General features: G+C 37.0%; 1 pseudogene; it reads right to left on the reverse strand.

The window, feature by feature from the left end:
- Positions 1-238: 238 nt before the first annotated feature.
- On the reverse strand, positions 239-52,705 carry LOC101707630 (T-complex protein 1 subunit eta pseudogene; annotated as a pseudogene).
- Positions 52,706-72,089: the final 19,384 nt, after the last annotated feature.

Here is a 72,089-nt window from a genome sequence, read left to right on the forward strand (position 1 = left end):
AGTGAGGCTGAATCAGGGAGAAGGATGAGATGGTGTAGGATAGGGTTTGGGAGGCAAATATACATGTATTGCTTTTTTGTTTGGAATAAGGAGGTTTTACTTCCACTTAAATGCTATGAAATTTTGAGGGTCATGAGAGCAATTTGGAGGAAAGTTGCAAGATCAGATATTTGTATTTTTTCCAAATTAGTAGTATTCCTTAAATAATGTCCAGTGCGAATGAATGGGGGCTTTGTGCTCAGCCCCAGGCAGCTGTTGGGGGAGCATCTATGGTGGAACAGGGTTTCTTGATTGTTCATCTACATACATAATAAGACTCAGAGACTGCTGTCAGGGCATTGGTCTGACCCCAGCCATCTCCCACACAAAAGCCTCAAAGTTGTCAGTAGTGTCTTCATGGTTGATGTTCACTCTATATTACAGGTCTCCCTGGATATGCCAAGCTCACATCTTGGTGAGGTTGTTCATCACACAGCTGGTATGGGATAATCTCCCAGGCTTTGACATATGTCCCAATCAATAGCTGTCATTTTCCTAGAATAGTCATTAAGTAATCCAGCAGATACTTGGAAATCTCTGTCTCAGTAGCACCATCACCAACCGTCACTGTATCATTTCTGATGGCTCTCCTGATGGTCATGATGGCATCGTGTAGTGACCCTTCTGTCTCCTCCCTAAGCTGGAGAATGAAGATGCAAGTCTTGGCATTGGGGAAGCCAGTAAAAAATTACACCATTTGCCTCTAATCTGGGTCTCTTCAAACATCTGGCAGAAGCCCAGCACATCTGGTGACAAAGCATTCACGGGGTTCTGGATCAAACCTCAATATGCCATGATTGTTCTCTTCAGATCCTTCTCAGGCATCTGACTGGCACAGAACATGCCTATGTTGAAAAAGTACTGGGTGACCACATCTACAATAGAGAGTTCGGTTAAGATGACTTTGACTATAGAATGATGGATGCTCCCTATCTTGTCATAGAGGATGTTGGCATTGACAATTGCCTGATAATCCTCAACTGTGTGGGCTCTGATTTCAGTATTATCCTTCTCAGCTTTTGCTCAAGCTCAGTATTTGAAAAGGCAATCATGGGATTATTGTACTCTTGAAGTTGCATTTCAAATCCAGCTTAAGAAAAAGTCTTCAAGAATGCAACACCAGCCACCAGCTGAGACTTTTGCTTTCTTGATTTCAATCACTTTAAACTGCAGCAAGTCATTGAGCATCATGTTTGTATCAGCCACTATCCTGGTGGGGTGTTTTCTGCTGGGAGATCAGCCTAGAGCTCATGCTACTCTGGAACTTCTCTAGCAGCTTCCTCTGCTCAAATCTATCTTGCTTCTTCACTGTTACAATGATTTCTTTGATCTTCTTAATTGCGAACAGAGTGGCTGTGTCAAAAGCTGGTATGATGATCTGGGAGTGCAAACTTTCCTCCAGGTATAGTTTCACCTGTTGCAGAAACTCTGATGCTCCCATGGTCACTGAGATGTTACCATCACTGACTTTTGTGTTGTGGAATTTGGTAAAGTCCACTAACATTGTTGCTGCAAGATAGATGACAATAAGTAGTTTCAGAATTATGGCTTCATAATTGCTTCTTTACCTTGAGCATCTGCTGCAAGCTCGTCATGCCACAGTGACTGAGGGTGGTTTTTATAGCCTCCACAATCACTTGGAACATACTCCTGTTACTCATGAAGTGAGGAAAGTCTTGGGAGTTACTAGGCCCCTCCTTCTACGGGGTAACTGGGGTGAAACCTTATTCAGGGGCCTGCTGCTTTCCTTACTTCTCCTTGTGAAGACTTTCCAGTATCCCACAGTGCCCTATGTCAGAGCAGTCTCCAGAAGATTTCCAAGCTCACATTTGCATGTTGAAACTCTCCCTTTGAGACATATTTGGCCTCATACCTTTTTTAATTCCTTGACTTCATCTTACACGAACCTCACCTCAGATTCTTCTTACTCTGGAAGGATGGTTAATCTCCTTGGAATCATTTATATGTGGGCTTAATTTCTAATCCTACCATTCACCAATTATATAACCTTCCAGAAGTATTTAATCTTCAAGTCTCCATTTTCTAATCTTTAGAAAAGAATAAATTAATAATGTGAATAAATGAATCCTATCAGTTAATGATATTACAATTTTATATAATTGTAGACACAAATCAATAAATATATGTTTTGATTATTACTCCTACCAATAAATTACTCTTCTTGCAACCATAGTTTAGGATAATGTAAATTTTAGCTTTATTTTTTTAATAATTAAAATATATTTTTTATTTATTACCAATAGAAGACACTATTTTATTTTACTATAGGTGGAGTGGGTTTGCCTTAAGCCACTTATGTTTGCTTCTTCAGACCTCTGAAAACAATGCTCAGTATATTACTGTATTCAGTCCTCTTTTATCTGATATAAGGAATTAATATCATTACCCTTTTAGAATTTTCCCAAATTAAATAGTATAAAATGAATCCAGGCTCCAAGAAAAGAGGTACACATGACTTAATTTGGTTGTATTGGCAACACCATCAGTCATGGCCAATCGGTTCAGACAGCCTCTTGCTGGATGGCACTTATCTTTACAACTGGATAGAGTAGCCCAGGATAAAGCAGGCATAGTTGGTTTTACACTTTTGAAAAATTGTTCACTCTACACAATAAGCCATTTAATTCAATAATAATAAGCAGTGATATTCAGTAATCATGCTCCAGAAATTATTTAAATGAAAGTGACCACCTCTGAGTAAGACAGAATAGGACATATAAGGTGGGATTTGACTGACAAATGATGAAATATCAAAATTAATTTTGGGGAGAAATTGAGATTCTCCTCACAGTCTCAAAGCTTTCTTCTCTAATCACAGTGCAGACATTATCAGTAATCAGAGAATCTTTGTATTATTTCCAAGTTTCTCCCATTGTCAGTCACTGTGACAAAGTTCTGGCCAGTCTGACACAATGATAAATCACTGCAGACACTGAGTTTTCACATGGCTGTTGAGGGCTCTCAGTATATTCTATCATCTGGAAATGCCACAGACTGACACTGGGTGCTCAACTCATGAACAAAGATGGGATTTGGCAAAATTAAGCACATGAGTTTTAGAGAAAAGAGATGTATAACTAACATTTATTGTCTTTCTACCATGCCTTCATATTACAATTGATTCACATACCTATTAAGCGAATCTTCATTTTCCAAATCTCTTCTCTATACTTGGCTCAAATGAGTACGACCTGAGAGTTAAGACTGAGAAATTGAAATGTTAAAAAATATTTATTTATTTATTTAATATGAAATAATATGTAGGCTGTCCTTATCCTTTATCCTTGAAATCTTAACATACAACATAATTCTTCACTAATTATTTTTTAAACTGATTAGATCTTACAAACCTAATGCTGGGTGATGGATTGATGCATAGTTCAATGCAAATGTGCTTGTGATGTCTACCTTGGCTTCCTGTTAGAGAGCTTGTCAACACACTAGTGCCTCAAATCCATTTTCTCACTAAAAAATGTTGCAGTTTTCTGCTTATTATTCACAAAGGCTTCCTGAGTTATTTCTGCTCCTGCACAATATTCATGATAGCAATTTGATACCTTAGCAGTTTCAAGGTTATCTAGTGATTGAAAATCCTACTGCTTACTTCAAGGTGTAACATATACAACTGTGCTGTCATCCATTATAGCAGTATAATAGTTTTTTGTAATACCTTTCATGAACTGCTGATTTAGAAGTGCAAACCTAACTTCTGAAGGCGCTTATCAGTCTCAGTCTGGGAAGTATTGCTTCACTGGAAAACATCAGCACAGGACTGTGCTACTTAGAAAAAAACTAAACTAACTTTCATTACGCTCTTAGTGCTAACCTTATGAAGTTATTATGGTACATTTGCAAGAAATAACAAACAAGAGCCATGATATCTTTCTTTGAAAGATGTTAATGAGAAATGAATCTTGGAAGTATTGGATTTTGCAAATTTTGAAAATTAATTTAGAAGAAAGGAATTATTCAGAGATGAGAGAGGAGATTTTGCTAAAGTAAAAATACACAAAAAGTCAAGTGCATTCAGAATGATGCTGGGAGATAAAACCCCTCTCCCCTTTCTACACACTGGTCTATCTACACATTGCATTTTGGTTTAGAGGTCTCTGGTTGGAGCAGAGGGCTGCTTGAGTGAGTTTAGAAGGTGGCATCTGTTTAAGTAACAGATGTCTGTGTCACCAAGGTGCTATGTTCTCACTTTTTATATATGGGCAATTGCTACTGAAAGAGTTTTATTGTCTTTATGCAAATGAAAATATCATATTCTCCTTCTTAAAGGGTTCTTTAACCTGATGTGGATCCGCAATAACCATAAAGGACTTCAACTTCATCATTTAAAACAAATTTGGATTCAGATAAAGTTTCTTATGCACTGCCAATCGCGCATGAAATGAGGTTAGGAATTGTGGACATACTTCCTCTTATTTAACAAGGCCCCACTGAGTTGAAGCAAATTGAGCTGGGTAAGAGCCAGTTCTAAGCCTTCACCCAGATAAATCATTTACTATAGCACCAAAAGAGAGCAGATCTGGAGAGGTGTTCATACCCCTTAGATTACTCTAAGCCTGGAATGGAAGTTTGCTTTAGCAATTGACTTGAATATCATTCATTCATTTCTAGATTTATAGAAATCACTTGCTCCTTTTATTTTCCAGGATAGATGATGGAGAGTAGAGTAATCCAAAGACATCCTCCAACTTGACACATGTAATTAATCATTACAAATTTTCTAGGTGACAAAATAGAACATATGCATAAAGAACATCTGCATTTCTGCTTCATACAAAAGTATGACAGTTACCTTGAAGAAAAATACGTGTATAATTGCTTGAGTTGCAAGATGAACTACTAATTTCTTTCAGGGAATGGGATTTTTACTTGAAAAGACAAAAACATAGACAAGCTATGAAGACTAAACGAACTATTCAGAGTTAGGTATTTGGGAGATGTCATGAAAATAAACAAAAGTATTTCACTTCTAGGAAAATGACTAGAGAAAATATAAATTTTGGGAACCTTGTATCTATCACCATGAGCTTGGTAGCCTTCCAATATTTAAAGACTTTTCTGATGAAATTGATGTTATTATTAATAAATATGAATTTTGAGATTGAAAGTGAAATGTGGCAACATTTGAAAGATTTGCATAGTTCTGTAAACGAACATTTGCCAAGTCAGCCATGCATGATGTTACAGAACCATTCATGATAACAGGATCTATTAAGTGCAATGGATTGCAATGTGACAGAATAAGAAAAGTTCATTGATAATGTTTCATAATCCACTCATAACTTATCTTTCAGAAACTACTACTTGTTGAGTTTTAGTGTTCTCTGAAAACGTATCTCTACTATTATCTGAAAAGTCTATTAGAATTATCCTTCCTTTTCTAGCTACAATTATCATCAGGTATTTTTCCAAAGCAACATACATTACTGGACTGAATGCCAAAATAGATACGGGAATTCAGCTATGTTTTATTAAGCCAAACAATAATGAGATTTAGACCTGTAGAGGTCCTCGGAAATTTTATTAAATTGATTGACTTATTAAGACAAATCTGGAAGACTTTTCAAAATTACTTTCTTGTGGACAATTATAGAAATTAATTTCATGAGCTCATAAAGAGTATTGTATTTTCCAAGAAGTAAAATTGCGTCTGTACTCAGAGAAGTCATGAACTTGTGATAAACCAAATATTCCTAAACCTTAGCAGCCTAACATCAGTGAAGTCAAATGAACATGAAGGCCTTATCTAGTTCATTAACAACCCCAACCCAATTCCCTATTTCAAAAAAGAGCCTTCATTTCTTCTACCCACAAGTATTTCTTAAACTATCAGAAGTGTTTTTCCTTTATGTTTGTGAATCACTTAGGTCCAATGGGAGTCTCTGTCATGTTCAAGCATAGCTCAAAGAAAAGCTAATGTTGTTAATGCTTTCCTTCAGGCTACTGAAAACCAGATAGTGTTCATGTCATTGTCAACAAGTTGCATCAGTCACCCCTTCTCAGAAAGTCCTTTTTCTAGGAAATGAGAACAAAGTGAGCATCTCCATAGTGATTATAAAATCTGAAATAGTAAGATACCTGCTGCCTAATCAGGGTGATGAGGGAAAGATAGCAAGTTAGCTTCCAAGCAAAGCTGGCCAGTGGTGGAGACCAGGTAGAGAATGGAGCTCAGCACTGTAGGACAGGGTGATGGGCCAAAGGGGCACAGAAATCTGGTTTGTGAAAACATTTTGGAAGCATAAAAACTGTCAAAAAATATGGTTCCCATGATTTTAAAATGTTCCCAAAGTCTTTGTAAAGCCACTCCAATTAGAGCAAAGGTTATAGACCACAAATCTATTAAGCTTCTCTTTTTCAGGACTCACCGAAGAGATGGCTCATTCCTTTCAACCTTGCTTTCATCAAAAGATAATAAACAGTAATTATTTAACAAGTGACTCCTCCAAGAAAAGAGAGTTATCTTAAATCAGTGAGAAATTTAGGAGACAAGTATGATGTAGGGAAAAATTTTCAGAACTCCTAAAAGCTGAAAATAGTTGCCAACTCACTTGTGTTGAGCCTATCCATGATCTAGAGGCTGATCCATTTTCTCTTATTTTTCCACTTTCAATTTTTATTTCTTTCTTTTAAAAAAATAAATTTGATGAAAAGAGGCCTCTGAAAGTGAGAAATCTCAGATAATACCACCTCAAGTTCTTCTGAGCCACAGAGCCCCATTAGCCCTCAAATGCCCGTGTACGTTTTGGATAATGTGCTTATTTTAATAACTTAGTAAATACAACATTCACTATGAAGTATGCTTAAGGAGATTTTTTAAATCATTATTCAAATTTCTTTTTAGTTACCAATGCTGAAATTTATTTCCTTTAGTGTGGATAAGTATGATTTGATAGGATCTAGCCTTCAGAAGTCAGTTTTTCAGAGACCATGATCAAACTTTAGTGAGACTGTTAGAATTGAAGAAAGTAGACTATACCAAAAGGTATATATATAAATGTATGTCTGTATTATGGTTACAGCTGATATCAAGGCAGGTTCCATCTAAAAAGGGTGGAGCTAAATTGTTATTTTTGTAATGTCTTAACAGTATATTATTTGTAGACAAATTACTTGTAAATATCATTAGAATGGTCATCACTAGTTCTGTGATTTCTATAGATAACCTAAAAATGAAAAAATAATCTTATACTAACTGTGTATAATTCCAACTGAATCATCTGGAAACTTTCTTGCATATCTCAAACACCAGAAATGACCATTAAAGACACAATCTATGCCTAGGTATGGATAGGGACAAAGAGAAAACCTGTACAATAGTCCTGATCATTGTCTTCAAATCCACTCCTTCCCTTAACAAAGCAATCCCCCAAGTCTTCCCGGGGTGACATGGAGGCAGAAACTAATAATGCAGAGTTGAAAGTAAAGCTAAGTAGGTTGCTAAGGTGAGAGAAAGGAAAAAACCATGTTGGGGCAATCATCGTAAGGGGTGTAAGTGTACCTACTGCAGTAGGAGCACCAAGCTCATGTTCAGGTTGCAGGTATTGCCGTCCTTACATCAAGCCTGAAGAACATTTCCTCTGACTTCAATTTACAGGCAGGAATTTTAGAAACCTAGGCCATAGAAGAAAATAGATTTCTTCTGGGATGTTTATACCATTTGATAATGCATCTAGAATATTGTATTGAAATAGATTTTGAGAATAAAATTGGAGACAGGGAAGATTGTAATTCATCAACACTATCTGCTACAGGCATGAGAATAAAAGTGCCACATGTTATGATGTAATAATCACCTCTGCTCCACATGCTTCTAGGCAGCCTGCCACATGTATGACTATCCCTCCTTTTGATTTCTCAGGTCACTTTAATTCCTGTGACATTTCATGCTGGAAGAGATCGGCATATCTATGAAAATTCCTGTGCAGGGCCAATTCTATCTTTTCCTGTCCTTCAAGTTTCCCTGTTTATTTTCTCACAACCCTTTTTACTGATCCTATTCGCTGAATAATTTTCCTAAGACTCTGCCAGAGATGCTTTCCTTCAGTCTCTGTGTTCTCCCAAGTGAGTGGCAGAGATGAAAATGAAATGGGTGGGGGCAGAATTTGGTGGGACTTTCTCCCCTAGGCCACTGAGATCCTTATAGTAGTTCAAGTGACATGACAGCCAAATTATTTCCTTATTTGTTTTCTTCCCTTGACCAGATTTTCAAGAAATGCATGCCGAAAATTTCTTGCTCTCTCTATTTATGTTCCATTTTAATGTAATTTTCATTTCCCCCATTTGTTTTAGGGTGGTGACATGGCTCTGGGGGGCTGGGGATGATGAAATGAATGAGGAGGGAGAGAGACAGAGAGCACACATGTGAAAAACACCATCAGCAATACTTTTTCTTATTTATAGTGACAACCCCAACCAAAATATAAAAATATATTTAGGGAGATGACAGCTTTGTTGCTTCTTGATCACAAACCAGCACTTACGAGTTCACATTTGTGAACAGATAAAAAAGCCTGTGCCTTGATGAAGCAGGATAAGGAAAAAGAAAAAAAGAAATTGAGTGAAGGGCAATTTGTCCTAGACAAAACCAGTACAAGAACCAATGCACTTAACAGAAGGGAGTCTCAGATCAGTGTCTGTGGGTGACCAGGATTGTGCCTAGGATAGAAAAAGGAAAACTATTCCTATTAGGAAAATAGAATTCTAGAAAGGAAAGAAGTCTGCATATTTACCGTTTGATACCACAATATGATAAATAAAACAGCCTTTAACTTACTTCACATCAAAATAGGAGGGGAAAATCTACATGAAGATAATATTTAAGGCATAACTTATTCTTGTGTTAAGTAGAGGCATGTACAATTTATAAATGGCTCCATGTTTGAACAATTCAGCTGAAGTATACCCTGTACCAGCCAGATCATGATCAACTGGTACAGCCCTTTCTCTCAAGAAGGTCAATGCAAGGGAACCAAAGTTGATTTGGAAATTGTTTTTAAAATTGTAACATTTTCTCCGTAGAGATAGTTTTAAATATGACAGCTGACTTATGGTTCTTGATTTCTTTGTCCCTGAGCATTATTCTGCTATGTCTTCCCCCATCACATATTGAAATTCTAATTCCCAAGGTGATGGGATTAGGAGATGGGGCCACTGGGGAGGTGATGAGGCCATGACAGCAGAGTCCTCATGAATAGGATTAGAACTCTTATAAAAAGATACCAGGGCTGGGGATTTAGCTTAGTGGTTCTGCCGCTTGCCTCAAAAGTGAAAGGTCCAAGTTCAATCCCTAGTACCAAACAAACAAACAAACAAACAAACAAAAATGATACCATCCAGAGCTGCCTCTCTCTTTCCACCATATTCAGAAGGATATCGTTTGTTGAAAGGTATCATTTCTATGAATTATGAAGAGAATATACACAAAACTCCAAATCCGCTGGTGCCTTGACTGTGGACTTCCCAGCTTTCAGAACTCTGAGAAATAAATTTCTATTTTGTTCTAGGCTATCTAGTTTATGGTATTTTGTTATAGCAGCCCAAAGAGAATAAGGCATATTCCCATCAGCTATTATTTCAATTCTTATTTCACTAGAATTGTGTTTTTATTATTTTTTGAGCTCCAATATAGGCCATGAGATGTAAAATTCTGAAAGAATCTATTCACATATCTGAATTCCCTTTTGCCAAGTTTCTTTAAAATGGAGAAGAGCTAGAGAGGGTTGGAGGTTGGAAACACTGCTGGCAGAGAGAAAAAGTCATTGCTCCACATGCCTGACATCGCAGGTTCTGCCTTTGGTGAAGACATCTCACCATTGCTTTGGATACATTTTTCTGGCTCTGTCTTTTCCATTTGTGCTTAGCTCTCCCATTTAATTGGGCTAGTTTTGAGAGCACACAGAATTTCACACAACTGCCCTTTCCCAGGCCAAACCATGCCCACTCACCATGCACCCACTTGAATAGTTACTATGGTTTGATTTTGACTGGAGCCACTGTTACTGACAACTATTTTGCTTGGCACATTGGTTTAGAACCAACACTACTCTGACTCATGATTATGTGGATGATATTATCAGGACTGCCTTGAGCCCTTTTCTCTGACTCACCTATGTTATTACTGCTCTGCTCTTGCTCTTGCTCACTCGTTATCAACTTTTTGCTCTTTTGCCTCCTAAAATATTTAGTGATCTGATATTAGATAGTAACAGGATGCATTTTTGCAATGGGCTTTTCAATATAGCATATCTTAAGTCAGAGAAATGACTGTGTAAAAGTGAAAAAATTGGGGATAAGAAGAACCTAATTTAGCCACATGAAAGTTTACAGACATTGTCTCAGTATGGAAAGCGTTCTTCATCTAAACCTGTGTCCTCTCCCCTACATATCTTCCCCTATCACTTCCTAGATTTTCCCCTCAGTTCTTCTCTCAAAAATGATATAAATTGAGAACATTGAGTCACTCTTTTAGACATGGTATGATAATATCAAGAATTTTCAAACAAGAACTGAAATCAAATATGCAAATGAAAACTTCTAAAGATATAAAAAGAAAACTAGGAATCTTTACTGCAGATCCTAAAATAAATCTTGAAATAAATAGAGAAACATAGATTCTTAATTCTGTAACATAAAGTGAAATTTTAAGTGAATAAAATACAACCTAGACCAGGTATGTTGACATACGCTTGTAATCCCAGCACTCAGGAAGCTGAGGTATGACTGCCACTAGTTCAAGGCCAGTCTGAGCTACATAGTGAGTTCAGGCCAGATGGAACTACATAGGGAGACCCTGTCACAAAAAACCAAAAAAAGTTACCTAATTTATAGATTTCAAGTAATTTCAAAAAATATAACTTAGTCTAAATTTCTTCTGAATGAGTAAATGTGTAAAGATAGCAATATTGTTTTCACAAAGTGAGAAAATCACTTTAATGATAAACTGTGTAAATAATTTCCTAATATTTTAAATAAGAAGATATTTGCATAAAATTCATCTGATGGATCAGAGTACAGCAAACAACACTACATAGAGACATTTGCCTTTGAAACATTCTGTAAATGTTTCGTGCCAATAGCACAAATGAATCTGTAGTGCTTAGTCAGACATAGGGTGGGAAACAAGCATATTTCCTACTTCATGTACCCATGTATCCTGGTGGATTAGAAGTTAAAGAAACTGATGAAATCCTTTCTGTATCAAGGAAAAGAAGAATTATCTATAATTATTTGCTTGAAAACTAAGGAAGAACTTTCTAATCATAAAATCAATGAAAGGAATAATAGCCAGAAAAGAATCAATAAGTTTGAGTGCATAAAAGAGAAAATTCTGCCATATATAACATTTATAGATAAATGATACATTGGAAAAATATTTGAAATATTCATGAATAATGATAGGAGCTATCAATCTGTAACATGCTCATACTAATGGATTAAATTTTAAAAAAATCTTTAAATCTATTAAAAACTGACCCAACAAGCAATTCTTAGAAAAATAAGAACAATTGTCCAATAAAATATAAAAATGCTAAACTACATTACTGATCCAAAACTGTGCCTTAAATAATAATAGAAAATTATTTTCTATCCTTAAAATGCTAAAGAAAGAAAATAATTATCATTCAATACATGGAAGAATAAAATGTAAAGCCATTAATGGAAAATTGTCTTAGTTTTATATTATAATGAGAATATCATAAAATTCTTACTTTTTCATACATTAAGTGTATGTATGGGGTCTCATCCTGAAACAAAAATCAGATATATGCTCAATTTGTTACAGTACGTCATGGGATGATTTTAATATAAATAAAATGACTAAATGTCTAGCAATAGGGGGAGGATTTAATGTTATACATTCATACAATTGAAGCATTATTTATAGACACTAAAACACACTGCAAAGAATAATAGTATGCAAAAGTGCTTATAAATAATAAAATGAAAATACAGTATGCAACCTGGTGTGGTGGTGTGTATCTGTAATTCAAGCAGTCTGGGAGGTTGAGGTAGAAGAATCATGAATTGGAACCCAGTTTGGGCAACTTAGTAAGACCTTGTCTCAAAATTTTAAAAACATGGGCTGGAATGTAGCTCATTGCAAAGGCTCTGGATTCAATCTCTAGTACTATGAAAAGAAAAATAGAAAAGGAAAGGAAAAAAAAGAAATAAAATTTTATGGCTTGTATCTAGCTATGCCCCAAAGCCTCGTGTGGTCATTGATGGAGCTTTTTGGAGGTGGCTGAATCTAGGGTGTGTGATGCTGGGATTGGGTGTGTGTGCTACCTGTCTTAAGGGCAGGTAGCTTGAATAGAATATAAGGGAAATAAAGAGGACCGCTGTTCTTACTTGCTGCTGTTGCTTCTGCTGCTGGGGCTTGTTGCTTTGCTGTGCACTATTTCTCCTCTACAATGCCCTTTTTCCATGCCACTCTGCTTTGGAGACAGCTGACTATGGACCGAAACATCTACAAACTGTGAGCCAAGTAAACCTTTTCTTCTTTGACTTTGGATATCAGGTATTTTGTCTCAGCAATGAGAAAAGTAAGTAAAACAGAAATTCATCATGCTACAAAGTAGGCTAGGAAGATATAAAAACATTTTCCCCACTACTAACCAATTTGTATATCCAATATCAATTTGATACTTATTTGGTAGGAAGGGGAGCCATTACCTGTCTTTTTGAGTTGATAAAGAAATAGATTTTTATTCAAGTTTTATCCTAGCCTTCATACCTTTTCCCCCTAAAGTTGGTGTTATGAAGAAAGAGCTTCTTAAAGTTTGATTTTGTCAGTTTTCAGGATGTGTTCCTGAGTTCCTTGGAACATTAAATTTAAGGTAGTGTATTTCCTGTGTGTCTAGGATGTGCCGTGCTTTTCTCTGGGCACAAGGCTACCCTGCTGAGCAAGAATGAGATGACTTGCTTCTTTTGGAATGTAACACTAAGGAATGGAAGAGATAGATTTAAAAAAAAAACATGTATTCAGACAACTTAATTTTAGGCCTTGGCAAATGTGAATAAAAATAACTACTGTCATGGCGGAGTATCAGGGGTGTGGAGTAATGGAACAGAGGCTTTATTCCAGTGGTGGAGGGAGATTTCTAGGATGAGGTGACATTTGAGCAGAGACTTGGATGGTGTGAAAAAAGGAAGATCTGGGGAAAGATGGTTTCCCAGCAAAGGAGACAGCATAGAAGAGCTTGAAGCAGGAAAGAATTAATGCAAAACTCAAGAGGCTAGCGCATACTGATTAAAAGGGAGAATGGTGAAAGATGAAGTTGAGAATGCTGGGTGAGATCATTCAGGACTGCACAAGGACAGAATCAATTCTACCACAGGGACAGAGTACCTCCTACTGAAAGGCATTCAGAGGAAATGGAACTTAAACTGATTAGTAGCTCAAATAAGTAGAATTTACATGCACCTAGGGTTAGGAAAGAGTGCAGCATTAATGAAGACAACAAGGTCATGATATAAAGCACAATTACATGACAACTGTATGACATGAAAGATTCTTGTTTCTTCAGTTATTCCATTCATTAACAGGAAGGGCTGAACTACCTTTTGCCAATAGCACTTTTATGTTAAGTAACATTTAAGAGACATTAAATAAGTCAACATGAAGCTCAGGTTTTCCTTTATCACACTTCCTTATATTTAATGGTAGAGGAATCCAGAAGCAGTCTCAGAAAACTGATGCTCCATCTAAAGCAAAAGAAACAAAAATGATTCACATTTTGTACAAGTTATTAAAATTAACAATGGGATATTTAACAATAAAAGTAAAATGGAAAGTGCTGTCCAATCTTTGTCATGTGAGGTTAGTCATGGATGCAAGTGTATTGCTCATAACTTAAGAAAAATAAAATATTTATTGTATAAAAGCAGATACAAGTTTGAATCTTTACCAATGCAGCACAAATAAATAAAAAATCTCTTTAGATTTGAATGTTTGGTTGATTTAATTTTAGTGCAACTAAACTCATCCTTTCCCTGTGATCAGACTGCAACATAAATGATTATGACATTTCATAACTATTCATAGCTCAGTGTGAAGAAAACATCTGAAAATGCTTTTCATTTATTTTGAGTTAGGTAAGGTTGAATACCTAGAGAAACAAGGAGCTGAGCTCTTTGTTGTGCTTTTGGTATGTCTCACTTTCTCTTCACTGCTTACTTACGTACTAAAGTTCGACTATAGAAGAAGGAAAATTGGAAAGTTTAGGATCTGTTCTTTCCTGTGCAACCCCCACATCTTAATCAACTATTCTAGCCTTTCCTTCTGAAATATTTGCCTTGCAGAAATCTAGTGCTCTACCAGTTCATCTGGTTTTTTTTGTTTTTGTTTTTGTTTTTTTGTGCTTCTTTTCCAGCTTGCTATTGGAGGGCATCCCAACAACCACTGTTTATTCAGGACACCTGATGGCTGTAAGTGTGCCTTAACTTTCCCCTTCTTCAGCCTCTCATCTTTCCTAACCCTTCACTGGTTCCTTCAAGGCCCCTGCCCTCACACTCTGTCTCACACTCTGTAAAAGCCCTGCAGTGCATGTCTCCCTTTCTTACAGAAAACAGACACTTTCTTCTTAAATTTCCCCAACCACACCTTGGTTTAAACACTTACTGAACTATTCCCACAGCCTCCCATCCTCGCCACATCCCAAGCCCCATGTGAAAGAGGTTCCTGGTCTCATCTGAGCTGCATCCCCCACCTCATCCCTGTCTCCTGCCTGCCTGGCTAAGCCTAAGGATGCACATTTCCCTAGAATCACCCTTTACTCCTTGATTTTATCCCTGAATCCACTGCAAGGGATCTTTTAATTTTATCTTCTGAACTCTATTATTAGCATGTCCCTTTCCTCCATTGACATTATTGTATTAGGTCAATTCCTTTAGTTCCTTTGTAATACTTACCACCATTAATTTATTCAGCAAATATTCAATACATGTTATATGCAAGACTGTATCCAAAGTAAATGTGAAACGTAGGGAGACCAAGTGTATAGAGATTGCCACTCTATAAAATTCTTCATTCTAGTAGTAGAAAGTGATATCAAACAAAATATAATAAATACAATATTAAATGGTAAAATAACATGTGGTAAGTGAATTAAACAATACGGAGGATCAAGAATGTAGGTGGCAATAAGAGCTTGCCATTTAAAGTATTTTGTTCCAGATAAGCCTTGTACAAAACAAGACATTTGTTTTTTTTGTTTTTTTTTAAAGCAAGGAGTCATACATTTCAAAAGGATTGTTTTAGTGCTGCATATAGATTGTTTAGTGCTGCTTGTGGCAGCTGGGAGGCAAAGGGAAAACAGCCATGGTGGTGCACACCTGTAACCCCAGCACTTTTGAGGTTGAGGCAGGAGGCTCACCATGAGTTCAAGTCCAGCCTGAGCTACACAGTGAGATCAAGGCCAGCCTGAGCTATGTAGTGAGAACCTGTCTCAAAAAAGAAAAAAAAAAGTGAGCACCAAGAACTGTGAGGAGGTGATGACGGCACTGATCAAAGGGTAGCAGCAGGGCTGGGGATTTAGCTCAGTGGCACTGCGTGGGCAGCAGCAGGTTACAGCCGTCTCACAACAGCAGAGTAGGATGTGTGTGAGGGTTGATGTGGGATGTGAAAGACAGAGGGAAACAAGGCTAGATGTGTTAACTTTCCACTCCTGGAACAAATATTTGAGCTAAATCAACTAATAAGAACACAAGTGCTTATTTTGGCAGACAGTTTGGGAGGTGTAGGTCTGGGGTCAGCTAATCTGTTGCTGTGGGGCTGTGGGGAGGCAGAACATCAGCGTGGGCAGCATGAGGCAGAGGAAGCAGCTTACCTCATGGCAGATGGGACGCAGAGGGAAAGGAAGAGGAGGGTTGGGGCCCAATATCCCCTTCCGGGGCAAGATCCCTCGGACTTTCCTTCTAGGGGGCCTCACTTCCTGAAAATTCTGTCATTTCCAAGTAGTGCCACAGGCTGAAGATCAAGACTTTAACACATGGACTTTGGGAAACACAACCTAGACCTGAGCAACTAGAAGAACAGAATTGCTATTCCAGAGATAGAGAAGGCTGCTGATCAAGTAGGTGCTATAGAGTGAGGCCAGGAGTTCAATTTCAGATGTGTGAAGTTTGAACTATCAATGAAATATCTCAGTGGGGACCTCAAGAAAGTAGTTGCTTATGTGAGTCTGGAATTTGGAAGAAGTGCTGCCTTCACTTGATATGACTGCACTGAGAAGAGGGAAGAGTATCAAAATAGTATCCCAGGGCACAAGAACATAAAGAACTGGTAATAAAAAAACAATCACCAAAACAGTAATAGAAAAGAGTGGCCAGTGAGATGGAAAAAACAAGAAAATGTGTGTCTTGGTAGCAAAATTAAGAAAAAAATATCTGAGAAGATTTGTGTAACTGTACCACTGCAGAACTTAGCATTGAATTTAGAAAAAATTAGCAATTTTTGTGTAGTGATAGGGCTTAAAGCTTGATGGAAGTAAGTTTATGAGAAGAAACTAAGTTGAGATAAATTGGGACACTGAGTATAGACAAATCTTCAGACATGTGCTACAAATGAGAGCAGATTTTCTAGCAGGGACAGTAACTGGTGGAGAAAGAGTGTTGAGAAAAATAATTTTAAGATGAAAAGTACAACTGCATGTTGATAGGAATGATCCATAGAATAAGAAAGATGTCTTAGGGACAAGTGTTTTGAGCAGATGAAGAGGAAGGGTATCTAGTGCCCATATAGAAGGTCTGGCTTCTGGCAGGAGCACTATGAATTTATCCATGGTGGTAGATAGAGTTGGTTCTAGACACTGAATATAAGTTGATATGGTGTTGAGAATTTGTGAAGCTTCCCCTCTAATTGCCTGCATTTTCTCTGGGAAATAGAAAGCAAAATCAGCAACTAAGTTTGAGTCTGGGGAGGAAGTGGCAATTTGAGAAACTAGAGAAGGAATGGAATAGTATACAGGGGAATGGAAGAGTGAATGGATTTGTAGTATGATTTCTAGGCAGCTGAAATAGCTCATTACTGATGATGGAGATAAAATGACATCTGTCATAGCAGCACGGTTTGTAATAGCTAAAGCCTGGAAACAGCCCAAGTGCCCATCAACTGGAAACTGGATAAAGAAGTTGTGGTTTTTTATAAAATGGAGTACTACTCAGCCATAAAGAATGAGAAAAAAAAAAAGAATGAGAAACTAGAGACATTTGTAGCTAAATGGATGGATATTGAGGCCATAATCATAAATGAAATAAATAGGACACACATGTGTAAATACTGAATAGTGTCTCTAGTGTGAGAAACTGAAAGTGTAAATAAAAATTAAAATGATTAAAACAAATAATTGATAATTTGAAATAGGAAGAAAAGGTCCAAAGGGGTAAGGGAAGTGGGAGGGGAAGGGGAAAGGAATGATGGGAAAGGAAAAATTATGAGAAAAGGAAAAAATGGAAACAAAGTCTATGTAAATAGGGAAGGGTGGAGGGGGTGAAGGGCTCACAGGTAATGGGGAAAAAATAAGAACCAAGATACATCATGTACAGGTACAAGCACCCAGTGTTACCTAAAATGTACCAATAAAATATTTTAAGGGGAAAAAAATGACATCTTTCAATGAATCTTTGTCTATTCAGAGAGACCTCAGTAAGTATGATATGCAAGTAAGTATGCATACCTATTCATGACCATTTAGATTTATTTTTAATAATAACATATGTATCTTTTGAATTTTTACAAGCACAACATTGTGATTTGTGTGATATTTTACGGACAGTCATGAGTAATGCATACTCTTTATGCATTTTTTTTTAGACTGAGTTAGGTGGCTCTGAGCTAGGCTCTGATGTTTATTTAATGAGGTGGGCACATGCCAGTAGACCCAAGTCAAATCTCCATCTCCTCTCTTTAGCTCTCTGAGTCCCCATTTTCTCATTTGCAAAAGCATACCTAGAATGACAATGTAAAAATGATATTTTGTAGATCAACAATAAATGCTAGTTAGTGATTATAATTATAACCCAGGATGTTCATTGTTTAGACAGCATCCCTGAACAACAAGTGACTATAGACTGAACAAAAAACTGTTTCACTTGATGAACCACCTCTTTCCCTATGCTGCAGTCAGCCTGCTGACTGCTTTAGGTCTTACTTTAGTTTAAATGTTCTTAGTTTCTCTGGTTATTCCATCTAAATTGGTTCTCAACGCATCTTCCTCATACTCCAGGCCATATACCCCCTTGTCATCTCAACCTCCAGTGCCTTCAAGCTGCTGATCACCATTTGAAATTCTAGAGTACAAATACTATACTTATCCAGAGTCCAGAACACAGATAACAGGCAATCAGTAATTAACAATTTTATAAATGGTTAAATTGCACCATTTTTTATTGAAATGATCAACTAATTTGTCTAGGACTTTTCTTAGGAGCTGTTTAACTTCATCATGTTGCCTAAAAACTGTGAAGAGAATGTTTGTCATCAAAAAGGGTCTAAATCCCAGGAGTCATAGTTTTTCAGATTTTTTCTTCTGCCTTCAGCTCCCAAGGTTTTCATCACTGGAGAATATTAAAAATAAATATATATCGAGGACAATTTGTAAATCTGAACCATCTTCAGAACTCTTAGAAATGCACGGAATCAGAAGATTAGGAAATATGGGTAGTTTCTAAAAGGAAGCTTCTGTCAAAGAAAGCATATAAGATTATAGAATCTATTGGGCATGTCTTAAGATGAGAATCCCAACCCAGCCCCCTGCATTTTGCCAGGAGTTAAGGGAGCATGCTAGAAAGTGCTGAAATGCTGATCATGTCCTGCCGTCACTTACAAGCTGGCTGAAGAAGTCAAGATTGACAACCTTGAAATCTATGGAGAATATGAGCCAATATAAATTACAGGATAAACTGTGCTTTACAGAAGAGTGCTAAAGTTACTGGAATTTAACTACAGAAGGCCCAAGGAAGAGGAGGATCAGTGTAGGCTAAAAGCTTCCTAGAGGAGGTGAGTCTTGAGCAAAGAGAAGTTTAGTAGGTAAGAAAAGGCTAAGAGTGTACTGGATCAACTGTGGCACTTCTGCTGGTGATAGGCTTGGCATTAACATAAGGAAGTGAGACAAGGACAAGCAGTTGGCACCAGAGGTGGGCAGTGAGTGAAGCCTGGTGACTGCAAGTGAGGCCTTGTCTAGCAAATTGTACTGCATGTTGAATGGCCCAGCTGCAGAATCTGTGGCTTCCTTGCTGCTTTTCTCCTGCTACCTGACTGCTCCAGAACAAAGTAAAAACAAACACTACCACCATAATAATGATAGCACAAGACAAAACATTCTCTGTCCAGTGGATTGGCAGAGGATAAAGATTCCAGATTCCTGGCAAAGGAACCATAAGGCGAAGCATTTATGAAAATGTCTGGCTGAACATTTCCCATAAAGTACAAAAGAGTAAAAATAAATGACAGCAGGATACAGAACATGCCTCTATATGCAAGTTTGCGTGTCTGTAGGTATGCACGTGTGCACAGTATGTGGTTATTTATGGTGTGTGTGGTCGCACTGTTTGAGTGTGTATGATCCATGACCATGTTGTTTATATGTGTACTGTGCTACAGCATGTGGTTGTGTTTGAATATGCAGTGTATGGTGTGTATGCATGCATTTGTTTGGAATGTGCCTATGCTTATTTGTGTATGTGGAAGGCACCCGTTTTAAAAACCCTTCCCTGGCACCTGCTTTGTCATCCTCAGTTCTTGGCACTCTCAGAGGCAGTAAGAGATTTGGACTGCAGACTCCTGCTTCTTAGTTCAGCTTCCTGGAGCCCCTGGCATCCCTTCTGTGCCTGGCTACCAAGCCTCAGGGACCTTTTTCTCCCAAATACTTTGCTTCTCATTCAGAATTGGGTGGGTGGGGGATTCTTCTCTCAGGGAAGACTAGAAAGCCAGGAAGTGACTTTGATGGATCACTTTGCACAAGAGACCCAGTGCTCCCAGATTAAAGAGGCTGCAGCTCCTGTGTACACCCCTCCATTGAGGGGGTTGCTCTGATGAGATAATTTTTCTCATTAACCTTGATAACTCTTTGCTGATATAGGATCTCTTTGGACTAACTCAGAACCTTTTTTAAAAAAATTTCTTTTCAGTGTGTTCTATGCCTTCCAGAGAGGGCATAGAGCCTGGTGGCAATCTGCAGCTGTGCACCCAAGCAGACAAATGTCAGCTTTTGGGCGCCCCCAGCAGATTCAGAGGGAGGGGCTCAGCTATATTTGTTTAGATCTTTGAGGAGATAAAAGTCTAAGCAAATATAGATCAAGTGTTGGAATGGCTGAGCTGTTTCCAGATTTAAGAACTTGTAGGGTGGGGTTCATTTGCTCCCACTTCCACTTCCTCCCTTGATCCTGCAGCAGATCCCAGCTTCTGGCTACAGCTCCTTACAATCCCTGTGTGTCAACCTCCACCAGAGTTGTTCTCATGCTGCAAAGTAGTTTCCCAAATTCCAAACCATCATTTGGGGATGTCTTCCCCATCATTCTTTGTCTTCCTCCAATTAAAGTTAATTTATCATGTACATATTCCTCTTATAGTACTTCCTACAGTGAAGTAAGTGTACTGTTAAAGTCCTTTCCCCCTGGTACGCTGTGAGCACCTTGTGAATGCAGTCTGTTCTTTTCATCTTTGTTTTCTCAGCATTAATATAATGTCTAGCACATCGTAAGAATTTGATGAATGTTTGTTGACTTTTAATATGAATTAGATAACAGAGATTAGAAAGCACCTTGCATGCTTCCTAGAGTCCAGTTTTAAGAAGGAAGTCACTACTGTCTTCCCAGAGCTAATTTACACTGGAGAGAGGCCAGAGAAAGTCAATAACATTGAGGTTTTTAGTCTATTATCATGAGTAATTGCAAAATATGGCCTAGAATTTAATATATAAACAAGTTAATTAATTTTATGTTATCTCTGAGGTAAACGCAGCATTTATTTGAAATATAATTTACAATATACCATAGGCTTTATGATCCAGTCATGAGACATAAGTAAAATGATGATCATCTTTCAATTTTGTCAGTGTAGCTTTGTGAGTTTACACATAAACTAATTTCGAATTTATATCAAAATTCTCAATTCAGGCTCCTTAATGAATATGAGGCTGCAAAACATTTCTTGACTCTTAGTCTCCAACTTGATCCCCAGCCTCACACATAGCAAACACTTCTCCTCTCTTCCTTCCACCAGACTGAAGCCATTTAATAGCTTTTGCTTATAAATTGAGACTTTTGGAACTAGGGTTATGCATTTCTTAGGAAGCAAAATGAACTTAATAAATCTTTAATAAGGCCTATAGAGATATTGAATTTCATCATAGGGTCAGGAGAAGTAGAATTTAAGGGCCTTTTAGGAACCTTCTCTGCAGAACACAAGAAGGTGCCAGCTGGCATCTACTCTGCAGCTAGAGCCAGTTGATATTAAAAAAAAAAAAAAAAAAAGACTGATGGCAAAGTGATAGTGTCGTCCCTTTCAGTGGGGGTGATTGTTCACATTTAGTGTGCCTTAGAACTAATAAAATTTCAAAAGTGAGCTTTTCTGCAAATTTGCCCCAGACTTTCGCAAATGTAAAAGTCCTTTCAAAGTCAATGAAAATTGTTATACCCTTGGCTCATTCTCTTAGAAAGCTTGATGAACGCTAGTTAGAGCTAGTGCTTCTTTTTTTCTGCCTTCATCAACCTCTCTCAGCCTCAGTTTCTTGTTTAGCAAATGAGGCAAGGATTTAATAGAATAAGATAAGAAGAGATAAGAGGCCATACACAGGGCTTGGCATGTGGAAGGCAAAATTATAGTTTATGCTTCAACTTTAGAATGTTTAGGCTGTTTCCAGATATACTATAATTTCTTTTATAGTTTTATAGGCTATAAGATGAATAATATTATTTTTATCATCTCCACTTAAAAAAAATACCAGTTGGCCAGGGATTTAGCTCAGCAGCACTGCATCTGCCTTATAAGAACAAGGTCCTCAGTTCCATCCCGGCACCAAAACAAACAAACAAATCAAATATTGAAAAAAGTAGAGACATTTAAAGTCATACAGTTAGTAGGTCTAAATCATTAATTCAAACTTAAGGCTGCCCACAATCAAATTAATTTTCTCAGTCTTTTTCTTTTGGAGGGATAATAGGCTCTATTTATTTTACTTTTTCCAATTTTTATTTTTAAAATATTTTCCTGTTTTCAGTTTTTATTAGTACATGTTTGCAGTACATAGTGATTACATTCCTCATGGGGAGTTTGTATGTGAACATAACACTTCCCAATTCCTTTTGCATCCCTTTCTTCTCTCCCCTTTTACCATTTCCTAGTCTCCTCGCCATTTGCAAAAGATCTGTCTCCCTATTTCCTATCATCCTTTATTTTGCTCTTTATTTATATATTGGGTTTGTCTTAATTCTTTCTTCATGATATGTCAGCCTTTGGGGATGGGGATAGGAATTGTGAAAAGGTTCATTTTTTACCTGATCCAAAGACTGAGCTGACAGATAGCACTTTATCTTTTAATGTTTTGGTGCATTATCATTTCAGCTTTTTAAATACTATTTCTATAAGCTATGAGTTAAAAACAAAGTCTTTGTAAATAGGGAGGGATGGAGGGGTTGAAGAGAGGGCAGGGGAAGGGGGAAAAATAAGAATCAAGAGAGATTATGTAAAGGTGCAAATTTCCAATGATGAATGTCATTATATTGTATACCTAAAATGTACCAATAAAATATGAAATGTTTTTTAAAAAAGCTAGATTTGTGGCAAATTGCTATAATTCTTGCCATCACTATCTTACATTTAACTTTTTAACTTCTTTCCTTCATTTATATTTCTGGCCTCTTCTCTTTGGCATTTGAATTTATATTTCATGGGAATTATTTTTACATTTCTTCTTCTAAAAAAATAAATAAAACCTAATAATTCCACAAAGAGATGTGTACACCTAAGTTCATGGCAGCTTCATTCAAAATAGCAAAGCAAAGTAAAAATTTAAAAGTGAAAACAGTTCATGTGTTCATCAATAGGAGAATATATTCAAAAAGGTAGCACATCTGTCAAATGAAATTTAGTACCATAAAAAAAAAAGAACATGGATTAATCTTAAAAGCATGCATACATGAATAATAACTGAAAGGAACCACAAACGAAAGGACACAGTGTGTGATGCAAATTACATGACATTCTACAAATATAGTTTTGTAGCTCAACAAGTATAAAGTGACAAAAAGCAGATCTATGGTTACCTGGGATCACAAGGTGAAGTAGATGGGAGCATAGATATTTAGAAATACAGAGGGCCTTCGGAGAGAGATGACCACATTCCATATCTTGATGGTGGTGATATGTGTATTGACCAGTACACATATATCTAAATTATACATCAATAAAATTATACAGTAATAAAATTGACTTTTTAATTGGGTCAGGAGGTACCAAAGAGCTTTGCAGAAGACACAATGTATACATCTGCAGAGTGTTTTCATCTAGGAGACCTTGGGGCTTATAATGCTATCACAAATTAGAGCTAAAATTCTTTGAGTTTAGGTAGAATGATTTCCTATTGGTTTGAGATGCTCATGAAATGAATTTTGATGGAGACAAAATTTTAGAAGTGGGTTTTCATGTGTTGAATCCCATTCTTGAATTGGGGGATTGAGATAGTGGAATTATCAAGTAGAAGAAACAAAATGACAAATAAAAGATTTCTCATTCAAAGACACTTCCCTTACTTATGAATTGGAGACTACTTTTGAGTTTATTTTACTTGAAGCATACCATGCATGCAGTGTATATATCATTAGTGTAGAGTGAGATAAATTCTCGTAAACATCATACCCCTGTAAACAGCACTTGGACAGAATAATAGAGGAACATTGGCATTCCAGGTATCCTTTCATGTACCTTTTAGCCCTGCAAACCAGTTGGACTAAATGTGGCTCAACCACAACTAAAAAATAAAATCTAAAATTGGCAGTTACTCCACCTGATAGCTTTTATGATATTTAATCAGAAATTTGACCTCTAATGAAGATGTAAACAATGGAAGAAACTTGAAGATTAGCATATGATACCATATACAAGGAATATGTGTTTAATATCTGGAATGACCAAAATTTTTATCTTATGGATAATTCACACAAATCCTTCAGTATAGTAGCTAGAATAGAGTGGGAGTTAAGTAAATCCTTGCTAGAAGAAAGGGAAGGAAGAAGGGACCATATTTAAGCTTTTAGTTGAATTTATGTGCCAAAGATAAAGAAGTGTTTGATTGAAAAGTCCAATAAGTAAAATACATTAACGTAGTTTACTTAGTTTATATTCTCTAACCATCCCCTCAAAATAACCTATTTATTAGTGAGTTAAAACATGTACTTTGTTTAGAATACTTTCAAAATCCCGTAATTATGAAAGGTATAAATTGAGATGGCTAGTTAGAATGGTTTTATAGCTCTCCAATCCTCTGGACAAGAAAACTCTGCACAAGCAAAGAAGTAAATTGGTTGGATGCCATGCCCACGTCTAAGCCCTTGACTAGAAGCAGGCTGCGATTATGGAGTAGACATAACAGCTGAGTTAAGGGACGATCAATGGACTTCAACTGAGAAGCAGAGTTTGACTGACAGAAGATAATTATCATTCAAGCTAATGGAAACTTGAGTTGGATACATAGTATCAAAAAGTGAGAAAAGAGCAAGTCTTCCTAAAGGAGAAAAAACTATTGCTTTGACAAGTACATCCTTTTAAAGTCTTTTTGATAGTGATAATGTAGAAGTTTGCATTTTCAAATGATCTTTTTCAGTTTAGATTCTTATCAGTGTACTTTGTTGGTATTACTTACTATATTTTCTCAGAAAAAAGGCTAGAAATTGGCTTCATTCCTCCAGGATAGAGGAACTGAGCACTATAAAGGGTTCCTGCCAAAAGCATGGAGCCTCAGATAAGTAATCTCATCCTTCATCCATGATAAATAAGCTATTAAAAATCAAGACGAAAGGAACAGTTGGAATGTCTGCCACGTACAAACAATGTTTCGGGAGCCTCATTTGTAAGACGGTGAGTCTTCCCCATTGTTTAGCCACAATACTGAATCTTCTCTATTTATATTTTTGTTTAGGGATTTTTCTCTTCCCCAGGCTGAAGTGCTTTGTGCAGGAGACTGAAAAGCTGCCAGAGCTAGTCCATCTGGCTGGCCAAATGGATTGTGTTCACTGGAACAATGCCAGTTGTATACAAGTAGAAAGTTTAATTTCTGGGCAGTCTAAACCTTGGGCTTCTTTCTCAGTTTAATGGAGACTATTTTCTAAAAATTCATATTTTTCTATTTTCCAAAAGTTCCTCCAATTGACCTGAGCATTGTCACCTTGTCTTACTTCCTATAATCTTCATCTCATTCTCTAGAGATTTATCCAGCCCAAGAGTGAAACCTCTCCTCTCTGTCAAGTTCAAAGCAGTGAAATAAGTTTGATGAAAAGGTTTATGGCAAGTGAAAAATCACTGTGTTTCATTTGATTACATTTGTCTGACCTTGAACAATCTTAGGAGCCAAAGTAGTCATTTCAGTTAACTAATTTAGTTTAAATTGCTTAATTAAGAAATAAAATTTCATGGAATTCCCTAGATTAATTTGCACTTATACTTAAGAGCATCAACATTTATAATCAATTTAAAGAGGAAATAGGCCTGGAGTATTTTATAGTTTGCAGTGAAATCTAATTGGATTCATTTGGGCTGAAATAGGAAATATAGAGAGATCTGATATATTTTTAATTTCCTACATCTTAGGACAATAATGAGCATTTAATCTTCGTGAGCCACTGAGTTTTAGACTTGAAATTATAGAAACTGGGTATTTCTGTAGAAGATGAACTGGCTGATTCCTCCTGTGTTCTTACTTTTCAGGGAAGCCATTCAGCATGACTAGATTGTAGCAGGGAGCACAGGCAGGGATGGCCTCGCAGCATCAGACTGAGTGACAGGTGTCATAGGGGGTTGCCTGGCATCAACAAGGCCACCCTTTTTCAGTCTCTAAATGTGCCATCTATTCAAAGCCTTCCCTTCCTTCTTTTTTCTGAAGATTTTAAATGAGCTTGACAAGATTAGATCTGAGTGTCTGAGAAAACTCTGCTGATGTGTAGGGGAGGAAATTGAGAAGGAACAAACTGGGAGACAACACGAACATTTTAGAGCCTAATTTGTCCATCTCAGTATCTTATTTACTGTTTACTGTTGTTATATTGTGTAGCTTATAAAGAAAACACATTTTTCTGTTTTGTGGTCCTAGAGTTTGGGAAGTCCAGGAGCATGGTGCCGATATCTGGTGAGGGCCTTGGTGCATCACAAAATGGCAGGGGGCACCTAGCAGTGAGGTGGAGAAACCATGCTGGCTCGAGTCTCTCTTCCTCCTCTTACAAACCACTAACACCATCTTGGGGCCCCACCCCTGTCACTTCACCTAGTCCTAATTAATTCCCAAAGGCTGCACCTCCAAACACTATTAACATATGAATTTGGAAATTAAATTACCAACATTAACCATGCATTAGTCAGCTTTCCCCTTGCTGGGACAAAATACCTGATACAAATTAAGGGAGAAGAAGTCTATTTGGCTCGTACTTTCCACTGGGTTTGGCTGGCTCCAAAGCAGAAAGAGCATGGTGGAAAGGCATGGAGAAGGATAGCTGCTAACCCCGTGGTAGCCAGGAAGCCGAGAGAGAGAAAGGAGCTGGGGACAAGAATACACCCTTCTAGGTCATTTCCAGAGAGAATCATGCCCCGACTGACTAGGCCCCATCTCCAAACGTGAGACTTTTGGGGGGAGGGCTTTTTTTAGATCTAAAACATAATAGGCAGATACATTGAAATCATTGCTGTCAGTGATCCAGAAAGTATAAATTAAGAGGGCAACAGTAAAAATAAAAAAGAGATAGCCTAGGGCAATATCCAAAGAACTTGCTGATCTAGTGGGAGGAGATAAAGAGACAAGTGAATGAATAGGAGAAAGCAAGGGTGACTAACAGTTTTGTGCCTTGGATCACAGCTAGTCATCCATACATTCAGACATTCAAGTTTGTGTGGCCCTGGATAGGTTTAAACCTACAGTCCTGCCCATGTCTAGCTTTGAGAGACAAATGTACATGGTCACTAGCAAAAATATGAATGGCAGTCACATCAGGAGTTATATGGAACAAGCTGAACAAGGATTTCGGAGCTATTATGTTTGAGATGACTCTGTTATAATTGTTTATTCATTCACCTTCTTTAAAACTTTGCTTGTGTTTCCTCTTTTTATTGAGGTTCTCCCAGCCATCTAATTTAATCTTTCAAACTGCCTTCTTGATCTATACCTGAAATTCCTTTATTTAATCATAGTACTTAACATCTTCTGTCATATAATAGTACTGTATAATTAATTTATTCTGTATGTTTATTGAAAAATTTTTGTCACCTTCTTCAGGACAACAATCTTGGTCTCTTTTGTTCACTAGTATATTATAAGCACTTATAAGAGTAGTTGCTACTTAATAAATGATCAATGAAAATATTCTCAATGACTAAGTGAATGAATTCAACAAATACATATTGTTCAGTGGACCCTCCAGTTTTGACTAGCCTGACATATGAACAACTTGGGTTATGACTGAAATTTTAGTTTTAACTTAGGACCAAAGTCTTGAATTAAGACCCCAAAATCAGCCACTTATGCTTCCAGATGGTTTCAGATATAGATTTAATCCTCAAAGAGTTCTAGAAGGAACATTTACAATATCCTTTCCTCTGTGGGTTTAATTGAGAACTCCTGGACTGAGAAGAGAGTGTGGCCTAAAAATATGCACGAGCGAGGGAATTTGAAGGCTGTGTAGAGGAGCATGAGCCTTCAACTGACCAACCTGAGTTACAACCAGCCCTCTCAAAAAAATTGAGTTCATAAGTCAAAGGTCCATTGTATATCTACTGTGTCCAGAATGTCCAACAGAAAGAGAGTCATGTGATTCTGAGGCTCCAGAGAGGGTCTTGAATAGTTATAAAACTATTTCAGTACTAAGCAGATCATGTGAGAAGGTATGGCATGATTAATACCCCTTAGCGAAATCAGAATAAGATCAAAACATGGCTCAAGACTGATTCTAGAGATAAACGACAATTAAGGGAAAGTGTGAGAAGAGAAATGTGGATGAAACTGAGTGGGAGTGCCAGTGACATAAGCAGAGCCAGGAAAAGGTAGTGATGTGGAAATTGAGGTAATATTTAAATGAATTTTTCTAAGGAGGACATTGACAAAATATAAAATAAACCACAATATTCAAATAAAGCCTAAATCATTGCTATCAAATTTGTTAGCAAGATGGTTGTATGAACTCAACTACATCCCCTTCTCCCCAATTTATGTGCTAGAACCCTACTCCTCAGTATAACAGTATTTGGAAATGGCACCTTTAAAACTGTGATTAAGGTTAAATGAGGTCATAAGGGTAGGGCCCAACAGGACTGTCCATTTTAACAAGAGAAACATTGGATATGCCCACAAAGAGGAAAGACTGTAGACACAGGTAACATGTGTCTCCCTGTACATGGTCAACTGTACATCAGGGAGAGAGGTCTTAGAAGAAACGAAACCACTTGATCTTGAACTTCTAGCCTCCAGAGCAATGACAAATAAATTTCTTCTGTTTGAAGCACCTAGTCTGTGATATTTTTTTGTGGCAGTCTTAGTAGACTAATACAATCATTATTGGAATGTGGTGCTTGAAATCACATTTCTTAGTAGTGAAATCTGATACCATATAGGGGAAGGGTATGAAGTCAAACAAGGGAGGAGCATATTCATGTCTCTCTAGAATGGTAGCTATGTGGAAGGAAAGAAATGAGCCAGGAACCTGAGGCTGTGTGGAAACCCCAGAAGAGTGCTATTAAAATATGGTAATCATAAATTTCCAAGAGGCAAGCTGATCATCTTCATGCTATAATATGCATAATTATGCATACTAATTAGGCATATTTATTTGTTTTATAACTGAAGGAAATTCTTGGGAGTTTTAAATTTGAAATAGGCAGGATAATCTTAGAAGAATCTTAGCTATGAATCTGGTACGCTTTTGACTACAGGGTCACTAAAGCAGACTGGACCACTCATTCTAAGTTAGAGTATATGATGCCAGACCCAAGCATTAGAAAATTCAGGGTTTGATTCCATTTACCTACACTTTTGTCTTTTTCTTAGAATTTATCAGTTTAAAGTCCAAACTGAGTGTTTTTCCTACTGACAGAATTAGCAAGTTATCTTTTCAAAGTGGGTCTGTATCCATTGTGTCCTAGACCTTTCACTCTCAAAGGATAGTCTCCTGCCATTGCTCCACATCTTCCCTGTATCACCAGTGTCCTGTCATTATACAAATGAATTGTTAATCTTCAATAGTAACAAATTATGAGAAACTTATCTTTCCCCCCATTACCTTGCCTATACTTCATTTATCTGTTTCATTTATAGATAAATTCTTCAAAGCTCTTACCTCTTATCGCTATCACCATACCTGTACCATGTATTCCCTGAACTATCTCCAAACAAGGAGGAGTAAGTTGCTGTTGACTTCCATCTTGCCAAACCCAGTGGATTCATTTTTTATCTTCATCTCTTGGCAGAATTTTGTACTTGACCATTATTCTTTTCTTATAAAACACTTTTGAACCTATCTTTGGAAACCAGCATGTTCTCTTGGTTTTCCTTTCACATCAGTGTTTCCTGTCAGCCACATTTTTGTTTCTCGAAATCCTGAGCTCTAAAGGATAGAGGAGTCTTCAGCTCCATCCATTACCCTCTTACCTTCTCTATGTATCTCACTTCTTAGATGGTTGTATGACAATTTCATGGATTTATATATCACCTCTAAGGTGATGGCTCTTCAACTTTTCCTCTGAGCTTCAAGTGTTGGTAAACCTAGACATTGGAAATTAACATGTCAGAAAAAGAACAAGCCTCTCTTTCTAACACAGCTCTTACCATTAATATTCTGTCAAAACATAGAAGTTTCTCTTTTTCAACCCATCACCAAATTGTTTTTTGCTATACTTTAAAATGAGATATCTTCAATCTCTGATACCTCCACATGACTATTATGTCTCATGGTTATCTAAAATAGCCTCTTGGGGCCAGGGATTTAGCTCAGTGGTTCTGGTGCCTACCTCGAAAGCGCAAGGTCCCAAGTTCAATTCCTGGTACCAAAAAACCCCCCAAAAACCTAAATCAGCCTCTTAACCAATATCCCTGTTGCTACTCTGGCCTTCATATTATAGTCCCAGAAGAATAACCAAGATGATATTTTACCAATATAAATTGTATCAGATGCTTCCTACTAAACAAAATGCCTTGTTCCTCTGGATACATGGGATGATTCACTTACATTCTTGTGAGTATGTGAGATCATGTGACTGGAATGGAAAATGGGTTGTGAGCATAAAATGACATGAATATTACAGACTTGCAGGATTTAATTGCTAATCCAAGGCCCTCCAGAATGTACACTTTCTAACTCCACATGACTTGCATCTTCCAGACAATGGTGGCTCCATAAATGTGGGTTTTTAAGTTTGGATAAAAATGGTCAACACGGAAAACAGAATCCTCTACAACCCATGACACACATTCAGTACAATCATGAGAAACATCCATGTTATTTTAGGCTACTGAGATTTTCTGTTACAGCAGCATAACTTTCCTGCTTTGATTTATGTTCTTTATTGACTTAAATGTATCTATTCTGATGAATTTCCAATAGACTGTAAATAAAATCCAAATTCCTTCCAATGGCTTATACATCTTTGTGACTTAACTCTTGCCTACTTCCTAGTTCTTACCTACTGGACACATTGCCCTACTTATTTCCCCTACCCATCAAGCCCATTTCTTCCTTTTGCACTTTCTCTTTCTTTTGCCTGGAACAGATCATCGCTAGATCTTCATGTGGTAGCTGTACCACTTGACTCAATGTTCTGCTCAATGTGACCCACTCCGGTTCAGGGACTCTTACATTCTCTCTTTAAAAATCTGTCCTTCATCTTCAACCCATATTTTTTGGTATTTTTAATTTCTATATTAGAAATTAGATTAGGCCACACTAAAGTGACAGCCATCACAAAAGTTTCAAGAATTTATCAGAACTTATGTTCATTTCTTGTTCTTACTGGATGTCTTCAGTGAGACATTTAGAGAGACCAAGTTTAGCAGTGTGTGTTAGTCAGCTTGTCTTCACTGCACCAAATACCTAAACAACTTAAAAGGAATAAAGGTTTATTTTGGTCAAGACTTCAGTATGTGGTTGCTTGTCCCCATCATTTTGGGCCTGTGGTGGCCCAGTACATTGTGATAGGAACACATGGTGGAGAAGGTCTGTTCACTTTACGGCAGGCAGGAAGTGATGAAAGATAAAAAGGAAAGGACCGATATCCTCTTCAAGGTCATACTCCAAAGACCTAATTTCCTTGCACAAAAAGCTGGAGGTCAAACCTTTAGCATAAGGGCCTTTGTAGGATATTTAATATCCAAACCATAACATAGTAGATCTCTGCTATACCAAGCAGGGGTTCCAACAAATAGAGACTTCCTTTTACCACAAAATTCCAAGATTCCTGTGGCAGAGTAATGGGAACTGTGCTGTGTCTGATACGACTAAATAAATATGGTAGCCTGGAAGCAACATATACTATTTCAGTTAACCACTGGTCCCATGGCTTGCTTCAACCACAGACAGAATGTTGTCCAGGAAAAGTCAAAAACCCAAATAGTCAGACAGTATTCACTAGTGACTGTCACAGTTAGTCAGATTAGTTTCCTACTTCTGTGTGACCAATTGGACTACAAACTAAGATACTTCTATCTGTGTGCTTGTCCTGAACTTTCTTAGTGGAACATTAAGTAACTTGGCTCACACAGGTGACTCTGTGCTTTTTCCTTTCCTCAGCAAAACACTACAATAAGATCAAGCTGATATGCTTCATACCATTTTAATTAAAACTACCAAATCACACTTTTTAAAATCATGCTTTAGACTCCTCATGTAACTTGTAAGAACTGTCATATAATTTGTCTTCTGTGTTTAATGTGAAATCAGAGCTGAAAATATTGTTGTTTTAATCACATATGTACTTTTTTTCAATGTGAGAAATCTATCTCCAAATTCAATATGAGGAAAAGCTTTGTTTTCTTTAGGAACAAAATGCATGAAAATATCTTAATATTTTCCCTTCTGTAAATTGTGTACTGGGAAACTCTGTTTTGTGTTCAGTCCCAGAAATTGTGTTGATCTATATCTTTTGAATATTTATTTTTATCCTCTTAAATCTCTCCCAGTGAAACTCTCATTTTTAAATTACACTATATTTAACATTTTTATACACCACTGTAAATTATTTTTGGAAAGATAAAGTACAGATACTTAACAGTTGGATTTCTCTTTCCTTCTTAGTACTTCAATTTGAAAATGATATTCATTATAATGTAGAATACAAGCCAGAGGAAGCCAGAAACCCTCACTCCTGCAGTTATACCTGAGGACAACCATAGGATCTCTTGAAATTTTTATTCCATTTCAAAGAGATTGAAAGAGTTGTCCAAGATGGAGAGATGAGACCAGTAATCATGGCTTCTAAATCCATAGGCAATAACCTTGGAAATCTGTTGCATTACGAGCTTGAGTTCAGCTTTGTGCAGAGAAGGTAGTGTGCTTAGAGGCACACACTTGAATGAGTAAAGGAGATGGGCAGAGGACAAAAATGTGTGAATTTGCCCATTATTAGGAAATAGGACTGAAGTGATGCAACAGTACCTATCATGAGAAAAAGCATTTCAGTGAGATAGCTGAAGTCAGATACAATTGTAAGTGGGCCCAAGGTGGGCTGTCAGCTACCATTTGGGCACTCTGGTCTGGTTTTCCCAAGATGAGGGTAAGATAGGAGACATCTTAGGGAATTTCTAAAGCAAATTTTCTTCAGGTGGATCAGACAGTATGGTTTATTTTGCCTATGGCATATAAGGAAAATAATAATATTTTTTTCATTAAATTTATTGGTACATTTTACATATACAATACAGTTACGTTTATCACTGGGAAGTTGTACCTTTGCATGATATATCTTGGTTTGGAGGGGTGGAGGGGCAGGGGAATGGGGAAAAATAATAATTTCTTAAAAGAAGTAAATTTCATCTAGTAGTGTAAGGCAAAATAGGAGTTATATGATAATGTAAAAAATATTACAAACTTTAGATTTTCATGTAAACTGTAGCATAGATTATTGCTGTTTTTTAATTTCTAGCTTTCTAAATATCTTATTGGCTTTTAATGGAAATAGTAGATGATATAGAGCCTGTTTTTTATTAAATGCAGGGGGAAAATACTGTAAACTGTGTACCTGCCTTTAAATTATTCCTCTCATTTCTTACTTTTCCACTTAAATCATGACATCTAAAATGAAGGGGAAACCAAATGGAAATGAAAGTTACCAATAATCAGGAAATAATAAAACAATGGTGATGCACAAATGGTGAGATATATAGTAAATTCCATGATTAAATTAAATCACTATTATTTAAAGGTATATCACTCATTTGGATTTGGATTACAAAATTACAATAATGAAACTAGGTAGGGAGTATCACAATCCCCAACCTGCAACTATACTACAAAGCTACTGTGATAAAAACAGCATGGTACTGGCAAAAAAACAGACCCAAGGACCAGTGGAACAGATTACAACATGTAGAAACAACTCCAGACACACTCAGCCACCTCATCTTTGACAAAGAAGCAAAACGTCCTCACTGGAGGAAAGATAGCCTCTTTAATAAATGGTGCTGGAAAAATTGGGTTTCAACTCACCAAAGATTAAAACTAGACCTATATCTCTCAGAATGCACTAAACTAAAATCAAAATGGATTAAAGATTTAAATATTAAAACAGAAACACTAAACTGGCTAGAAGAGAGGTTAGGTAGAACTCTTGAAGACATTGGTATAGGAAAAGATTTCATGAACAAAACTACAGTAACATGTGAACTAGCACAAACAAACAACAAGTGGGATCTTTTCTTATTAAAAAGCTTCAGCAAAGCAAGAGTAACCACCAACAGTGTGACGAGACAGCCCACAATGTGGGAAATAATTTTTACCAGCTGTTCCTCAGACAAAGGTCTATTATATAGAATACATAAGGAACTTAAAAACATCAGACCTCCCAAATTTAAAGACCCAATTAAAAAATGGGCATCTGAAATGAACAGACATTTCTCAGACAAAGAAATAGAAATAGCAAATAAACATATGAAAAAATGTTCAACATCACTGGTCATTCGAGAGATGCAAATGAAACAATGTTGAGATGTTGAGATTCCACCTCAACCCAGACAGAGTGGCTGCTATCATGAAATCAACCAATAGCAATTCCGGGCAGGGCTGTGGGGAAAAAGGACCCCTGCTCCATTGCTGGTGGGAGTGTAGACTGGTGGAACCACTGTAGAAATCAGTATGGAGATACCTCAAAAGAACTAAGACTAGAGTTCCCATTTGACCCAGCTATACCCTTGCTGGGTATGTTCCCTAAAGAATGAAAAGAATCATACCACAGCAATGTATGTGTACCCATGTTCACAGCGGCACAGTTTGTAATAGCTAAAACTTGGAAATAGCCCAATTGCCCATCAACTAGAGACTAGATAAAGAATATATGGTTTTTCTATAAAATGGAGTACTACTCAGCCATAAAGAATGAGAAACTAGAGACATTTATTGCTACATGGATTAATATTGAGGCCATACTCTTTTTTTATCTTTTTGGTACCAGGAATCAAACCCAGGACCTTGGGCTAGCAAAGCAGGCATGGTGCCACTGAGCTAAATGCCTGGTGAAGCCATACTCTTAAGTGAAATAAATAGGACACACGTGTAAATATCATATAGTTTCTCTGGTGATGTGAGAAATTGAAAATGTAAATGAGGATCAAAATGTATAATAGATAATGTGAAATAGGAAGAAAAGATCCAAAGGGGAAGGGGAAGAGGAAATGGGAGGAATAGGGAAAGGAAATAAGTGAAAGGAAAAAATATGAGAAAATGAAAAAACAGAAACAGTCTTTGTAAACAGGGAAGGGTGGAGGGGTTGAAGGGAGGGCAGGGGAATGGGAAAATATAAGAACCAAGAGAGATTATGTAAAGATACAAATTCCCAATAATGAATGTCAGCATATTGTGTACATAAAATGTACCAATAAAATTAATGAAGAAAAAAAGAAAATTACAATAATGAAACTAATTTCCAGTCTAAATCTGATGTGAAGAAGCAATGGTTTTCTAATTACCCAGCCCTTTGTACTCTCAAACAGAGTAAACTGAGTCCCTGCGTCCAGTTTGTATGAACATGTCAAAGAGAAAGACTATGTGCTGGGATGGGGAGAATAGATGAAAAAAGGGGCATCAGGAGACAACAAAACCACAAAGCATCAGACTGTGATTCAAATCCCACCTTTCCTATTTGATTGTTGTATGTGCATATCTTCTGTAAGTCTCAGTTGTCTCTTCTGTTAACTGGTAAGGAAAATATTTGCCTTATGGGGTTTGGAGGATGATCAGTAAAGCTCTTAACATCCAATTCTCAGGAAAAAACTCAATAAATGGTAGCTGTGATTGTTCTTATCATTAATGTTGCTGAAGAAGAACAATTGGGGCACATCCTAGCAAAAGAAACAGCTTGAAAAGGAAACTATTAGTGAGTTTTTGTAAATGTGTGTTCTTTGTGAAATGTGTAGGGCCTTAGGAAAACTAACATAGAAATAGTACTGCTTCAAGAATTTCATCTTTTTTCTTTCTTTTCCTTTTTTCAGGATTCATAACTATAATCATCACTTGCTCCAAATGTTGATTCATTTATTCAAAAAATATTTACTGTGAACCTTTTTTTTGCATCAGACACTGAATTAAGTGCTTACAGTATAATGGGTAATATAAGCATAGCTCTGCTTTTATGGAGAGCACAATGAGAAAAAAGCCAGAATAGAGGCTGTTACAAATGGTAATTGGATTTGACGCTTTTTGTTACATGCAGTCATGACCTCAGTGACCTCATGAGCTATCTTACACAAAGATCTTGATGAATCCTTCCAGAATTATTTATGAGTAATGAAAAGCTCTTGAAAAGGGTAAAGCTTAATCTGAATAAATGAGCCACTAGCGACAGAAGTTGAGTTAATGTGGCACCAAGAATAAGAAATATTTAAATAAAGGTTCCTCCAAGAACCTCTCAAATTCTACCACATTATTAACTCTTCTTTTGCCCAGATGCAGGGCTTTGGTATTCTTTGCACGTTGTGTCTGTTAAACAGTAAGTTGTACTCTCAACCTCATGCCAGTGTAACTTTCCTTATTGCACATTAGCTCCAGGCCACCTGAGATTGTTTTATATTTTTAAGACAAAAAGTTACTTTTTGTATGAGTAAAGAAGGATCCAAAGTTATAGGAACAAGAGTCTTTTTCATTCTGAGCTGAGACATTTAAGCACAGAAATGTGGAAAATGTATTTAAATTACAAAGTGGAATGTGATGATTCACAATGAGTGGAATTGAGATAACATCTTCAAACCTTGCTGCAGATTAAAATCACCAGGTGATGTTTTGAAAATTGCCAGTGTCCATGCTCTACTCTACACCAATTAAATAACTGTGCTTGGGGTCTTAATTTGGGGGATTTTTTCCCATCTTTTTCTTTCCTGGAAATTTTATAATATAGCTAGGGCTGAGAACTACTGAAGTACAGGACAGTCCCAGGGCCTGGAAATGAATCTTGAGGGCTTGGCCAGATTTTGATAGAGGGGCATAGTAAAAATGACAGCCTAGCAAGAGTCTAGTGTGAGGGCAAATGGTCAGACTTGAGAAGGGCCCCAGGTAGCTTGTAAAGAGAAGATCTGACCCATGCCAGTGCCTACTATTGAGGAGGCAGAAGACAGATGTGAGTTGAGAGTACTGGGATTCTTCCACCACAAGTACTCCTACTTAAAGTGCTCCTTTAGTTAAAGAAAGTTTCTTTTAGTTAAGGAAACTGTTTAATAGGGTTTTTCTTTTCTTTTATTTTGTTTTTTGAAAGGGGAGGAGGAGGCAGTATTTTGGATCAAAGTATTTTAAACCAAAAGCATACTTTGATACTTTATTTTGTACAATATTTTGGGAAGGAATTTTTTGGGGGGAAAGAATTTTTTTCATACCTAAAAGAGAGAGAGTACAGGGAAAATTAAGTGAAGAACAAAACTTGGGGTCACAATTCAGTGTCTCCAAGAGTTCTGGAAGTGGCACAAATGGAGATAAAGCTATGGCCAATAGGAGAGACTTTGAGGCTCCCCTCATGTAAAGCCCTTGTTTTTTTTTTTTTTGGATTAAATTCTTTTATTGGTACATTGTAGATATACAACACAATTACATTTCTCATTGGGAATTGTACCTTTACATAATGCATCTTGGTTCTTATTTTTTCCCCATTCCTAGCCCTCCCTTCATGCCCTCCACCCTTCCCTACTTACAAAGACTTTATTTCCATTTCTTCCATTTCTCATCATTTTTTCCTTTCCCTTCTTTCCTTTCCCCTGCCCCTCCCACTACCCCTACACCTTTGGACCATTTCTTCCTATTTTACATTATCGAATATTCATTCTAATCATTGGTACATTTTAGGTATACAATATAATGACATTCATCATTGGAAATTTGCACCTTTACATAGTCTCTCTTGGTTCTTATTTTTCACCATTGCCCAGCCCTCCCTTCAACCCCTCCATTCCTCTCTATTTACAAAAATTTTGTTCCTGTTTTTCCATTTTCTTATATTAATCCCATTCCCTTCTATCCTTTCCCCTAGCCCTCCCACTGCCTTCCCCTTTGCCCCTTTTCTTCCTATTTCACATGACCTATTATACATTTAGCCCTTATTTACACTTTCAGTTTCTCACACCAGAGAAACTATTCATTATTTATACATGTGTGTCCTATTTATTTCACTTAATAATATTGCCTCAATGTGCATCCACTTAGCTATAAATGTCTCTTCTCATTTGTTATGGCTGAGTAGTATTCTATTTTATTAAAAAAACATATTTTCTTTCTCCAGTCTCCAGTTGATGGGCATTTGGGCTGTTTCCAAGTTTTAGCTATTACAAACTGCGCTGCTATGAACTTGGGTGCACATATATCACTGTGGTATGATTCTTTTAATTCTTTGGGGAAGGCACCCAGCAGTGGAATAGCTGGGTCAAATGGGATTTGCAGTCCTAGTTATTTGAGGTATCTCCATACTGATTTCCACAGTGCTTGCACCAGTCTACGCACTCACCAGCAGTGGAGCAGGGTTCCTCTTTCCCCACAGCCCCGCCAGCATTTGTTATTGGTTGATTTCATGATAGCAGCCATTCTTACTGGAGTGAAGTGGAATCTCAGTATTGTTTTCATTTGCATCTCTCGAATGACCAGTGATGTTGAACATTTTTTCATGTATTTATTTGCTATTTCTACTTCTTTGCCTGAGAAATGTCTGTTCATTTCAGATGCCCATTTGTGGATTGGGTCTTTAAATTTGGGAGGTCTGATCTTTTTAAGCTCTTTATAGATTCGAGATAGTAGACCTTTGTCTGAGGAAGAGCAGGTGAAGATTTTTTCCCACATTGTGGGTTGTCTCTTCACACTGCTAGTGGTTTCTCTTGCTGTGCAGAAGCCTTTTAATAAGAAGAGATCCCATTTGTTGATTGTTTGTGCTAGTTCATGGGCAACTGAGGTTTGGTTCATAAAATCTTTTCCTACACCGATGTCTTCAAGGGTTCTACCTAACCTCTGTTCCAACTGGTTCAGAGTTTCTATTTTAATATTTAGATCTTTAATCCATTTTGATTTTAGTTTAGTGCATGGTGAGAGATACAGGTCTAGTTTTAATCTTTGGCAAGTTGAAGCCCAATTTTTCCAGCACCATTTATTAAAGAGGCTATCTTTCCTCCAGTGAGGGTGTTTGGCTCCTTTGTCAAAGATGAGATGGCTGAGTGTGTCTGGCGTTGTTTCTGCATCTTCTAATCTGTTCCACTGGTCCTCAAGTCTGTTTCTTTGCCAGTACCATGCTGTTTTTATCACAGTAGCTTTGTAGTATAGTTGCAGGTTGGGGATTGTGATACTCCCTGCCATGTCTCTGTTGCCTAGAATTGCTTTTGCTATTCTGGGTCTCTTCTTGTTTCAAATGAATTTTTGGATTGTTTTCTCAAGGTCCATGAAGTATGCTGCTGGGATCTCAATGGGAATTGCATTAAATCTATATAGCAGTTTTGGAAGTATGGCCATTTTCACTATATTAATCCTTCCTACCCAGGAGCAGGGGATGTCTGTCTGTCCATTTTCTGATATCATCTTCCATCTCTCTTTTCAGAGTGCCATAGTTTTCAGAGAAGAGGTCTTTCATTTCTTTTGTTAGGTTGATTCCTAGGTATTTCAGTGTTTTGGATGCTATTGTGAAAGGAATTATTTGCCCTATTTCTCTCTCAGTTAGTCTATCATTGGTGTAGAGGAAAGCTATTGATTTTTGTGTGTTGACCTTGTAACCAGCTACTTGACTGAATTTGATTATTAAGTCTAGAAGACTTTTGGTGGAGTTCTTGGGGTCTTCTATATAGAGTATCATGTCATCTGCAAATAATGACAATTTGACTTCCTCATTACCTATCTTTATTCCTTTTATTTCTTTCTCTTGTCTAATTGCCATGGCTAATGTTTCCAGCACTATATTGAACAAGAGTGGTGATAGTGGACATCCTTGTCTTGTTCCTGATTTGAGTGTGAAGGATTTCAGTTTTTGACCATTTAGTATGATATTGGCTGTTGGTTTTTCATAGATGGCTTCTATCAGTTTGAGGTAGAGACCATCTATTCCAATTTTTTGTAGGGTTTTTATCATAAATGCATGTTGGATTTTGTCAAATGCTTTTTCTGCATCTATGGAGATAATCATATGGTTTTTGTCCTTGGCTCTATTGATATACTGTACTGCATTGATTGATTTGTGTATATTGAACCATCCCTGCATCCCTGGGATGAATCCCCCTTGATCAGGGTGTATGATCTTCTTGATGATCTTCTGCATTCTGTTTGCCATTATCTTATTAAGGATTTTTGCATCTATGTTCATTAGTGAGATTGGCTTATCATTCTCTTTTTCGGTTGGGTCTTTCTCTGCTTTGGGGATCAAGGTGATGCTTGCTTCCAGGAATGAATTTGGGAGTATTGCTTCCCTTTCAATTTCATTGAAGAGTTTAAACAGTAGTGGCAGCAGCTCCTCTCTAAATGTCTTGCAGAATTCAGCAGTGAGGCCATCAGGACCCGGGCTTTTCTTAGTTGATAAGTTTTTAATTACATTTTCAATTTCATTGGTTGATACTGGGTTGTTCAGAATTTTTAGGTCTTCTTCGTTCAAGTTTGGTAATTCATGTGTATCTAGGAATCTGTCCATTTCTTCTGTGTTGTCCATCTTATTGGGGTATAGGTTCAGGAAGTAGGTATTGATGATCCTCTGGATTTCTGCTGGGTCTGTTCTAATTTTACCCTTTTCATTCCTAATTGCATGGATTTGGGCCTTTTCTTCCCTTTTTCTGACAAGGTTGGCTAAAGGTTTGTCAATTTTGTTGATTCTTTTGAAGAACCAACTCTTGGCTTCATTGATTTTTTTTGTATCGTTCTCTTAGTCTCCATTGCATTGATTTCTCCTCTGATCTTTATAATTTCCTTCCTTGTATGAGCTTTGGGGTTGTCCTGCTCTTCTTTTTCTAGAAGCTTGAGGTTCAGCATCAGGTTGTTTAATTGGGCTTGGTCTGTTTTCCTAATATGCGTATTCACTGCTATGAATTGCCCTCATAAGACTGCTTTCATTGTGTCCTGATTTTCTTTTTTGCAACATCAGAGCAGAGTGTCTAAACTCTATCTTTCCCTGGTGTGAGAGATGAAGTTGACTACAAATGAATTATGAGTGTGGAAGAGAATTTTAGAAAACTGTCAAATGCAAGAAGTAGTTTTTTTTTGTTTTTTTCATCTAGTATTCTCTATGAAGTCCTTTAGGAGCATTGACTTTTGTTCAGTTTTACTTTCTGTGACAGCCAAGAATTGAACATAATTTGTAGCCAAAGAAGATTAAAGATATATTTGCAATGATGACATAGCTGTCAATTTATTTTTGTGTGTGGTTTAAAAGAGGGTTCATGTTAATGACTTTAAGAAATGTAAGGCTGAGATATTACATTCTCCATTTGAAACTGAGAGAGAGGAAGAGAAAAAAGAGTGTGCAAAGCCAAGATGAGAGTAGAGATTGTATACTTTCTTATTTCAGGATATAATTGCCATTCATCTTATTAGGACCTTTACACATGTCAGGACAGAGTTCTTATCCATCACTATCCCTCCAGAAATACCAAAGAAATAAAGATGCATCACCTTGTCAAGAAATTCTTTACTTTACATCAGTCGATTTTCCCTAAGTAAAAGGACTAAGACCTTGAAACATTATATTTGATTCTATGAGGAAGAAATTAAAGTGCCCAAATTTTGCTTGTCTTATCCAGTAAAAGCAAGGGCTGGCACATAAAAGAAGCTACCTATCATTTTTTGAGGTCTTACTCAGTGCAAGCTACTTTATTCTAGTATCTTTAATGGCTTCAAGAGACCTTATGAATAAGAGAAACCTGAGGCTCATAGAGTTTAAGATACTTGCTTATAGCTGCACAATTAGTAAATGATTTATGAGAAACCTGTATGTTCAATTACAAAGTCCATTAACTAGACAATTTCTAGAGTGTTCCTCTCTTTACTCTCAGTCATAGCTCCTTTTTGTGTGGTGCTGGAGATTAAACCCAGGGCCTTTCACTGAGCTACAGCCCCAGCCATGGACTGATTGATTGTTTTGGGACAGGGTTATTCAGGCTGGCTTTAAACTTATGATCCTCTTGTCTCAGCCCTCAAGAAGCTGGGATTACAAGTGTGAACCACTGGGTCTGGCCATAGCTTCTTTCTTAACAATGAGTCTGGATTTTAAAGTTCTAGGTCAAAGTAAAGTCAATCTTAAAATATTTTCTAGAGATTGTTTCTTTTCCACAAATAACTAAAACTTGGGCTTGTGAAAAGCCAGGACACCTACTGTTTTATAGAGGGGCCTGTGGCCTATGAGTGTGTTTGCAAGTGTTTATGTATGAGTGTGTACACATTCACACATGAGCACAGAGGGATAACACAAATTGGATGCCACAGCTATATTACTTTCATCTTCTGACATTTATTTGAAGTGCAGCTTTTCATTTTTCTCCATATGAAGGCTTTTAGCAGAAAGGATTAAAGATGCCTGTTGGAAAGTCTACAGTGCCTGGGCCTGAGTAAGTCATTTAAATCTGATGTCATGGATCCTGAGCCTCCTTGCTGTTTTCCCTTAGGAAAAGTAGTAGAAATTTACAAGCACTAAAGGACCTTATCAAAAGCCCTGGACCCGATCAAAAGAACTGGGAGTATAGTGCAACACTGTCCACATTTACACAGCAAATGGAAGGTTTTTCTTGGAATTTCAAGAACAGAAGGTGCAGACAGACATGATAGTTTTTCAGTCATGCTTTCGTGAACCAGGGCTTTTGGCTGAATGGATGCTTGGTAAAAGGTGCTCAGGCTTTGCTTTGGCAGGTGTCTCCAAAGGCAGGGAGACATGACTCGTGACACTTGTAATAAGTCTACCCTACTGCTGTCATCTTTGGAAAGCTATTTGTGGGCAGAGACTTAGGCTGTTTATAAAATTGACCTGAACAGCAGCTCCAGCCTCAGGAGGCTTCATAGGGCTAGATGAAGAGGAGGATTACTGAAGCTAAAGCTTTTGTTTAAAGAAAGATTAGAAAGCATTTAGTTCAGATCAAGTCAGCTTGAAGCTTAACTGCTAAAACTTGTCCCTTCTTTCCTGCTCTGTGATGAATTTTGCTCTTAAATTGAGCACTCAAATGTGAAGACAATGAGGCTTCATTTGGAATGACCACAGATGGGCTGTTGGGCTCTCCTTTCTGTTAATGTGAATTCAGGAAACATGATGATTAGTATAGATTCTAATCAATTTTCAACATTAATTTTTCTAGTAACAAGGGCAAATGGCTTTCTAAATACTTGAATGTGGAAAGGAAATGATATAGAAGGAAAGTAGAAACAACAAGTTTAATTTGCTCAGAGGCTTTCATAAAGTTATAGTTTCTGAATTGGAAACTATCCAAAGTAAAGACTGCCTACACTGGGGAGGTAAAATATGTAGGCTTAAAACACTCAATCTCTCCCCTTTTAAGATTAAATTGAATTGACTGCATAGCTGATCCAGTAACTGAAAAAACCTACACATTCAGCAGGTGATTTTAAAAAACAAATTGACCAAAACTTAGCCAATGTGTCAACTATTTGTAGACTTGGCCTTTGCTCAGTTGAGGACCATTACTGATCTTCTCTATGTCAGGGAGATGTTCTGCTTCAGGGAATCTCTCTCTCTCTCTCTCTCTCTCTCTCTCTCTGTTAAAATCTGAAGAAAAATGATAGAATTGTAAAGGAATTATATACAAAGTTAGATGTGTAGCTGACCAATTCATTCATTAGTACAATCACATAATGTATGGTGTACTTACTAGATTCCAGGCTCTAGTTAGAGCTCTGGAAATCTAGTGAAAAACATGATAGAATCCCTACACTAGGGGAATGGATGTGTAGCTCAGTAGTAGAGCACTTGTTTAGCAAGTGTGAGGCCCTTGGTTTAGTAGCCAGCACCCTCCTTCCAAATAAGTAGTCTACACTTAAATTACTGTAAGAGAGACAGAATAAATAGTTACAGAAGCAAGAATGTACTTTCAAATTGTAGTATTACCAGGAAATTAAAGGGGATGTGGCACATAAATAAATGGAAAGGCAATTTTAGAAGGGATATTAGGGAATGCTTTTCTGAGGAAGTAATATTTGAACAGAGATCTGAAGATGAGAGTTTGTAAAAAAGAGTTCAGAGTTGAATATGCTTTAAATACATGTGAACTATTAGTATTAACCCCGCTACTAAGTTAGGGATCACATTAGAGTCAGGGAGTGGTCTAGGTGGGGAATGTAAATTGGTGTGTCATTACCCATGTTACATAGAATTGTTATATTGATGTTATATAGATGTTGTATAGAATTATGGAATTGGTAAGGGAAGTGGATCAAAAATAGAGCCAAACACCAAGAAAGGGAGAGAGGCAATATTCAGGACAGAGCAGAGAAAAAGAAATCAGAAAATTAAATTGAACAAGAACCAAGAACCACCTGTGAAATAAGTAAATTTCACAGAGAAGATTGTGAAAATAATATTTCAAAGCTTCCTGGCTTATTGAGTAATGTAAGGATCAAACCGACTGATGAGCACAGAGTGGTAAAGTGTTAGTAACATCGATAAAGAGTAATTAATGAGAAAAACCTCATCATAGAGTTTAAAAGAAAATGGAAAGTGAGGAAGTGGAGATTAAATTTAGATAACACATTCAGTGAATTTTTTCTAAAGGCAAAAGAAAATTTGAACAAAGTCAGAAGGGGACAAGAAGCCAAGAGTCTTTTCTTTCTTTTCTTTCTTTCTTTCTTTCTTTCTTTCTTTCTTTCTTTCTTTCTTTCTTTCTTTCTTTCTTTCTTTCTTTCTCTCTCTCTCTTTCTTTCTTTCTCTTTCTTGTTTTTCTGTTTGCAAAATGCGTATATAGTTTATTAGCCAGGATTGGCTAGGATATGCTAAAGTAACAAACTAACCCCAAACCCTGGTAGACCACAAAAAAATTTATTTCTCACTCATCCTGCATGTTCAAGGTGAGTCAGTTGGAGATTTGTTCTCCATAATTTCTGTGTTGCAGTCTTATTGAGGCTTCCTGAATTATATCTTATATCTGTACAAGCTTAAATGTTCAGCTTCCTAAATTTCTGCAGCAAAAAAGAAAGACTAGAAAAGAATGGAATAAATTTTCACTCTCAGAACTGATATATTTTTAATTGGTCAGAACATATGACCTGCCTAAGTGCAAAGGGCACGAGAAGCATAGACTAGCAAAGGAAATCTTTAGTGAACATCATTGCCTCTGTTATATAGCCAACTAGCAATTATCCCATAGGAAGAGTAAATTTCATGCAAGAACCAGATTATTGAACAAGCCAGGAGGGATGGAAGTCAATATACTTCTGGAGAAACTGACTTTACCAGCCCTCTCTGAGTAGGGATGTTTAATCTACTGTATCAGGAGAAAAAGTTTAATATATGGATATTAATTCATGTTGGGATTGGGAGAGTTGATTATGGAATGATGAGAACATTCTTTTATGGGGGCAAATATTTTGGGGGGGCAAATATTTTTGGGGGGCAAATAAAAATCAAGAACTTTGATTAAATAAGATTAGGATGTGTTATGTACATGTACCAACTCTCCATGGTGAATGTAAACATTATGTACTACAAACACTTGCTAATAAGAAAAAATGAGAAAGAGAAAATTATAACTTATAGGTTTGAAAAGAAACTGTGAAAAAACAATGTTTTGTAACAGTGGGAAATAAATTTAATGAGAGAAGATGGCAAAAGCAGCATGGTGTACTAGTTATGCTGCACAGTCTCTGGAGCTGCACTGTCTGGAGTGATTAACTAAGCACCCACGTGCCTTGGTCTCCTGACCTACTAATTTTGAAAATAATAGTACTTATGCCATATGGTTGTTTGGGAGTTAAGAATAGAACCCAGCAATATCAGCTGTTATGAGGATAGCCTGACAATGGGACAACTTCAGGTTTACAATCCTAAATATGAAATGATGGAAGTTAATACAGCTGCATTTTTTTCTCTAGCAATTTCTAGGAAGCAGAAATAGATAAAGCAGACAGTTAAATGTAGCCAGGGTGAGGCTAGTTGTGTATTCAATGCTGTAATGTGAGGACTCTTGCTTTCCCAAGTCTGGTACTGTTTTACATCTTATTCTAAGTCTTTTTCTGTGCTCTATGAACTATGACAGGTTTTGCAAGGTCAAACTTTTCGGAAGCCCTTCAAAATATCAAGAGGGTTAGAAAGTCATTTGGATTAAATTAGTCCTCTTCTTCAAGAAGGAACCATTTATGATTCATAAAAGTGGCACATTTGGCAGCAACCAACCTACAAGTCTCTCCATGAGGAACAATCACTGACAGCCACAGAAGTCAAGTAAATTGTATTTAAAGCTTCTTTCCTTGAAGTAAAGGAAATTAGCTCCATACTAAATAAAAGTATATTATTAGGGTAAACTCACTTTATTTTTCCCACAGGTGATTGCTTTTTAAAAAAATTTTGGAATTCCTGAGTATTTGTAACTTGATCTTTAGTGCATACCAGGGTATGCACTTCATTTTTTCTGCCAGCTTACACACTACTTTCTTAGTCCCTAATGATCTGAAGCAAATGTCATCAAGGAAAAGAGGATAATTCCAATGAAAATGAATGGACAGGCCAAATTCACCACCTTTCCCACACTGGAATCTGTAAGGTGGCCACAATCTGTTATTATGTACTAACTAGAGGCCGGTTTTCTCCATGTTTTCCTTTCCCTTTAGAAAAATTTACTTTATTTTTCCCCAAAACTGCTCTTTAATAAACTACGGTTTACAGAAATCCTTATGTTTTGATAGTAGATCTAATTCATTGAGATTCCCTCCCTAAAAAAATTAGATTTCTGATTTAAAAGGTCAAAAAACTAGCAGTCTTCACTATAGCATTTTCCAACTTGCATTAAAGTCTGGTTATAAATTACATGCAAACAAGACTATAAAAACAGAAAAAGATGAAAACTCAAGATAAAGAAATTAAAATTGAAAAATAACCTGATGCCAAAACCAAATTGAAGTTATAATATCTGTATTGCTAATGGAGCAAGATGTTCTACAGCTGCATTTTTATGTTTCCAAACAGGGTCCTATGACCTGGACAACTAAAGACACAGTTTTTCTTCTGTGCCATCAAATCCCTGCCTCTTACTTTATTTGATTTATGGAATTGTGAGTGACACTGATTTTTTTCCTGCCAACTTTTTATTCTTTGTCCTTTATTTTTATCATATAAATAGGATTAAAAAGTGAATTTACCTATTGTATTTCCAAATATTTTTACTACTTTCATATATTACTATATAATTAGAGAATGGAAGATACTGTTTTAAAAGATAATACTTTAGAGGACTTAGAGGAAATTCATTGGTTATATTACCTCTTTCTTAAAGTCAAATTTGTGAAAAAGTATTTTATTTTTTACTTGGTATGTTTTATCACAAAATGAAAAAGAGCATCTTTTCTATGAAGTAGGAAAGAAATTAATCTAAACATTAATTTTATTTGACAAGTAAATAACCAAATGATTGTTTAAATTCTTACCCAAAATGAAATGTATGCTTGGAATCTGTTTTAAAATATAATCTGAGTGGGCCAGGGATTTAGCTCAGTGGCACCGCACCTGCCTCACAAGCACAAGGTCCTGAGTTTGATCCCCAGTCCAAATCTCTCCCCCACCCCATATATATATATATATATATATATATATATATATATATATATATATGAAATTGGAGAAGTATGAAGAACTCACTAGGGTACAGAAAGCCAACAAAGAGCTAAGAGCTACAGGGTCTAGAACCCAAATCCAAGGGGACTTCTCATGGTAATAATTTCCACGATGTGGGAATAATTACTGAGATAATTTGTGTCATCAACAAACTTTCCTTAGATTAAGGAGGTGCTGTGGCATGTTTGAAGATATAGATACTATTTTCAAAGACACAAAGCTGGAGTATGGTGAAAGAGCTCTGTAACTGCCTATTTGGTAGTATGTGCATTATACATTCTCATTGTCATTTTTATTAAAGCATGGTTTATATACATTGAAATGTATAAATCTTAAATAACAAATTCTATCAGTTTTGACAAATGCATATACCTATGTGGCCAGTGTCCTGATTAAGAGAGAAAACATTGTCATCATCCTACAAGTTTGACAAGCCTTTTTCCCAGACTGTGTGGCTTCTTTCCTGTTTTGGGCTTCTGTGAATGTAGAATATGCTGTGACTATTCTTTGTATTGATTATGTATTTTATTAGTACTTGCTTACAGTACATAATAATTACATTTATTGTGGGGAGCTTGTACATTTTTGCAACACATCTTAATTCATTTTTCCCTTCTATTAACAAACCTCCCTGCTCCCTCCAACTCTTGATCCCCTTCCCATTTGAAAAAGCTCTATTTGCATTTTCCCTTCAGTTCTGTCTCTCTCTTTTAATCCTTCTTCCTTTCCACCCCTCCCTCTCCATCCCTTGTCCCCCTTACCATTTGAAAAAGGTCTCCCTACTTTCTATAATCTTTTATTTTACTGCTTGGTATTTATACACAGTGGAGTACTACTCTGCCATAAAGAAGGATAAACTTGAGGCATTTGTGGGTAAATGAATTTAGACAATAATGTTAAGTGAAATAATTCAGACATACAATTTTAAATATAGAATATTTTCTCTATTCTTGTACATTATTGTGAACATAAACTTATATCTGAACTTATATCTGTTGGGCATATGACTCAGAGTGGTATTTTTACCTCATAGGATAGGTGTATGCTGATAGTTACTACATATTTGCTAAATTTTTTTAATGTAGTTATACCAATCTACACTTACCCAGCTGGAAGTAAGAGTCACAGCTTCTCCACATACTTGCCAATACTTAATATTGTTCATATTTTTAATTTTATGCAAATTAAAACTACAGTGAGTTCCCATTACATAGGTAAATAATGAGAGCTAACTGGTTTTAATTTTTTTGGTGACTGAGATGAGTTTTTTCCTGATATTATTGGATATTTTTGTATTCTCTCTTATGAAAGCCTACTCATCACAATTCATTTACATGTCTATTTTTTGTCTATCATTATTGCCCAGCAACTGATCTGTGCATTCCCAAAAGGTAAGGGATGCTTTTAATAGAACTTTCTATTCCCAATGTATGCTGCTCTGCTCTACTACATTGCAAATTTGAAAAACACCAGTTTTAATGAAATAAGTGAAATTATTAAAGAGCTCCCCCTGCATGTCAGGTGCTTTTTGTACATTATCTCAGTTAACCCCAATAGTAACACTATTTACAGATGTGGGACTTGAGTCTCAGAAAGCGCCCGTTATTTGCGATGGCTACAGAGCTAGGAAGTGGCTTGCATTGCTATAGTTTCAAAACAGAATTTTTGGATTCAAAAACTATTCTTGCTCCACTGAACCCATCATAATGTCTTTCCATTAGAAAAACTTCTTCCACTGTATTCATTGTACACTCATTTACAGACTGTGATGGCAGATCATGCGATGCTTCTCACTGGCCATGTTTTTCTTCTGTTCTCTGGGCTTAAAGCTAAACTACATTTCCTAGGACACTGAAAGTCAGGTTGCATCTGTGACCAAGCCATGGAAATGTAATGTGATTTGGTTTTGTTCATGCCACTCCCTGTTCTCTCCCATAAAAACCTCCCACATGGAATCCTCCACTTAACTGTTTCTGTGGAAGATGAGGCCGTAATAAGTTATGAGGATACTAGGTTGAATTATTCCTTGAATTACTATGCAGAACAGAAAATTTCACCCCGTCACCTCCTCCTACCATCACATTAGCTTGTCACCATTGCACATTAAGCTTTTATCGTGACAGGCCACAGAGATTTCAGAGTGTGTTATAGCAGTCTAGCCTAATATAATCTCTCTTTAGGTGTCAGTGATACAGAGATGAACAGCCATTAAACTCAGGAAATTGCAGTTTGATAAAAAAATCCTAACACGATATCACAAATGTTACAATAAAGGTACAAACCAAATTCTATGGCAAATGATAATGGTAGAGCAAAGCTACTGTGTAAACTTAAGGAATATCTCACTAAGAAGATGATATTTTGATGTGTCCCTTAAAAGCTTTGATGAAAGCAATAGTTATTTCAGGTTTTAGAAATACTGTGTTTCCTGAAATAAAAGACCTAGGTGGAAAATAATCAGTCTTGAAAACTACAGCTCAAGAATCTCAACCCCAATCAGCCTATCCTTACCTTACCTGCCTTACGGAGTAGCCTCCAAGCACGAAAATAGTGATGGCTGGCATTTTTGAGCTCTAGTTTTCAAGGGTGACTTTTTTTTCTGGCTAGGTCTTATTTTCAAGGCAAGTGGTATGAGAAAATTCATAGAAAGCTTAAAAATCATGGTGTACTTCCTGGAGATTTATGAAGATCTATGTGCCTGGAGTGTAACTCATAAAGAGCATTAGGTGATATTATGGATAGCTAAGTTCGGTAGAGTTTGATAGGCAGTTAGAAAAGGACCAGGCCCAAGACAGAGTGAGAACAGAAGTGAGGCAAATTAAGCCTGAGGCTGAGGGCTGAGTTGAGAAAAACTGGGCCCCAAGGTTGAGACACAATGACTAGGCCTGGGAGCCTCCCCAGAGATAAACAGCAACTTAGAGCTGTACTGTAACTAGCACGGTCTGATCCAGCAAGCCTGAACAATGTAACACACACATAGAAACAATGTAACAGACAGGCAGCCAGATGACCAGAACCCTCTGCCCCTCACTCCTAACCCTTCCAGAAATGCTTTTGTTCTTCTTCTGTGTGCCCTTGCTATGCACCTTGTTTTTCTATTAGACCAATATTAACTAAGTGACTGTACTTGTAATCATATAGGTTGATTATATAAACCCCTAGACAAAGATCCTTAGCAGCAACTCACTTTCGGAATCCCCTCCTGGCTCTCAGGAACTTTCTCTTAATGAAACTCCTACTCTTCACCTTCTTTGTCCTGAGTCCATTCTTTGGTGTTGAGAGACACAAACTGGGCATTACTAACAGGTTGGGAGTGACTTCCCTGTAACAGTAAGAGGAGAGTCCAATAAAACAAGCTGGTGACTGAAATTGAAAATGTCATGAAAAGGAATTAGAACTTGTTCTTATAATCCGTGCAGAGCCACCTTTCATGAATTGTAGGAACAAGAAGGTAGGAAATTATTCGAAGGTGTTGCAATTATCCAGGTGAAAGAAACAATGAGAATCAAAACTAAGACACTGTAAATAGGAATCAAGAAGAGGTAAATTCTCAAAATTAATACTGCTGTGGAGGCAAAAGGAATAATATTCTGACTCTTTCTTTTATTGAATGTCATCCACTATTAGAAAAGTACCTATAAATCAACTTCGAATGAATCTTTGTTGTGTGGAAGTTTCATTCCAGATACATGTTACTTTTAAAAATATCAATTGTTGATTTATTTTTCTAATTTTTAGAACTGCTAAAGTACATATCTACTTACAGTATTCTCATCAATAACATTATACCCATAAAAAACAAGTTATGGTTCTGTAATCTTTATTTTTTATATGCCCTTCCTCAACTTATCAGACTTTGTTTCCTGTTTTAGACTAAAGACAAGCAATTTAATTCTAGAAACAATTTGTGAGCCTCATTGACACAGCTAATTTTATATAAACCTGGGTATTTTGTCTCCCAAAAGAATAAATCTGAGGACAAAAGAGAAATTTAGGAGAGTGTTTATTAGAAATAGCAAGAATAAAGCTCTTGCTGGATACCCACCAAGAGGGAAAAGTCCAGGATATTTTTTTGTGTCAGCCTTATATAGCTAGGCAGAATTGCATGTGTGTGTGTGTGTGTGTGTGTGTGTGTGTGTGTGTGTGTATGTGTTGGAGGTGCTTCAGAGGAGAAAACTCAAAAAGAGTTCTAAAAGAAACTAGTTACCTTGCATTTCTAAAGTTTTCTCTGACTCTACTTGAAGTCCTGGTCTAGAGGCAGAGAGGAACTGTCATAACATATCTTGAATTAGAGTCATGCCTGGAGGGAAGAGTCTTTATCTTTTTATTTTCATCCCAACCTGCTATCCTTTGTCTTTGTGTTTATCTTTGCATCTCTAAGCTTGTTTTAGCTGCTTGAATTATGTAGCTCTTAACCTGGGTGGGATATTTTCTTTTCTTTTGTGGGGCTCTATCCACCAGACTCTATGGGCCCTATCATTAGGCCTCTCTGACTACCTCTCTAAACTACCACATCACTATGTTTTTAGCATAGCAATAGGCTCTAAGGATAAAGAAACTGTAAAGCTCAATTTCTGTTTATAGAAAGCCAGGCCTCCTATAGATAAGAAAACAACAGTAGGTCAAAAATGAGGTGCTCAAACATCAAATGACTAGAATGCAGTCTATGATAACTACCAAGGTGAGGGTTCAAAATGCTATGATGGATGATTCAAAGGACTGAAGTTAAGGGGTTACGTGTAGTTGGCAATGCTCTTTATAGACCATAGCCAGTGTGATATAGATTTCGGTGATGAAGGCAATGTTGTTGATGAAGATGATGATGATGACTGATGATGATGACTGATGATAGTGGTAGTGGCGGTGATGATAGTGGTGGTGTTGGTGGTGGCAGTGATGGGGGAAAACAAGATCCTTTGTAGCACTTACAGTTGTATCAGCAAGTGCTGAGGTGCCTTCGGGGCTCACAGCCAGGCATACCATTCATTCAGATGCAAACTTGATCTCCTGCATTAATGATTCAAACCACTGATTCTGTAGTAATAGTGATGATAACTGTTAGCATAAGAGTCAATTTCTGCTGTTTGCTTTGCTTCTTCAGGGGATGAAAGGTAGTTTTATAAAACTACCCTTGGATTTAGAGAATAAAGCAAACACACAGGAGGAAATATATCACCAAGGATTAAGAAAGCTCATGTATCAGGATCAGGGTGGGAGACACCCAGAAGCTTAGCAACAGAAATGAAAGAGGAGTTTCTTCACCTCTGCCACTGAAAATATATTTACAAACTGAATCACAAGCACAGGGGAAAGGGTAGGCCACTATACAATGAGGAGACTTAGGGGGGAAAAGCAGCAAGGAGGATTTTAGCTTGGTTTTTGGAGGATTAAATAAGGCTGATGCCAGGAACATCATGAAGTAAATTTCCCAAAGGGGAAAAAATTTGGCAGAAAACTAGAATCATGTGTTTAGAAATGAACATTATTCTTTCAACTGTCACAACAAAAACTGAATTGTTTAGCTAGAAATGAATTTTGGAAAGAACATAATAGATGCATTCATTCATTCACTCATTCTCAAATACATATTGAATGTCTTTTGTAGACCAGATCCAGTGCTAGGTTTTGGTAGAAAAAAACAAAAACAAAAAACGCTGAGACAGTGTAATCTCCTCTAAGAAATTTTCGGTCATGGAGGATGATTCATGGGGGCGGGCAGGGGTGTGTGTGTGTGCGTGTGTGTGTGTGTGTGTGTGTGTGTGTGTGTGGAGATAGAGACAAAGAGGTACAGAGACAGAGAGACAAAAAGACAGAGAAAAAAAGAAACATCCTGTGTGAATCTAGATAAGTTGCTAAGTGTGAAATTCTTGTTTGCCTGGCAAGGTTTAGAAAGAGTTTCCAGAGGAGAAATGATCCTGAGTAAGGATATGCAGGGTGAATAGGAATGACTATGAGAAAAAAGTGGAATAAGCCTTTAAGGAAACGGCAAAAAAAAAAAAAAAGAAAAGAAAAACAGAAAATGCATTAGTAGTAATTATTATAAGACATAGTCACTGATAGATGCTGAGTGGCTAAAAATTTGAGGACAAACAAAACTTATACAGTCTCAAAGTATCTCCTTCAATATAAGTAGTAATTATAAAGGTAAAGATAGTAATCTTACAGAATAAAAACCCAGGAGAAACCATCTTCTAATGGACAGAGTCAATATCACCAATAATAATACACATCCACATTAGAAACCCCAGATATGAGGCACTCAGAAGGACACATCTTTTATGTGCTATTCCTCTCAAAAATGCATATAACTTCAGTCTAATTATAAGAAAACAGGGAAAACCAAAACTGAGGGAACTTCAACAAAATAACTGACCAGTACTGTTCAAAAGTGTCAATGTCAGGAATGACAAAGAAAGACCAGGGAACTCTTATACTCTGTAGACTGATAGGAAGAAATAACTAAATGCAAATTGGGAGCTCAGATCTGCTATAGAACAACAAAAAAGGAAGAAACAGGTGGAACTAGATAAGGTCTTTAGTTAATATTTTTTCAATTTGAATTTCTTTTATTTGATAAATGTGATATAAGATGTGAGGAAAGAGGAGGGAAGAATATATGGAAAGTCTCTGTACTGGTTTTTCAACTTTTCTGTAAGTCTGAATTTGGTTCAAAATTAAAATGTTAAAAAAAGACATTCCTGTTTAAGATAGTAGAGTGTACCTATTGGTGGATAAGTCCACCGATAAAATCTTAGTTTAAAATATTTTGGGGATGATGTAGAGATGAGGTAGGCCAAGTCCTTCCTAAGGAATTTAGGTTTAATTCTATAGTGATGACAAGATTTTGGGGAGGTTGAACAAAAAAGTATCATAATCACATATGTGTTTATGAATACCTGTTAGGTCATAGTGTGGACAGGAAGGTAAGGATGGTGGAGTCATGGACTCTGTTAAAGTAGCCATGAAACCAGGGAAAGATGCTAAAGACTTCTACCAATATAGTTGCAAAGAGGATGAAATAGAGTGACAGAATTCCATGACTTTTAAGAAATTAATCATCATTCCTTTGCAACACAATTAAAATTAAACATGAATATTTCTTAGACTCTTTTCTATACTGATCATCCACACACCCTATATATAGTAAGAAACAGAGACTAAGAACCTTCACTCCTCCTGAAGACTAAAATTGCCAATTCCTCTACCTGATCACGACCACTAGGGCTCAAGACCCTAAAAGCTCTTAGCCAAAAGTAGCTTTATTTCTTTGGGGATGGGGAGGGGTTCTAAGGAAACAATAAGACAAAAATCCAAGTGAGAATGTTAAATAGAATTTGTCTTAAACATCAGAAAAGAGAGAAGGGGGAGAGAAAGGGAGAGAGCAAGAGAGAGAGAGAGAGAGAGAGAGAGAGAGAGAGGCACTTCCTTGTATGTTTCCATTACAGCACTATAATGTGGTTTATTATTCCCTTCAAAACTCAGGTACCCATGTTTCCACTTGAGACTGTTTTAGTTCTCCTGTTGTAATTTATTCTAGAGCTTCAATTTTTTAAAACAATTTCAATATTACTTTTGTTTTTTGCTTAAATTCTTTTATTGGTACATTTTAGGTGTACAATACATTGACCTTGATCATTGGGTGCTTGTACCTGTACATGATGTATCTTGGTTCTTATTTTTTCCCCATTCCCTGTCCTCCCTTCACCCCTTCCACCCTTCCCTATTTACAAAGACTTTGTTTCCATTTTTCCCTTTTCTCATAATTTTTCCTTTCCCATCATTCCTTTCCCCTTCCCCTCCCACTTCCCTTACCCCTTTGGACCTTTTCTTCCTATTTCAAATTATCAATTATTTGTTTTAATCATTTTAATCCTTATTTACACTTTCAGTTTCTCACACCAGAGAAACTATTCAGCATTTACACATGTATTTCCTATTTATTTCACTTAAGACTATGGCCTCAATATGCATGCATTTAGCTATAAATGTCTCTAGTTTCTCATTCTTTATGGCTGAGTAGTACTACATTTTATTAAAAAAACCACATCTTCTTTATCCAGTTTACTGGACATGGGCACTTGGGCTGTTTCCAAGCTTTAGCTATTACAAACTGTGCCGCTGTAAACATGAGTGCACATAGATTGCTGTGGTATGATTCTTTTCATTCTAGAGCTTCAATTTTAAAAGAAACTGAAAGGGGAAAATCTCCAGATAAGAAGGTTGAACAATATATCCTTCATAACCTCTATTCCATCCTGAATGCTCTACTAATTTCTTGAATGTTTCCCTGAAATTGGAGCCCAAATGACCATCAAGTGGATTCATAATAAAGCAGATTTGATGAGCAGAGGGAGCAAGAAGTTGCTTTCCTCAATGGTCTTCTGTCTGCAATCCTCCTCCAGGAATTTGTGCCTTTTAAATTATGTATATCTCTTGTTCTCCCTAAGTATTTTTCTGATGAAGCAAAGACTCCTGATAAGGAAGCCTGTTTTAGGTCACTGCTTTGCTGATGTGTTCAATGTTATTTATTTATTTTTTTTCCTTTGGTACCAGGGATCGAACTCGGACCTTGCACTTTCGAGGCAGGCGCCAGAACCACTGAGCTAAATCCCCAGCCCTGTTCAATGTTATTTGATCCCTGTCCTCAATGAGTAAAGCAGGAGTAAAGCCTGTATATGCTGAACATCTTAAGTGAAATGGTAGAATGGAGTCCAGAGTAGATTTTAGACAATGAGAAGAATTCCTAAAATTCAAGAGAAACTTTGGTCAGAAAGCTTTCAGAAGGATGTCATTTTATTTTCTACTTAAAATATCACTAATAATCAGATATTAGTCACATTGATTTCTAGTTTGACCCATGTCTTTTGTTGCTTAATTTTTCAAATATTGGTGTAGACTAAATGTCTGTCCTGTCTTGGGCAGAAGTTCCTTCCATGAGTCCCTGAAAAAGATATCAATCCTTAGAAATTATAGATTTTCCCTTCCCACTTCACTTATTCCTGTGCAAGGCAGATGTTGTGAGTGATTGAGATAAACTACAGAGGCTCAGACCCCTCTTTTCTCTCTTTTTTGGCTCTTCCTGTATTCAGGGAATATGTATGTGCTTTTGTCTGCACTTTGCCTAAACTTAGTACTTGAGCTGTCTTTAAGAAGACTACAGTTTTCTAGTGTAAGCTGAGATTGGAGTGCAGTTTTGAGTACACAACTGTTGCTTTTTTACTTAAAACACAAACTCAGTTCTGCAATTGAAATAGTACAGACTGTGACCTCTTTATGATTGTTATAGATCCTGGAATACTTCCATTTATAACCTCTATGATCTTTAGCAAACTATTTTACCTTCTATTTCTCTGTTTTCATGTGTATAAATGGGATAATGCCAGTACCTCTTGTTAAAGGATTGATTTAAATGAGTTAATGGAAAAGACTTAGAAAAATATTCTATCAATGTCTGTTTTTACTGCTTCATCTTATCTATTTGTACAGAATCTGAAGAGTGGTGATGAGAGATAGTTTTTATTAGGCCTCCCATAAGATCAAACAACCAGTACTAGGTATGTGCACACAAAAATTTAATGATTCTGGCTTCAGCCCAGTGATAGAGACAGATAAATGAATTGATAACTGCAGTAAAACATATGAATGCTATAATAAAGATGTATACCATACACCATGGGAATATGGGGACTGAAGCAACTGACAAAACAAGGGCTACTACTGCCGTACTCAAGCCCAGTCCCACACAACTGGTAAATCAGAGCCCAGTATTTTTCAGCCCCAGACCTAACCCTTCACGTCAGTGCTCTGCACCACTTTCTACCACACAATGATCCATGCCCTTTCACAGCTCCTTGCTTGCCCTTCTGGAGGTCCCTCTTCTGATATTCATTCCCAGATTCAATAGTGGGTTTATTCAGCTCCTGAGGCACCCATCCACATGAGCTACCAACCATCAGCTGAGGTTCCAAAACATCTCTGGATATAGAACAAGACAGAGAAAATTGAGTTTGTCAGAAATGAAGAGATCATTGTGTGCAGATGAGGTTTGTTGTTCCAAGCAACAGAAGCAAACTCAAAGCAATTAAATGGGAAAAAACTTTATTAAAAAGATATTTAGCAGACCACAGAACCACAGGAAGCAGGTTGGAAGCTAAGCATTTGAAGAAATGCCCCTGATCTACACTGTAAACGATCTGTTAAGAAAAGTGTATCCTAGAAGACACAATTTTCACTAACTCCACCACCACTGTGTGCTGAGATTTTTGACTACACTGATGCCTTCTTGACAGCAGTGAACAGCTTTGCCTCTTGTGGAGCCTCCATGGGCTCCAGTTGCTGGATGTTTCCACTTTAATATTGCAACAACAACAACAACAACAAAAATGGATTGTGTCAGTTCTTGCTTTCTCACATTGCTTATTTTCAATCACATTTTCCAAAAGTGGATTCACATCCCCCAATTCCAACTGCAGTGAAGATGCCAGCCCTTCCTTGAAGTAGTGTTGGAAAACAGTCAGCTAGAGACATGACTAACAGGAACCTTAGAGGAGGAGGGTAGCACTTCAAAGACTTGAATAATAGTAGATGCTAGTAAATACCTTATAAGATGTTTTTGTCTCTCTCTTTTGCAGAATAATGAAGAGGTTTTGCTATGGTCTGAATGCTTGAGTTCTCCTTCCTCCAATTCATATGTTGACACCTAATCCCCGATGTGATGGTATTAGGAGGAGACAGCTTTAGAGGGTGATTAGATCAGGTGATGAGTACGGTGCCTTTATAAAAGGGTCTCCAGAGAGCTCCTGCCCCTCCTCTATGTGAGGATACAAGGAGATAGTGCCATGTATGAACCAGAAAGTGGTCCTCAACCAACAGTGAATCTGCAGAACCTTGATCTTAGCCTTCTACGTCTCCAAAAGTATGATACAAATTTTTTATTAAAAAGATACCAGTTTATAGCATTTTGTTCTATCAACCCAAATGGGTTAAAATAAGGTTTGATTTTTTACATGCCACAACTCAGAAAACTAAGTGAAAGGCTTATAGTGTGGATTTCTTTTATTTACCATTCTCCACACAGTGGTCTCCTTCTCCCTTAAGTGTTTAAGATATACTGGAAGCAAATTAATTTGAATATTCATTGAGCTATTAGCCTAAAGGGGAGAAGTTTCCACTTGCTTTGGCATTCAACAATGTGTCATTTTAAAGATCTCTGCTTATGTCTTTTAAAATATAAGGACTCTTGTTTAAATACGGATAGTGTTGAGCATTGCCTGATAGTTAACACCTTCTGTAATCTGGGCTAAAATATTTTTCCATCTTCTATTATATGCTTTCCCTCACTAGGTGCATCAACTACACTGGATACAACAGGCCTTCTCTACTATCATTTGTTTTTGCAAGCATTGTGAATTCAGGGGTCTTTTTTTTTGTTTTTATTTGTACCAGGGATTGAACTCAGGACTTTGCACTTGCGAGGCACGCGGTGGCATGAATTGAGATTTTGGTACAAGCACCTTCAAGTCTTAGCTCTGAATTGTGATACAGAGATACTTTGGTCGAGTTTTCTTCCCTAAAATAAAAAGCAGCAATACTATGAAATAGATATTCAGAAAATATTACTCATTATTATTGATCTTTGCTCTGTCTTTACTTCTCTCATTGCTAATGTTCTATCTAACCTCCAAGTTAATGTGAAATCCAGATGCTCCCCCACAAAACTATCCTGTACCTCCACTGCACCATTCTACCTTCACACACCACTGTGCTCTGTTGTCCCTGCAAACAGCCCATCCCAGCCCCGTGAGCTGGCTTGTATTCGGGTCACATATTTGCTGTTCATACAGCTATCACCTCTTTCTAGAGGTCAGCATTAGCCTCACCTTTGTGTTCCCCACACAAGTAAGTTGCTTCTATGAAGCAAAATTTTAGCAAATATTGGGTGTCTTAAGTTAAATATTAATTTTTACTTTTTGCTCATACCCCTGCCTTTTGTTGTTTAGACATAGGATGTTACAGGATTTTAATAGAATGACCAGTTATTCTTTTATTTCCATTATGAAACTTTATTTGTATAAAGAGTTGCTTGAGTCACATTGCAAGCTTAGGAGTAGGGGGTTTCCTAAAACAATGCAAATAACCACCATTGAGGAAGGCAGTCAAGGAAAACCCTGCGGTGCGGAGGAGCAGTGAAATAACTGTGTTTCACAGGAAACAAAGGAAACTCTTGGTACTTCACAGAAGGATGACAGGGATCCTACAGCTGACTTGAGGAGTGAAGTAGGGGTCCCCTGAGGTGAATGCAGCACCCGATATAGATTCACTTTCAGTTTTTTCTCCCCTTGAAACATGATCAATGGACTCTAGTCTAGTGAAAATCTATAGTACCAGACATTATTGGGCAGATCCTTTAGTGGCTCTTTTTGATAGTAAAATCCCATTAGCCACAGAGCATACAACAGACTGACTAGAAAGCTAGTCTGTCCTTCTTTAGATTTGGCAAAATTGTGTCATCAACTTACACATCAAACTTTTAAATTTATAATTACGCTTTTACTATTGTAGTAGTTAATATGTGTGGCCTTCTTCAAGGAAAGAACACAAGGAAGACTGTGCAAATGCCATAGGGAAATAGAGCTTATACAGTGCATTGCATGGTGACTCAACCTATTCACAGATATCAGCCTTACTTCAAGTTCTAATTGCTATTTATTCTTTCAGTTGTTGTTAAGGGTATTTTTTGAGGAAAGAATAACAGAATGACCTAGAAGAAACTTGGATATTATCCAAGACTTTTATTGATAAGAGAAGTGCCCTGAAACCCTGAGAGAAAGTGAGACCTAGTAAAGGTCACATGAAGTAAACATCAGCCCTCTCGTAGCTTTTGATCAGGACCAAATGGCAAGAAAAGATACCTGGTTGCAGACTCACTTACACTGTTTACGTCTTATGACTTTTATGGATTTCACTTTCTTGCTGATCTTCAAGGCACTTCTCAGCACTCTGAGAGGTTGGGGCAGGAGAGGATTGCAAGTTCTAGCCTATCTTGGCCAATTTAATAACTTAGGGAGAACCTCTCTCAAAATAGAAAATAAAATAGGGAATTCTTGCAGTAGCTCAGTGTGAAAAATACTAGGTTCAATCACTAGTAGCAAAACAAACAAACAAACAAGTTACATAAAGTAACTATTGAAGATCACAGCCTTCAAACGTTACTTTTCCCCTAAGCATCAGGTATAATTTCTGTTAAACTGTTTCTTCTCCAAAATTATTACTTTGCAAATTTTAGCAGCAATTTTGGAAAACAACACAATTTCAGTATTAGACTATGTAGAAAGGGGAGATCAATGGAAATATTTTCCTGTATAACTAACCCCAGCTCTGGGGCTACTGTTTTCCTTACCTTCCCTCCTACTCCCATTCTGACAATATATGATCATGAAAAATATATTCTGAAGCAGTCCATTTTTTAGTATAGCAGCACATTTCTTTGCATCTCTTTAATACAGTCACTTGTAAGTCCTTCTATGGCTTTGTTCCTAATGACTGGATTATTAGCTTGTTTTTCATCTGCTCCTGGCTAGTCGATGCAGGCTTGGTTCCTCTGCCATGATGATTAGGAATTGGTCAGTGTTGAAACAAGCTTGCTCAGACTCAGTAGATAACTTTGCCCAATATCAGCTCTCTTATTTGAACAAGCCAGGGCTACTCATCTTTGATACATTCCCTTTAAATACTAATCCATTATTTAATACAGTTCCCAAATTAACAACCAGGGATTCGTATGGCTTGAGTAAGAAAATCCTAAGACTTCCTATTAATCTAATTTGAGTGGCACATCCTAAACCTGTGCTGCTTGTTGATCAGTTATATTCAGTTTCAAAGGTATATTTGGCAGCTGTACTTGGAAGAGATTTACCAGATCACCGAGAATGTAGTTTTCTCTAGACAATTCTGAATGTGACACACAACAACAGAGTGAAACTCTCGATAATTTAGGTCTATTGGACTAAATAGGAAACTCACATTGGATGATCTGTGGAGTAGAAGCTCTCCTTGGATTATTCGACTTGTTCTCATTAGATCTGAAAAGTGCTAATTAATTTTCTTCAGTGATCTCTATTTTCAATCTTTATTGATGATTATGGAACAGTAAGAATAAAGCTTAACCAGAGTCTCACACACAGCCTAATGCTTTGCTGTGGCTGTTTTGAAACTCTTGAAAATTTAATCTTTGGATATGTAAGTGAATTCTGATGAGACACTGGAACGTGTACTTGAACAAAGAACATAGATGAAAGAAAAGTTAAATTTTTGTACCTAAACTGGCACTATTTTTCTCCTTTTGAAAGAAAGTTCTAGGATTTTCCTGCTGCCCTGAGTGAGAGGGAATCATATGCCACCGATCTCCCACTTCACCTTGGCCATTTTTATTTACATATAGTCCTATGACCTTCTGCACTGGATTGTATTCCTCACACAGCAGCTCATTATGAAGGTTCATTTTTTTTTTCTTCTCTTTGACTAACAATTATTTGAAACTATTTATTAAGCTCTCACTTTGCTCCAAATATTGTACCCAGCACTTAAACCATATTAGTCACATAATCACCATGGAAGCACTCTGGGATCAGAATTCTTATGGTTACCACATTAAAGATGAGGAAATTGAAAAATTTAGGTTAGGTAACTTGTCCCAATCCACATGTTAATGTTGGACTGAGACTTAGAGGCTCAACAGGCTACAGTTAAAGCAGAGGCGCAAAATACCTGTGAAATGCTCAATCTAAAACATGATCTGAATATTATATCCTTATTAATCCACTACATGATTTCACTGATGTTTAATCTTTAATTGATTTATTTTGCCTCTTAGAAGAAATAGCTGCAATATGGCAATATATTGTACTAAGTTTACTTTCTACCAAAATTCTTAAGAAGGCATCAGTAAGGTAATGGTAACAGTAAAAAGACTGTCGACATTATCTCACTTGATTTTCTTTATAGAAAAGGAAGTATATTTGAATAACTTATTCTAAGATCCTTAGACCAAAATTGTACTTTTCAGTGACTTTATTTTTTTCTATTTCCTGTTCTCTTTTTTCTTCTCTTTCTCTTCCCATCTTTGTTTAGAAAATTATCTTCAGTAAAGATGAACAGGGCAAAATATTTAGAACTTGATTTCTAGAACCTGTTTACAAAAAAAAAAAAAAAAAAGATGTATGGTCTCCATACCAATCCTACACTTAGTTCTACAAATTCCTCTCTCGTCTGCTACTTCCTTTCACTAACCCAGGAGCAATCCAAAGACCTGCAGCAAGGTACTCTTTCCCTTGACTGCCACAGTGATCACTGCAAATGGGGCTCTTAGATGATATTTCAATTTGAATAGAGGGATAGTAGCTTACTTTTCATGTCAGCCATCATCTTTTCTCACTGGTGTTGAGATCATCATAATATGTAATCTATAAGCTTCCACCAGAATTCCTTGAAGACCTAACCCCTAGTATCTTAAAATGGAGATAGAGCATTTACAACAATAATTAAGCTAAAATGAGGCCAGGAGGGTGTGCAGTAATGGAGTTTGACAGGGGATTGACTACAAAGACCAGGCAGGGGTGTGTGAGCATGGAAGGATGACCCTGTAAAGAAGTAGCAAAAGGACAGCCACCTGTTAACCAAGGAGAGTGGTTTCTCAGGAAACCAGCCCTTTGGCACTTTGATATTGAACCTGAAAACTCTGGTATGTAAGGGGAAAAACTTTGGGTATTTAAGCCACACACTCTGTTTTTCTTTTTGTTATAGTAGCTCTATAGACTTCTAATTTGCAGTCAAACACATTATTGAATCACCCACCCTATCCTTAGCCAACCTTTGCCCAGAGTGTTCAACTCTCCTTTAGTCAGTTTTCTGACTCATACATAGTCATCCTTGACTTTTCTCCTTCTCTCATTCTTGGCAAATTTATTAGTAAATTACATCAGCTTTAGCTTTCAAAGGTTTCCAGAATTTAACCTTTTCTCACCATGTCAAATATTACCTGATACAGAATGCTATCATCTCTACCTGGAAAACTACAATAGCCCCATGATTGTTCCCATTTGCTTCTGCCCTGCCTCCCTGCAGCAACTTCTGTTGAGAATTTTCCTAAAATGCTTTGCATCTTAGAGAAAAGCTTTTCAGGGATTGACGTCATCTGCCTTATTTTCTCTCCTTCACCACCCCTTACCTTTTACATCTTTTTTGTACTTCACTCAAACCAAGCTGGCTTCATTGTTTCCCCAAAATTTTTATATGAAGCCGCCTTAGGACCTTTGTATGTGCTGTTTATTCTGCATAAAATGCACACCCCATAGATAAACTCATGATGCATGAGTATTCTCTCTCTCCTCTCTCACTCTCTCTCTCTCTCCTTATAGGTGTGTGCACCAACATGAACTTATAAGAGGATTTCCATGGCCAACTACCCTAACTTCCTTATAAGACAACCCCCAACTTGGTAATCTCCCCCTATTTTCTTTTTATTCTCATATTCATTCCAAATTTGTTTGCCCCTGGCCTTCTAAATTTATTCTTATCAATATCTTTAATGACCTGCTCTATTTTCAATTTTTTATTTTTCATTAGTACATGTTTTCAGTACATAATGATTACACTCCTTTTGGAAAGTTGGTACATGCACGCGACATATCTTTATTCTTTTTACATCCCCTTCTTGTCCACTTCCCTCGTTCATCTCTTGGTCCCCCGCCCATTTCCAAAAGATCTATCTCCTTATTTCCTATTATCTATCTTTTATTTTTCTCTTTACTTATATTTTGGCTTTGTCATATAAGAGAAATCATGTAATATTTATGCTCTTGTGTCTGATTTATTTCACTTAATATTGAAGTCTCAAGGTGCATTCATTTCCTACAAATTACTCAAGTTTACCCTTCTTTATGGTGAAGTAGTACTCCAATGTGTATATATACCATACTGTCTTTACTCATTCATCTGTGGATGGGAATATAGGTCATTTCTAAGATTTAGCTATTATGAATCTCACTGCTGTGAACATGGGTATGCATGTACCACTGCAATGTGGTAACTTTCACTCTTCCAGGAAGATACCTAGAAGGGGAACAGCTGGGTCAAATAACTAACTCTCAGTTGGTTTTTGAACAAAGCAGATACAGTAAACCTCCTTGAACAACTTTTTCCTAGTATCTGTGAGTTCCATCTGTGCCACTGGCCAGTCTTTTATTTTTTTTATTCTTTTATTTGTACATTTTAGATATACAATATGTTTACATTTATCATTAGGTGCTTGTACCTGTACATGATGTATCTTGGTTCTTATTTTTTTCCCCATTGCCTGTGAGCCCTTCACCCCCTCCACCCTTCCCTGTTTACATAAATTTTGTTTCCATTTTTTTTTCTTTTCTCTTAATTTTTCCTTTCCCTTCTTCCCTTTCTCCTTCCCCTCCCACCACCACTACACCTTTGAACATTTTCCTATTTCAAACTATCAATTATTCACTTTAGACCTTATTTACACTTTCAGTTTCTCACACTAGAGAAACTATTTGGTATTTACACATATGTGTCCTATTTATTTCACTTAAGAGGATGGTCTCAATATGCATCCAGTTAGCTATAAATGTCTCTAGTTTCTCATTTTTTATGGCTGAATAGTACTCCATTTTATAAAAAACCACATCTTCTTTATCCAGTTTTCAGTTGATGGGCACTTGGGCTGTTTCCAAGCTTTAGCTATTACAAACTGTGCCGCTGTAAACATGGGTGCACATATATCTCTGTGGTATGATTCTTTTAATTCTTTTGGGAAGATAGCCAGCAGGGGAATAGCTGGGTCAAATGGGACCTCTAACCCTAGTTCTTTGAGGTATCTCCATACTGATTTCGACAGTGGTTGCACCAGTCTGCACTCCCACCAACAATGGAGAAGGGTTCCTATTTCTCCACACCCCTGCTAGCATTTGTTATTGATTGATTTCTTGATAGCAGCCATTCTTTCTGGGGTGAGGTGGAATCTTACTGTTGTTTTCATCTGTATCTCTCAAATGACCAGTGATGCTGAACATTTTTTCATATATTTATTTGCTGCTTTTACTTCTTTGTCTGAGAAATTTCTGTTCATTTCAGATGCTCATTTTTGAATTGGGTCTTTGAATTTGGGGGGTCAGTTTTTTTCAGATTCCTTATGTATTCTAGATAGTAGACCTTTGTCTGAGGTACAGCTGCTAAATTTTTTTTCCCACATTGTAGGTTGTCTCTTAGCTCTGTTGGTGGCTTCTCTTGCTGGGCAGAAGCTTTTTAATAAGATGAGATCCCGGTTGTTGATTCTTTGTGCTAGCTCCCATGCTACTGAGGTTTTGTTCATGAAGTCTTTTCCTATGCCAATATCTTCAAGAGTTCTACTTAACTTACCTTCCACCAACTTTAGTGATTCTGTCTTAATATTTAGATCTTTAATCCACTTCAATCTTAGTTTAGTGCATGGTGATAGGTATGGGTCTAGTTTTAATCTATGCCAGGTTGAAATCCAGTTTTTCCAACACCATTTATTAAAGAGGCTATCTTTCCTCCAGTGAGGGTGGTTGACTCCTTTGTCAAAGATGAGGTGGCTGAGTATGTCTAGAGTTGTTTCTGCATCTTCTAATCTACTCCTCTGATCCTCGGGTCTGTTTCTTTGCTAGTACCATGCTGTTTTTAGTACAGTAGCTTTGTAGTATAGTTTCAAGTTGGAGACTGTGATACCTCCAGCCATGTCTCTGTTGCCTAGAATTGCTTTTGCTATTCTAGGCCTCTTCTGTTTCCAAATGAATTTTTGGATTGTTTTCTCTAGTTCTATGAAGTATATTGTTGGAATTTCAATTGGTATTGCATTAAATCTATATAGCAACTTTGGAAATATGGCCATTTTCACTATATTGGTTCTTCCTACCCAGGAACAAGGGATGTCTTTCCATTTTCTTATATCCTCTTTGATCTCCTTTTTCAGAGTGCTGTAGTTTTCAGTGTAGAGGTCTCTTGCTTCCTTTTTTAGGTTGATTCCTAGATATTTCATTTGTTTTGCATGCTATTGTAAAAGGAATTGTAGATAAACTTTCTTTCCTCCTCCTCCTCCACCTCCTCCTCCTCCTCTTCTCCTCCTCCTTCTTCCTTCCTTTCTTCTTCTTCTTCTTCTTCTTCTTCTTCTTCTTCTTCTTCTTCTTCTTCTTCTTCTTCTTCTTCTTCTTCTCCCTCCTCCTCCTCCTCCTCCTCCTTCTCCTCCTCCTCCTCCTCCTCCTTTCTTCTCCTTCTTTCTTTCTTCTTCTTCTTTCTACTGGCCAGTCTTTGGTCTCACCACTTTGGTACATTTCAGAAGCCTTATCCACTCTAGGTTTCTCATGCTTCCTTTTCTTTCTGAGTGATCTCTTCTTCTTCCATTACTTTAAATACTGTCTGTTTCTAAGCGCATCAAACTCATCCTGTCACCCAGCATTCTCTCCTGAGCTTTGGTCTATATTTTTATTGAGATTCTCATTATGCTATTAAATGCGGCATGTACTTTTCTTTGAGTAATGCTTCCCTCAGAAAATTGACTCACTGCTTTACTTGAAACTCTGAGAGTCCTTTCCGTTTCCTATACTTGCTATATCCAAGTCATCCCAAGTTCTGTCCATCCTATTGTTAAACCATACCTGGTATCTGGCAACTTCTCTTCATCTCCACTGTCACACTTTGGCCACCATTGATCCCTCCCTGGACCATTGCAATTATCCTGAATAATTTTCCTGCATCTGTTAATCTCCTTTACTGTATTTTCTACAGTCTCTAGTGGGATCATATAGCCATGTCATGTGTTGCTTAAACATTTCAGGTAACCCTCATCACAGTTAGGTGATAAAGACCATCATGATCTGGCTTCTCACTATTTCTTTTGCATAAAATCTATTTCTCCTCTGCACTCCTCATTCTCTCACAGATATCTATGCCCATGAATAGCTCTTTTGTTATGAACACCTATTTTGTGCATTGTAGTAGCTATTTAACCTATTTTATCATATTATTTTCATATCTGTCATGTGAAAATACCATAATTACCTTCTTGAACAACTTTCTCCTAGTAGCTATGAGTTTCATCAGTTTTTCTGGCCTTATATTATAAAATATAATATCTTTATATTTTAAATGAGCAAATTTAATTCTAAGGAAATCAACCCTGCCACTGAAATCACATTTGTTAAATGAATAAATTTATGCCCAGGACCACAGAGCTAAACATTGCAGATCTTTTCCACTACATAGGTTTGTTGAGGTGATACATATACTGATATTTTTAAAGGTACAAAAATATAAATTTTAAAAATTATACTGCATCTTAGAAGCTTCATTACTCTATACACAAGAATTCTTTCTAAAAGGAAAATACTAAAAGACTGAGTCACCACTGTTAAGAACTGAGTGGGCAATGCTTACATACACTAGGACCAATGAGCGAGTGGATGGGTGAGGACTTCAGCCACATGGAGCTGGGACTGCCACCCCTGCCCCCACCTCATCCCACCTCTGGTTTCCTGGTTGTGCCAGTACTTGATTCCGCACTGCAGAGGCACAGTGGGTCCTAAAGGCCACTGTGCTGGGCTCCAGAAGATAAAGCAGAAGTGAACAACTGAAAGAGGGGCTTTCTCAGGCTCCTTGATGAAAATTGAAGCCCACTGGAAAAGTGAAGTGAATCTTTGCAATAAAGGCACACCAGACCACTGGATTTGGTGTTGGAGGGATCATCACCTCCCATTGGAACCTGGACTATCTTCAGGGGAAGGGCAGCTGGAACCTGCAGTAGAACCTTGCAGAGTTAAACCCTGCAGGAAGGCAAGGAGCTTGACTTGGGGCTTGCAGCCAGAAATCATCCTGAATCTACTACTGGCTTGCAGAGACTAATTGACTTATATCTGCACACTGCTGCCATGTTGTCTGTTGTGACAGCAGAGACATACCCTAGAAGAGGCCCTTCATTTATATTCATTTGTTATTCTCAAAATTATTTTTTTCTCTTATTTTTAATTTTTAAATGTTTTCCTACTCTTTTCAGGTTTTTCTATTTTTCTCTTTCTTCTTTTGCTTTTTTTTTTTCTTTTCTCTGTCTCTCTCACTGTCTCAATCTCCCACATTGTTCTGCATCTCCCTTTTTGTTCCTGTTCTGGCCCTAAATCAGATTTATTATTTTTTCTTTTCTACTCTTTTTCCTTCTCTCAATTGTCTTTAGTTTTAAAGGAAAGAAAATACAGTTTCTAGCCACCCTAGTGTTGTTAGGTTGTTCCCTTCTTGTCTTTGTTTTTTCATTCTGTATTTTCTTTTCTTTTTTTTTTCCTTAAATTCTTTTATTGGTACATTTTAGGTATACAGTACATTTACATTTCTCATTGGGAACTTGTACCTTTGCATAATGTATATTTTTTTCTTATTTTTCCCCATTCCCAGCTCGCCCTTCACCCTCTCCACCCTTCCCTATTTACAAAGACTTGGTTTCCATTTTTTCCATTTATCATAATTTTTCCTTTCCCTTCTTTCCTTTCCCCTACCCCTCCCACTACCCCTACACTTTTGGACCTTTTCTTCCTATTTCACATTATCAATTATTCATTTTAATTATTGATACATTTTAGGTATACAATATAATGACATTCATCATTGGAAATTTGCACCTTTACATAATCTCTCTTGGTTCTTATTTTTCCCTCTTCCCTTGTCCTCCTTTCAAACCCTCCATCCTTCCCAATTTACAAAGACTTTGTTTCAATTTTTCCATTTTCTCATATTAATTCCATTTCCGTTTTTACTTTCACCTACCTCTCCCACTTCCCCTTCCCTTTGTCCTTTTTCTTCCTATTTCACATTATCTATTATACCTTTTATCAATAGAGCCAAGGACAAAAACCATATGATTATCTCCATAAATGGAGAAAAAGCATTTGACAAAATCCAGCATGCGTTCATGATAAAAACCCTACAAAAATTGAAATAGATGGTTGCTATCTCAATCTGATAAAAGCCATCTATGAAAAACAAACAGCCAGAATCATACTAAATGGTCAAAGGCTAAAATCCTTCACACTAAAATCAGGAGCAAGACAAGGATGTTCCCTATCACCACTCTTGTTCAATATAGTTTTGGAAACATTAGCCACAGCAATTAGAAAAGAGAAAGAAATAAAAGGAGTAAAGATAGGAAACTAAGAAGTCGAATTGTCATTATTTGCAAATGACATGATACTCTATATAGAAGACCCCAAGAACTCTACCAAAAGTCTTCTAGACTTAATAACCAAATTCAGTAGAGTAGCTGGATACAAGGTCAGCACACAAAAATCAATAGCTTTCCTCTACATGAACAACAGACTCACTGAGACAAAAATATGGCAAACAATTCCTTTTACAATAGCACCCAAAAAACTGAAATGCCTGCAAATCAACCTAATGAAAGATTTCATTCTGTATTTTCTTCTTGTCTTCAACAGTTTCCTTGAGTTTGTGTGATCTTCCTCTGTCCTCACTACTAACCTTTCTCTATCCTTCTACCTATCTATCCGTCCCTCCCAAACTCCAAGTTCCCATCCTGAATGGTAAAGTTGCTATATTCAAGAGTTTAACTACAAACATATTTTGGGCTGGTCCTTGATTTTGATTTTATTCACACAGTTAAAGGTGATAGATCAGAAACTACCACAAATTGTTATTTTCTAAGCTGTGCTTAATGCTATTGTGTTGCTGATTGTATCACTTGGGCTAAGGCGTTGTGATTGATTTAATCAGTTGTCCTTCCTGATATAATGAAAATGAGACAGCTTCAGAGTCATTAGAGACTCAAAACCTAAAAGCCAGCTATATCTGGAAAACACCTCTGAGAAGCAAATCATTCCATATGGGTTCTAAATACAAGCAACAAAGGTACTTACAATAAGCAATTTCTAAGTATCAACCCAGGAATTAAACCAAGGACAGTACCAAAAACAAAAGTAGAAATGAGAATACATTTAAGCAAAGCACAAACCCAGACTTCCAGCCCACCAAAAGCAAACTCTGGGAGAAATGAGGTAGAAAAATCTGATAATCAACCACCTGGACATCCTGAACTGAAAGCACAGGAAGTAACAACACAGATGAATGAGGCTCTAGAAAAATTCAAAACAGAAATAATCTCCCAGATAACTACACAAATGTTGAGCAGAATGAAAGACACAATTAGAGACTCTAGAAAAGAAACAGATTTTAAAAAATTGATGAGTTCAGGACCATGAATGCCGAACATAGGAAAGATATGGAATCCATGAAACAGATTCCAACAAATATCCAGGACAGTAAAAGCTCTATTGAAAGCATACATAGCAGACTGAGTCAGTCTGAAGACAGAATATCAGATATAGAAGACAGGATAGTAGTCAGTAACCATGAAAAGAGAGACCTCTTAAAAATAGTAAGGGGCCCTAAGAAATCAATCCAATAGCTCCTAGATTACACAAAGAATAATAATATAAGATTGATAGGAGTCCACAAAAAAGCAGGAGAATGTACAAAGGACATAAAAAAACAGTTCACAGAATTAATGACAGAAAATTTCCCAAACAGAGCAAAAGAATTTCACATACATAGAAGTGAGGCATAGAGGATTCCAACTAGCCATGATCAAAAAAAATCTACACCTAGACTTATAATAATCAAGATCTCAGAAACCCAACAGAAGAACAAAATACTACATGCAGTTAGAGAAAAGAAACAAATCACATGCAAAGGAAAGCCCATCAGAATCACAGCAGACTTTTCAACACAAATCCTCAAGTCAAGGAGAGTTTGGAGTAAGTTTTTGAAGTCCTAAAAGAAAACAACCTCCAGCCTAGACTGATGTATCCTGCAAAACTATCTTTCAGAATTGATGGAGAAGTAAGATACTTCCATGACAAAGAACACCTGAGAAACTTCATGAATACCAAACCAGCACTCCAAACAATTCTAAACAATATCTTAGAAAAAGACAATGAAGGTCACAACTCCATGAGGTCCAACAGAGCAAATTCATCAGGCAAGGCAAAAAATTAAATGGAGGAGCAGGGCCGAGTAGGACCGAGAGGTTGCAGCCTGACTGGGACCTGCTTCCTCCGGCTTGCTCCACCAGCTTGTGACCAGGACAGGCTTGGGACAAAGACAGGAGGCACAGGGGGACATAAAAGCCATTGCCCTGAGGTGCAGAAGTGAACATCACAGAGAGGGCCTCTCTCAGGCTGCATGATGAAAACAAGCTTACTGGAAAAGTGAAGAGAATCTCTGCAATAAAGGCACACCAGACCACCGTGCTTGGTAAGTTGGAGGGATCATCAGCTACCAT

This window comes from Heterocephalus glaber, unplaced genomic scaffold, assembly GCF_053883595.1.
Source record: "Heterocephalus glaber isolate CG9 unplaced genomic scaffold, H.glaber_assembly_v1.0 deba00000347, whole genome shotgun sequence".
NCBI classification, from domain to species: domain Eukaryota; kingdom Metazoa; phylum Chordata; class Mammalia; order Rodentia; family Bathyergidae; genus Heterocephalus; species Heterocephalus glaber.